Source organism: Hyla sarda, chromosome 8 (assembly GCF_029499605.1).
Source record: "Hyla sarda isolate aHylSar1 chromosome 8, aHylSar1.hap1, whole genome shotgun sequence".
NCBI classification, from domain to species: Eukaryota; Metazoa; Chordata; class Amphibia; order Anura; family Hylidae; genus Hyla; species Hyla sarda.
The window spans coordinates 205,757,987-205,818,934 of NC_079196.1; the positions used below are offsets into that span (position 1 = coordinate 205,757,987).

General features: G+C 43.8%; 2 protein-coding genes across 11 annotated transcripts; both read left to right on the forward strand.

The window, feature by feature from the left end:
* Positions 1–1,635: 1,635 nt before the first annotated feature.
* Positions 1,636–36,733, forward strand: TELO2 (telomere maintenance 2). Of its 4 annotated transcripts, none has more exons than XM_056534409.1 (21): positions 1,636–1,748; positions 3,926–4,273; positions 5,957–6,237; positions 6,714–6,782; positions 7,330–7,477; positions 10,478–10,580; positions 11,638–11,706; positions 13,334–13,475; positions 13,571–13,707; positions 17,913–18,001; positions 18,089–18,178; positions 19,287–19,375; positions 21,977–22,065; positions 22,323–22,439; positions 22,641–22,712; positions 24,705–24,893; positions 27,727–27,818; positions 32,532–32,631; positions 34,216–34,280; positions 34,930–35,045; positions 36,310–36,733. In XM_056534409.1, the coding sequence occupies exons 2-21, from the start codon at positions 3,945–3,947 to the stop codon at positions 36,423–36,425; spliced, it is 2,502 nt and encodes an 833-aa protein (XP_056390384.1). In that variant the 5' UTR covers positions 1,636–1,748; positions 3,926–3,944; the 3' UTR covers positions 36,426–36,733. The 4 variants fall into 4 exon arrangements, with proteins under 4 accessions (XP_056390384.1, XP_056390383.1, XP_056390382.1 ...); XM_056534408.1 differs by having other exon boundaries at positions 1,649–1,851; XM_056534407.1 differs by having other exon boundaries at positions 1,650–1,847; positions 36,310–36,732.
* A 10,064-nt stretch (positions 36,734–46,797) lies between these two features.
* Positions 46,798–59,988, forward strand: LOC130284140 (forkhead box protein J1.2-like). 7 transcript variants are annotated; one of them, XM_056534181.1, is made up of 3 exons: positions 46,798–47,015; positions 54,691–55,177; positions 59,241–59,988. In XM_056534181.1, the coding sequence occupies exons 2-3, from the start codon at positions 54,719–54,721 to the stop codon at positions 59,892–59,894; spliced, it is 1,113 nt and encodes a 370-aa protein (XP_056390156.1). In that variant the 5' UTR covers positions 46,798–47,015; positions 54,691–54,718; the 3' UTR covers positions 59,895–59,988. The 7 variants fall into 7 exon arrangements, with proteins under 7 accessions (XP_056390156.1, XP_056390154.1, XP_056390155.1 ...); XM_056534179.1 differs by lacking the exon at positions 46,798–47,015 and adding an exon at positions 47,213–47,331; XM_056534180.1 differs by lacking the exon at positions 46,798–47,015 and adding an exon at positions 49,120–49,222.
* The last annotated feature ends 960 nt before the right edge of the window (positions 59,989–60,948 follow it).

The window sequence follows — 60,948 nt, forward strand, 5'->3', positions numbered from 1 at the left end:
GGGTCAAGTTAACCGAATCAAAAGCCTTCAAAATGGCCATCATGGTGTTGTCACAAGCTTCTCTACCAGACACAAATTTGATCCGCATGAATAACATGCTGTAACCGGCCAACCAATCAAGTAGCCAGAAAAAAACTTGAGGTCCACATTCAACAGCAAGTTGGGGCAATAACTGGCTCACAGGAAAGCACCCTTCCCCTCCTTAGAAATAACCATGACATGAGTTTACGTGGCATCTAGTGGGGCTTAAATGGGCACTGTCATTAAAACTAATTTTTGTTATTGCACTCCTTATGGTAAATAAAAAAATCTTTCTAATGTACTTTGTTTAAAAAAAAAAGTGTTTAAAAAAGCTGCCACTAGGTGTCTCCCTACTTGTCCAGACCACATTAATGAATAAAACTGTGTCCCTGTAGTGGAATGTGACCCTCCGCACAGGGAAACACTTTTTTGCTTTATGGCCAGCTCCCTCTCACTCCCTAACTCCTAATCCTAACCTCTAATCCTAACCCCTATACCTTATCCTACCCCTTACCCCTAACCCCTGACCCAAATCCTAACCCTTACCCCTAATCCTAACTCTCAAACTTAATCCTATCCCCTAATCCTAACATTTACCCCCTAATCTTAATCCCTAACCCTAATCCTAACTCCTAATTCTAACCCTAACCCCTAATCCTAACCCTTACCCTAATCCCTAATCCTAACCTTAACCCCTAATCCTAACCCTTACCCCTAATCCTAACCCTTACCCCTAACCCTAACCCTTACCACTAACCCCTAATCCTAACCCTTACTACTAGCCCCTAATCCTAACCCTTACCCCTAATCCTAACCCTTACCCCTAACCCTTACCACTAACCCCTAATCCTAACCCTTACTACTAGCCCCTAATCCTAACCCTTACCCCTAATCCTAACCCTTACCCCTAATCCTAACCCTTACCCCTAACCCCTAATGCTAACCCTTACCCCTAACCCTAATACTAACCTTAAACTTAACCCCTAATCATAACCCTAACCTAATCCTAACCCTTACCCCTAATCCTAACCCTTACCCCTAACCCTAACCCCTAATGCTAACCCTTACCCCTAACCCTAATACTAACCCTTACCCCTAACCCTAATCCTAACCCTTACCCCTAATCCTAACCCTTACCCCTAATCCTAACCCTTACCCCTAACCCTAACCCCTAATGCTAACCCTTACCCCTAACCCTAATACTAACCCTTACCCCTAACCCTAATCCTAACCCTTAACCCTAATCCTAACCCTAACCCCTAATCCAAACCCTTACCCCTAACCCCTAATCCTAACCCTTACCCCTAACCTTAATCCTAACCCCTACCCCAACCCCTAATCCCAACCCTAATCCTAACCCTTACCCCTAATCCTAACCCTAATCCTAACCCTAAACCCTAATCCTAACCCCTAACAGCGGCCAGCACTGACAAGGGCTTAAAGCGCTTACCTCAGGCGTTTAGGTCACATTCAGCTACGGGTCACAGTTTTTTTTTTTTCTTTCACTTCTGCCATAGAGCGGGTCTTGAACTGAAGAACAGCAGCAAGCGTTTATTGTAGTAATACACAGCGAGCACTAGAGGGCGCCAGAGCGTCACTGCCACACAGAATGACAGCGCTGTCACATGATCGGGACCTGTAGCCGACGTCATGCGTCATTGCTTCTGGCGGCACGTTCAGTGGGTGTACAAAGATGGCGGCGCATAACTTCCGGTGAGAAGACCAAGGTGATGGCGCTCACGAGTTTTAGCCTTGCTGAATGATTGATAAGCGGCAGTCTCGAAAATTTAAAGAAAAACTGCGCCTGCGTGTTGTTTTGGGACAGGGTAGGTAATGCATGAAATCCCATCCTCTTATTTCTATGGCAACAGCTGACTGACATGTAACTTGTAATAATAATAGAAGGAAAGGTTCAGGGGTCACCACTTATTGTGCACTTCATTTAGTCACTGCTGGGATTTGTAGTTCTCTGCGTGTAGAGTTGGGTCACATATATGTTTCCCAACCAGCCTGCCTCCAGCTGGCACAAAACTACAACTCCCAGCATACCCGGACAGCCAACGGCTGTCCGGGCATGCTGGGAGTTGTAGTTTTGCGTCAGCTGGACGCAGGCTGGTTGGAAAACACTGAAGGATATGTTCAGTTTTGCAACCATATATTATCCTTCCTTTGCATCTAGAACAGCCTCCACCTGTCCAGGCATGCTGGGAGTAGTAGTTGTGCATGGAGTTTTGCTTATGCTTATTGAGCATCCTGTTCTGACCCCTATAACTTTAAAAAAAAAAAAAAACATTTTTTTACCTATGGCGCTGTGTTGGGGCTTGATTTGTGCGCTGTGATCTGTAGTTTTTATTATCTGTAACAATTTGTCATAAATCAGACTTTTTGATTGTATTAAAAAAAATACATACATTTCTGGGTCATGATGTGACCAAAAAAAAATGAATTATTTTATGTTATTCTACGTGTGGGATGATTAAGGGAGAACTCTGGTACGACACTGCTTATCCCCCGTTACTGTAGGATAGGGCATAAGTGTCTGATCGCAGAGGGATCCTACCGCTGGGACCCCCACGATCTTCTGCACAGCGACCTGATGTTCTGGAGATTTGTTTTCAGAGCACAGGCTATCCTCGTGCACGGAGTGGCGGTAATTGACACGACGCCTCTATGCATTGTCTATGAGAGAGCCAGAGATACACAAGCGCTGTACTCGTGTATCTTCGGCTCTACCATAGAGAGGCACGGAGGGGCGGGCCGGTCCCCCACCATCAGACACTTATCCTCGATGCTGTGAATAGGGAATAAGAAGTTTAAGTACTGGAGTTCCCCTTTTAATGTATACCAGATATGTTTTTTATGTATTTATTATTTTGAAAAATGAGAAAAGGGGGGTGATTAGAATATTATTATTTTTTTTAAACATCTATATTGCATTGATGTATTAAATCTGTACTCTATTGGTTGAGCCTGCCACTGAAGGCTAGGTAGGTCTGAGCCCACTCTTTACACCCGTAAAGGGGTACTCCGCTGCTCAGCGTTTGGAACAAACTGTTCCGAACGCTGGCGCCGGGAGCTCGTGACATCATAGCCCCGCCCCCTCATGACATCACGCCCCACCCCCTCAATAGAAACATAAAATGTGTCGGCAGGTAAGAATCATTTGGCCCATCTAGTCTGCCCAATCTGAATCTTTTCAATAGTCTCTGCAAGTCTATGGGAGGGGGCGTGACAGCCGTCATGCTCCCTCCCATAGACTTGCATTGAGGGGGCTGGGCGGGACGTCATGAGGGGGCGGGGCTATGATGTCACGAGCTCCAGGCGCCGGCTCTAGCGTTCAGAACAGTTTCATGAAACACTAAAGGAAAAGAACTAGAAAAGCCGGCACGGCCTTAACCTTAAAAGTCCAATAATGAACTGCACATGTGAGCGATGCAGGTATAACAGTATGAAGGATCCAGGTAGCGCTACACGCTATAGTAACAACTAAATGTACAAGACCAAAAGAAGAGAAAGTGGAGCACTCACCTTTCTCTTCTTTTGGTGTGGTACGTTCAGAACAGTTTGTTCCAAACGCTGAGCGGCAGAGTACCCCTTTAACAGCGTCATGATGAATCAGATCCATCATGGGCCAGAAAAAGGGTTCAAATCAAATATTTTGGCTATACAGCTACTATGCATCTCCATTTTTAACAGACTCCAAACACACTCTTTATACACTCTCCAATCTTTCTTCCTTCCATCTGACCCTGACTTCTTCCCTTCGGTAGGGGGCACCTCAGGATCAGACCCTATAGGCTTTGTTTGTATTGTGTCACGATAGATAAACCTGAAGGAGTTGATGGGTAAGAACAGAACACTATCGGATCATCAGAACTTTTTTACTTTTTTTTCCTTTCTGTAGGTATACAGCCTCCTAAGAAATGGATCAGGTCATTGTGCCCGTCCCTCATGAGATCCAAGAGATCATCGCTGAGTTATCTAAGATCTGTGATGGAGAGAGACTGGTGGAGGTCCTGTCCAAGGCCAGACGTTACCTAGGAGGTGGAGCGAACCCGGCCATGGATCAGGAGATCGCAGAGTTTAACAGAACACATTACACCCCTTTCCTCAGGTTTTTGGTGGCCCAAATGGGACCTCAGTGGTTTGACTTTCTGACATCTGACCGTATGGGCCTATGGGACAGTTTTTTCTTAGAGGGTCCAGCAGACCAGGCATTCCTAGTTCTGATGGACAGCTTGGTGAGAACAGGGTGAGTGAACACATAAGCCACTTATATGGGGGATTTCTTAATTTATGGGAAAATTCTCATTAAAGGCTATGGACACTATTAAAAATATTTTTTTTTTTAAATTATAGTATTTAAACAATTTATTTAAAAAAAATGTGACATTCTTTTAGCAGTAGGGACCCATCAGAAGAGTCTCTGAGGGGTTTCAGGACAGCCCCTCCTAGTTCTCTTCGTGAACGCTGATCTGACAGCTGATTCACTTTCTCCTTTACTGTGAACTAAATAGGACACCCCTATAGTGCACAGAGTGTGTGGGAGCTGTCATGTTTGCACGGCTGCAGCACAGACATACACTCTGTGCAGTGTACACGAGTCCTGTATATTGCGTAGCTAGTGGCCCCACTAAATATAATGTCTGGGAACAGATCCAAGTATTCCTGCACCCCAGCTGCACCACTAGCTGCCAGACAGTTACACTCAAGGCAGAGTCTGTGGGAGACAGTGTTAATAACTCTCAGTTTGGTCAGTGAATACAGCAGCTTTATTCGATGACCGTAATAACAGGATTGACAGTTCAGGCCCATTCACACTACAGAATATCTGCCCTGACATACTCCTGTATTGGGTGCCGGCAAAACAAGCTGGTGCTAGAGCTGCTTGGAAATGCAAACCTAGAATAACCCCCTTTAAACTAAAAGGCACATTATCCGTGTATACTGTACATCTCAGCAATTTAGCCATGCACCTTGTTTCCTCACTTATTTGTTTTTGGATGTAGGACAACTTGCTGCAGCAGGAGCCTCCCCCCTGTTTCTTCTCTGCAGTAAGAAGCAAAGATTTTAAGCCTTGGCTCATGACAAAATGAAGAGATCAGCAATAAATTAACTCCTTTGATCTCTGCAGGGCTTCTACAAAACTGTGACAGGAACATGAAGAACGCCATGATTGCTAGAGCCATTTTTAAGGACCTGTTTATTCTAGTAAATTCATGAAATCCATATAAAATAACTGTTCTTCAACTTTTCCTTATATTGTGTCATCCTGGAAATGTATGTGTAAATGGACAACAGGATGTCAACACTCCACTTGACAGTGGGACTAATCCTGGTAAGGGTAAAATTGTATTCTGTGGAAATGGTAATACCCAGTCATAAATGTATTCATTTCCCAGAGGAGTAACAGAGGAACAGCTCTCTTAAAGGGGTACTCCGGCCCCAAGACATCTTATCCCCTAGCCAAAGGATAGGGGATAAGATGTCTGACCGCAGGGGTCCCACTGCTGGCGACCCCCGCAATCTAGCATGCAGCACCCACCTGTAAGTACTGCCGGAAGCGCTGGAGGCTGGAGCCTCCAGACCACGGGGACAGAGTATTGTGACGTCACGACTCTGCCCCCGTGTGATGTCACGCCCCGCCCCCTCAATGCAAGTCTATGGGAGGGGGCGTGACGGCCGGCAGTACTTACAAGTGTGTGCTGCAACCTAGATTGCGGGGGTCCCCAGCAGCGGGACCCCCGCAATCAGACATCTTATCCTTTGGATAGGGGATAAGATGTCTTGGGGCCGGAGTACCCCTTTAAATGAATAGGGCAGAGCTGCCGTACTAGACACCTATTTATCAGTTTATTCAACAAAAGGCTGAATTCAATTTTATCCATGAATGTCACACGTTGCAGTACTGTAATCCGCTTTCCTCTTATTACAGACCCTGTGTCCGCCTCGATCGCTGTGTTCATGTACTGGAGAAGTTCTTGCAGAATGGAGCTCTGGCCGAGGTCATATGGGAAGTTTGTCAGCAGCAGCTGGAGGCCACGCCAACACCGATCTTACATGAAGCCATCCTGAGCAAGATCTGCAGCCTACCCGATCATGTAGCGAATTGTCTCCAAAAACACACTAAAGAAGTTTTTTTCCCTAAAAACTATTACCCCCGTGTGGGGAACGCCATACTGTGCGTACTGAAGATGGTTTCTGTATCTCTAAGAGGTAAGTGGAGACCAAGAGACCACAGAAAGAAGTGAATATTCATTTCTTGCAGTTTGTCTGTTTTTTTTGGTGAAAACACAAGGTCTTTGTCACTGAAATAGTTGCTGCTTCCATGTCAAAACTATGTGGTTAATGCCTCAAAGGAATTTTTAAACCTGAGGGAACAGCAATATAGCACATTAAAGGGGTACTCCACTGCTCAGCGGGGATCCTGGAGTTTGTGACATCATAGCCCCGCCCCATCATGCTTTCACGCCCCACCACCTCAATGCAAGTATATGGGAGGGGGCGTCACGCCCCCTCCCATAGACTTGCATTGAGGGGGCGGGGTGTCACAACATGAGGGGGCGGGCTATGATGTCATGAGCTCCCGGCTCCAGTGTTTGGAACAGTTTGTTCCAAATGCTGAGCAGCGGAGTGCCCCTTTAAGGAATTGCCCTGCTTATAGTTTACTAATTCTGTTCTCTTTTTCTCAGATGGGAAAGGTTGCTCCATTTCTTTTGTATCTCAGCTCCTGGGGAAAGTCTGTATGCAGGGGCGCCACAGTAAGTATCCTGGTTCTTGATAAAATAATTTTCTAACGATTGTAAATAACAAGAGAAGCTTCCATATTGTACAAAGTAGCCCTCTCCATATGCTCTGTTAGGCTTTATTGGTGTAATTGTTTGGGGTTGCACCTCATGAACTGGTGGACCCAACCATCCATATATATATATCCAACACGTAATACTACATTTTTCCTGTAGAGGCCACTGCAGTGGAAATGGGCAGCTAACAGCAAAATCCACTAGTTATTGAGGATCTCCTCTAGCATTGCAGGGCTGACTGTGATGAGACAATCCCTGTAAATAAAGTTTATCCAAGGTAGTTTGGGTAATAGGTTAACTTACCAAAAGAATTATGAAGTTAAAGAACTTCCCTTTTAAGTTCACACCTGCGTAGTCGACTCATGCACCAGTTAGACCATATTCACTTATAATGGTCCTTCAGGTTCCGTTGTGTCCACAGCGCTGAATACTGTGCTATTTTCACATCAAATGTGAGGGAATCTGGGTGTAAACAAAGCCTAAAGTGTGTTGTATCTGCTTACAGGGGAACTGTTTTCTGTACTGGTGCCGCGCCTGACCACTCTGGTCCAATCGGATTGCATCTGGCAGAGGATCTGTTGGCGACTGATCGAGTCTGTTCCTGACAGGTGGATGGAGCCGGTGGTGACTGGGCTAGTTCAGATGGCAGATGGGTAAGTGGCATATGTCTCTCTATAAGTGCATATCTGATGACCCCTGTTTCTGTGACACTGACAGTCCGCCTCTGTCCTGCCACACTGACAGCCCGTCTGTGTCCTGCCACACTGACAGCCGGCCCGTGTCCTGCCACACTGACAGCCGGCCCGTGTCCTGCCACACTGACAGCCGGCCCGTGTCCTGCCACACTGACAGCCCACCCCTGTCCTACCACACTGACAGCCGACCCGTGTCCTGCCACACTGACAGCCGGCCCGTGTCCTGCCACACTGACAGCCGGCCCGTGTCCTGCCACACTGACAGCCGGCCCGTGTCCTGCCACACTGACAGCCGGCCCGTGTCCTGCCACACTGACAGCCGGCCCGTGTCCTGCCACACTGACAGCCGGCCCGTGTCCTGCCACACTGACAGCCGGCCCGTGTCCTGCCACACTGACAGCCGGCCCGTGTCCTGCCACACTGACAGCCGGCCCGTGTCCTGCCACACTGACAGCCCGGTCCTTCCCCCAATCAGTTCTTTGTCACTAAAACCCCCTCAGAACAGCAGCTGTGCCCCTGAATACAGATACTCTGGTTCTACATTCGGATGGTTACTGCAGAAACCCATGATGTAGGTAATGACATCACAGGGCCTCCCTTTAGAAGTGTTTTCCTAGAGCCACGCAGAAAAGACTTGATCTGCGTCTTCTCTTGCTGTCTGACTATACAGATCAGTGGGGTCAGAGATCTAATGGGCTGTTACCATTAGCTCCCGGTTATCAGTAGTCTGTATATGAGGATAACAGGGAACAGAAAGTATATCCTGCTAACCTGTGAAAAGATAATAAAGAAAAAATTTATTAATTAAGGAAAATGTAAAAAGTTACAAAAAATAAAAATCTACCTTTTGTCAACTTATTGATCATGGGGACATATGGAGGGATAAAGGCATGATCAGGCTACACACAGGGTTTATTTTGCAGCTTGTAACCAAACTGTAATGGTTACTCTTTATATGAGAAGCCCTTTTAGATGGCCCGATTATGCAGCCAGGGCCAAACGACTACTTCATCCCATCTAATACTGTATAGCTATCCCTGAACTATAGGATTTGGAAAAACAAGCTGATTGGGTGGGTGCGGGATCGAGAGACAGAATTGTTCCTGGAGTGAATGGTGCGTAGCCTACACTCCATTTATTCGTTATAGGGATGAATGAACACTTCCAAGTTCAGCAATGTCTGAGAATAAACTGAGCGTTGGTCATTCTGGGGGGGCAATTCTTTCCCCATTCTCTATTGGGAGGGTCTGACCACTGGGATCCCCATAAATTTTGAGAGTTGTCCTCAGAATGAACACGTGTGGACAACAATACATTGGTTTTCTATAGTACCATAAGACTTTGCTATTCTCCGTCCCCCTTGCAAACAAATAAAGCTTAGGCTGCGCAACTTTAAAGGGGTATTCCAGATAAAAACTTTTTTATATATATCAACTGGCTCCAGAAAGTTAAACAGATTTGTCAATTACTTCTATTAAAAAATCTTAATCCTTCCAATAATTATCAGCTGCTGAAGTTGAGTTGTTCTTTTCTGTCTGGCAACAGTGCTCTCTGCTGACATCTCTGCTTGTCTTGGAAACTGCACAGAGTAGAAGAGGTTTGCTATGGGGATTTGCTTCTACTCTGCACTTAGACAGAAAAGAACAACTCAACTTCAGCAGCTCATAAATACTGAAAGTATTAAGATATTTTAATAGAAGTAATTTAACTGTCTGGAGCCAGTTGATCTATTTAAAATAAAAAAAATAAAAAACTTTTTTCCTGGATAACCCCTTTAACTCGGGGACAATTCTGTCTCGGGATAAGTGAGGGTCCCAGCAGTCAGACCACCACACACACTTGCATATGCATATCAGCTTGTTGTACTCTGTCCTGTGTATAAGAAATAACTTCATCACATAGGAGTGATCCCTTAAAGAGGCACTGTCATTGTTAAAAACTTTTCATATATTGCAGGACTCATTAGAATAGGACATTTCACAATATACACCTGTTAAAAAAAATTTACATTTTCACCTGAAATTCAAGCTCAAAATAGCCGCCACTAGGGGTCGCCTGTCTTTTAGCCAGACAGACTAGTCTAGATTTTACAGCATACTGGATATCGGCCGTAAAGCATACCGGTATCCAGTATAGGAGATTTCTATTGTGTATGCAAAACTACAGATAAAGGATGTGTGGACATGCTGGGAGCTGTAGTTTTAAAACAGCTGGAGGCAACACTGCTCTAACACATTTATTTACAAATATTGCAGCTTCAGTTGTTACTAAACTACAACTCCCAGCATGCTGAAATAGTCAAAGCTTTCTCGGACTCCTGAATGACAAAGAAGTTGACCAGACATTCAGGAGTCTGTGAAAGATGAATGAAACACATAGTGGAAGCTGTGCTGATTAGCATCCAGCTTTACTAGGAGAAGATAAAACAGATAGAACATGTATTCATAAAAATGCTGTACTTGTATCTAAAAAAAATCCTTGCACTAATTTTATAAAGATCTATTCTTATATTTATACATTTTATCCTGTTATGAATTCACCATAATGTCTTCTGATTACTGCAGGCAAGCTCCAAGTATCTTCCTCTGTGTAACATGACACAGCATAAAACCAAAAAGGAAAGGGTTACAGAGTAGAGAGTACTGATTGGCTGACTGCTCCTGTGAGGGAGACAGACTGACACGCCCCCTCCAGCCTGCACAATGATAAAGTAACTCACCAGCAGATAAATGCTTATATCTCTGGATATATAGGTCCGAGACACATAAAAAGTATATGTTACATGATCAGGATTGGGTCCTGAGTAACATATCACTTTTTTCTTTTTTTTGCACTATGACAGGTACGCTTTAAGTCTGTGATTTTGATTATACATTATCTAAGCAAGGCTCACATACATTCCATCAGTCTATTTAGCTAGAATATGTCAGATTTGTGTACATCCTTTGTCTTCCACAGGCCTGCGACTCTCTCCAAGTTACTGGGAGATCTGGTTCTGAAGAATAAAAAAGCTCAGTTCCTTCTCACTCAGAAGATGCTGTTTTTGCAGTATGGTACTAAGGTAATGGTCCGCGGGCGAAGGGTAAGGTTTGTTGTGGGGGGGGGGGGCTCTCTCCTGTCGGAGAAGGGCTTAGCGATAGACCGTGTTAGTATAACATGTTTTGCACTTTTTCTTGCACTTTGGGTGATTAGAGAGCACGTTCCTCGGCTCTTAAAAAATAAATAATTCACGCTAATCATATCCTACTCCAGTGTTTCTGTCACGATGCCGGCTGGCAGGAGGTGGATCCTCTGTGCCAGAGAGGGATTGGCGTGGACCGTGCTAGTGGACCGGTTCTAAGTCACTACTGGTTTTCACCAGAGCCGGGATGGTCTTGCTGCGGCGGTAGTGACCAGGTCGTATCCACTAGCAACGGCTCAACCTCTCTGACTGCTGAAGATAGGCGCGGTACAAGGGAGTAGACAGAAGCAAGGTCGGACGTAGCAGAAGGTCGGGGCAGGCAGCAAGGATCGTAGTCAGGGGCAACGGCAGGAGGTCTGGAACACAGGCTAGGAACACACAAGGGAACGCTTTCACTGGCACAATGGCAACAAGATCCGGCGAGGGAGTGCAGGGGAAGTGAGGTATACATAGGGAGTGCACAGGTGAACACACTGATTAGAACCACTGCGCCAATCAGCGGCGCAGTGGCCCTTTAAATCGCAGAGACCCGGCGCGCGCGCGCCCTAGGGAGCGGGGCCGCGCGCGCCGGGACAGGACCGACGGAGAGTGAGTCAGGTACGGGAGCCGGGGTGCGCATCGCGAGCGGGCGCCACCCGCATCGCGAATCGCATCCCGGCTGGAGGCGGTATCGCAGCGCACCCGGTCAGTGGATCTGACCGGGGCGCTGCGGGAGCGAGAGTGTAGCGAGCGCTCCGGGGAGGAGCGGGAACCCGGAGCGCTCGGCGTAACAGTTTCCCAACCAGGGTGCCTCCAGCTGTTGCAAAACTACAACTCCAAGCATGCCCAGACTTTGCAACAGCTGGAGGCACCTTGGTTGGGAAAAACTGTCCTACTCATTGGTAGTCAATTATCATTAATGAGATTTTAATAGAATTCTCTCTTATTTTCTTGTCAGAGAGAGACCTTGCAGAACATTCTAGGATATTTGTCTATGGAGAAAAGTTGCCGGCCATTATTGGTTAAGGTGGGTAAAGACCTGAGTGATTTCTATAAGAAAGTAGATAAAGAATAAGTCTGGAGCTACATAGGTGATAGACAACACATTGATATTACAGGGTCACCACAAAAAGGTTTTCATTACAGTATGAAAAGTAATGTGATTTTCCAGAATACTTTCAGTAGAAATCCTTCATGGTTTTAAAGATCTCTGCTTGCTGTCATACAGTGGGAAACTTACTTGTATTTTTTTTTTTTTTTTTATGAATTAAACTCATCCTTGTCATGTAATGTGCACACAGATATACAGCTGTTTGTCCATTACGTGACCAAGACTGATTTCTTTTTACTGGAAGTAAACCATGACTTGGTCTTGCTAAATGACAGCAAGCAGAGATCTTAAAAATTGTGAGGAAATATATAGGGGGAGATTCTCAAAGAATTATGCGCCAAAAAAAAAAATCTATTTCACACCAACATTTTGGTGCGAAAAGTATCAACCACATTTTCAAAGAGCTTTGTGCCGCGGTTTACACTGTTCACGTCAGTTTTGTAAAAGTGGGCGTGTCCATGTATATTGTCGGCTTAACATGATATTTTCAAAGGGGTGAGAGTCCAGTTTACATAAAAAATTTCACACCTGCTTTTTGATAGTGTAGACATCACAGAAATGGTTGTAGTTTTATTGTTTTGGGGTTTTATTTTCTTTGTCTTTTTGGGAAAAGATGTTGTTTTAGTAATTATTTAAAAAAGAAATAATAATTATTGAAAAATGTTATTAAAAAAATATATAAATTTTTTTTTCTTTGTGACTGCACCTGCACTCACATTTAAAGGGGTTATCCAGGAAAAAACTTTTTTTTAAATATATATATATATGTATATAAACTGGCTCCAGAAAGTTAAACAGATTTGTAAATTACTTCGATTAAAAAATCTTAATCCTTTCAGTACTTATGAGCTTCTGAAGTTGAGTTGTTCTTTTCTGTCTAAGTGCTCTCTGATTACACGTGTCTCGGGAACCGCCCAGTTTAGAAGCAAATCCCCATAGCAAACCTCTTCTACTCTGGACAGTTCCCGAGACAGGTGTCATCAGAGAGCATTTAGACAGAAAAGAACAACCTTAACTTCAGAAGCTCATAAGTACTGAAAGGATTAAGATTTTTTAATCAAAGTAATTTACAAATCTGTTTAACTTTCTGGAGCCAGTTGATATATATAAAAAAAAAAAAAAAAAAAATGGTTTTTCCTGGATAACCCCTCAGAAATGTTTTATTTATACAGTTATCGCTTGTCTGGGCACTAGTAACCAAGGAATATTTCGTAAGATGTTTCCACCAGAATTTTCTGGGATGTAAAATTTGGCGCAAAAAATGGTGATTTTGGCACCAAGCTCTGCAATTTTGGCACAAAAAAAAATCCAATATGGCTGCAACAAACCAAAAAAATTGGCGCAAAAAAAAAACAAAAGTGTCGTGAAACTGAATTTTCACATATTTTCAAAGCAGCACAAAAGACCTTTAAAAATGATGAAAGGGGAAAAACAAAGGTGTGAATAATATCACTGGAACAGAAATTACAGTCGTTTTTGAGAATCTCCTCCATAATCGCTGTCAAAACTGTACTTCTATGTAATGTAATGTTGTATTGTCCAGGCCCTGAAGGAGCTTCTAGAAGTCTGGTCATCTAGCAGTGTAGTCAAACACTCGCCATATCCCCAGCTCCTTTACCTGAGTCGCTCCATATTTATTTCCTTGAATCTCTTGAATAAAGAAGAAACTGAAGGCTGCAAGCAAGGTAAAGGCTTGTAAAATCTGGCTGAACTCCATGGGTCCGGATTGTTCTTCACGTTTAAGAGATGATTTGCCTCTTTGCTCCTCTTTCAACCACAGAGATACTCTTCGCCCTGACCTCTGGGACTCGCCTGTATCTGGACAGTTCTCTTCCTCCAGTCAGATGCTTGGGCATGGTAGTTGCCGAATGTCTGAGCCGCTATATGGAGCCCGGAGGTCCTAGTCTTTCTTTCCAAGTAAGATTCTTATTGTGGCTCATTTACTGAGATATACTATAGAAGTGGTCTTCAATCTGCAGACCTCCAGATGTTGCAAAACTACAAATCCCAGCATGCCCGGACAGCCAACGGCTGTCCGGGCATGCTGGGAGTTGTAGTTTTGCAACATCTGGAGGTCCACAGGTTGGAGACCACTGTACTATAGTATAGTAGAGACAGGCTTGGTTTTTAGAACTAGAAAATAGGACATTATGGTTCACAAAAAAAAAAAATTTTATTGAGTGTATGTTGGTGGCCTCCTCACCTTTTATGTAACAGAGGTGTGTATGGAAATCTTGGGATGCAGAAAAATTCCTATGTGGTTGGTTTATAAAACTGATGAAGGCTGCATTAAAGGGTCCGGAGCAGGATAGGTTTCCTATGGGGATTTGCTCCTGCTCTGGAAAGTTTTTGACATGGACAGAGGTGTCAGCAGAGAGCACTGTGGTCAGACAGAAATAAATGAACTTCCTGTGGAGCATACAGCAGCTGATAAGTACTGGAAGGATTGATATTTTTAAATAGAAGTCATTTACAAATCTGTTTAACTTTCTGGCAACAGTTGAATAGCAGATGTATGAGAAGGGCAGCATGGTGGCTCAGTGGTTAGCACTGCTGCCTTGCAGTGCTGGGGACTTGGGTTCAAATCCCACTAAGGACAACAATAAATATAGCGTTATTATAATTAACGTCATCAGAGAGAGCTGTGCTCGTGATGTCATCAGAGAGCATTCCAATAAGAAAAGAATTTCCTCTGTAGTATTCAGCAGCTAATAAGTACAGGAAGGATTAAGGTTTTTTAATAGAAGTAATTTACAAATATGTTTAACTTTCTGCCACCAGTTGATTTAAAAGAAAAAAAGTTTTTCACCGGAGTACCCCTTTAACTTCCCCTAGTCCAGTGTTTGCAAACCAGGGGGCCTCCAGCTGTTGTAAAACTACAACTCCCAGCATGCCTGGACAGCCTTTGTCTAATAAGGGAGCCAGAGTTTTGCGCTAGTAGTTTCCTGCGCTCTTAGTGACGATCTGGCATTCAGAGAAATGGAACAGCGAGGTCAGAAAGTTTTTTTTTTTCGGGAGGTAGAATTTCAGTATTACATTCTCCTCATTATCGTATCGCTGCGCCGAACATATGTCATTCATTAGAAATGTTATCCAGGAAAAAACTTTTTTAATATATATATATATATATATATATATATATATATATATATATATATATATATATATATATATATATTTTCAACTGGCTCCAGAAAGTTAAACAGATTTGTAAATTACTTCTATTAAAAAATCTTATTCCTGTCAGTACTTATGAGCTTCTAAAGTTGAGTTGTTCTTTTCTGTCTAAGTGCTCTCTGATGACACCTGTCTCGGGAACCGCCCAGTTTAGAAGCAAATCCCCATAGCAAACCTCTTCTACTCTGTGCAGTTCCCGAGACAAGCAGAGATGTCAGCAGAGAGCAATGTTGCCAGACAGAAAACAACAACTCCACTTCAGCAGCTGATAATTATTGAAAGGATTAAGATTTTTTTTTTTTTATAGAAGTAATTTACAAATCTGAAAAGAATATATAACCAATCCTTCTAGGATTTTACCCCCAAAGGGTACACAATGAATTCCAAATTAATATAGAGATGCTTCAATTAATAAAAATTTTTATTAAACATATATAAAACAATTGTATAAAATTACTCTAATCCTGGCACAGATATATTAAAGGTGAAAATCCACTGGGCCCTAGTGGTATTAATCGCCTAAATGTAATAATGAAAGACTTTATATTCTGGCAATCATAAAATATATAGTAAATAGTACTGGAAGTTCCAGTCTGGAAAAAGTATTATGTCCTTCTTTGATGCAGCTGATACAAAAAAGTCTTTGCAGTAAATGTATGAGCAGAAATAGCCTTTGTAATAGATGATAAAAATGATATAATAGATAGTGTATCCACTAAATGGTTACTTGTTTCAGTCTTTTTAGCTGATACAGGCTTTGAACTGATCTGTATTGAGCACTGCTGGTACAATGTATCTCAGCGGGTGAGAAAATCCTGCGTCCCCCTTGAGTACAGATAAACAGACTATACTGGAGGTAGTCTTCACAGCTTAGAAGACAAAGACAACAAGACCTAAAGCTGAACCCCATGCCAGAACAAAGTGGCATTGCTGTGATATTCACTTTCTCATCGGTGAGGGTCAGACCTCTAGTACCCTGCCGCTTCCAGTCGCCTGTAGGAGACCGGATTAGCCCTTTCATCCCCAGGCAGTCAACCGATTTAGAATGTGATGGCATATCATGGCAGTATTCATTTAAAGGAGTTCTCCAGGATAGAAAAGCTTATCCCCAATCCTAAGGATAGAGGATAATGTGTCAGATTGCTGGGGTCCGACCACAGGAACCCCCCTTGATCTCCTGTTTGGGGCCCCCAGCTCTCCTTCCCAGGTACAATGGCGATCAATCCCTCTTCCTTGCCATGATTACTTTTCTGTCCTCCCGGACAGCCATCCTATTGGCCAGTAGAGGCTGCCTAATGATTCTTCACTGGAAAGGCCCTCCCTTCATGGGCTATTATGTCAAGTGATCTTTATGGCTCCTCTTGGCCCATGAAGATTTTATGTTGAAACATCAAACTCTGTAGACTTCTGAAACACCTTGACGAAACAAAGTTTGAGCTCTCTGGTCCAATCATCCAGATTTTTGGTCTGGCAGACACACTAAGCCTATAATTCCTCTTTAGGGAAGATACAATGATAGATACAGTTTTCCTGTTTTCCTGTCCCCTCAAAATCCTTTCCTGGTTTAAATACCGGCTCCAGCTCCATATTTTAGCTAGTAGACTTCATCACTAAGACCTGAGTCTTGTTGTCTTTGTCTCCTAACCTGTGAAGACTACCTCCAGAATAGCATGTTTGTCTGTACTCAAGGGTGAAGCAGGGTTTCCGTGAGTCCTTAGGTTCCCATGCTCTTTTATGGGACTTCTCATTTTCGACACTTCTTGTCAGCTTCATTCCAGACATATGGACCAACCAGTAGCCCTCTAGAGAGGACATACCTTCAGTCCCAGCATCTGTGGATTTGCCTTGTTAGGAGTTTATTGCATTACATTTCTATTTCCCACGGATGACTTTCTCTCTAAAGTTTCGGACATTCAGCCTCTGTGATTCCTTTTGTGTCCTCTGACCAGGCCTTGTGATTGTTCTCTGCATTAGTCTTCTCCACCTACATGTCCAGAGATCCTACTGTCTGTATACTCCTCACAACCTAGACGTCCTTTCATTTTAGTGAGGAGTTGCCCACCTTCATTCTCCTTTCCCTGCTCAAAATCTTTTCTTTAAAGGGGTACTCCGTCCCTAGACATCTTATCCCCCTATCGAAAGGATAGGGGATAAGATGTCAGATCGCGGGGGTCCCGCTGCTGGGGACCCCCGGGATCTCGGCTGCAGCACCCACCTTTTGCGGCTTCTGGCAGCGCTGGAGGCTCTCATCCTAACGCCTCACGACCACGGTGACAGGAGATTGTGACGTCACGACTCCGCCCCCGTGTGACATCACGTCCCACCCCCTCAATGCAAGTCTATGGGAGGGGGCGTGACGGCTGTCACGCCCCCTCCCATAGACTTGCATTGAGGGGCGGGGCGGAGTTGTGACGTCACAATCTCACGTCACCGTGGTCGGGAGCCGAAGCCTCCAGCTCTGGCGTAAGCCGCAACAGGTGGGTCCTGCAGCCGAAATCCCAGGGGTCCCCAGCGGCGGGACCCCTGTGATCTGACATCTTATGTCTAGGGGCGGAGTACCCCTTTAAGCACATGCAGCCTCTGCGTGTCATGGCTCCATAGACCACATTGCTCTTCTGCCTACCATATGGTGTCTGGGTACGGCCATCTTCCTACTGACACCTTATTCTCTTGTACTGTGCTAAGTGTATTCTTTACCCAGGGTCTTCTGTGTCCCCCAATGAACTCAGCAAAAAAAAATGATTTAAAGTATTCCTCACCTACAGGATCCTCTCCTGCAGATCAAATATGCAAGATACAGTACGTGTGAATAGACCTTAAAGGAGAGTGACACAAAAATCCTATTTATAGTGGTCTGTGTCCCTCATATTATTCATATTGTACAAATGCAGATGCCAAAACCTACAAACAATTTACTGTACGAAGGTAAAATCTTCATCTTGTAGTATCAAGAAGATGAGGAGATCAAAGACCTCAAGGCTCTGCTGACCCCTCCATCCATTTGTGCGGTGAATCCAGAGGGTGCTAAGGAGAGGTAAGTGGATGACGTGGCGGCCATCTTGTTTGTTGACCATGCCTGATCCATTCCCTGGTCATATCTATTCATCACTGTGTTTCGCAGCTCTCAGTCCATAATTCAGCCTTCAAAGATTGATAACAAACAGAGTGGGGAGCCCAAGGCTGACACAGGATCAGACTCAGAAGTCGATAGGTGAGTTTTATTAAACATATACTATATAATATGAATAGTTACATGAAGGACAAGTTTTAGTGAGTTGAAGAGTGCAGGGAAAAACCGGGTCAGCAGCGTGATCCACCCAGAGCAATATAAGGCCACCCACTATTATATAGAGCTGGATGTGGCTATTATTTGGGAATTGAATTGTAGTATTAAGAGTAGGGATCGACCGATATCGTTTTTTTTTTCTTTTTAGGGCCGATACCGATAATCTGTGACATTTCAGGCCGATAGCCGATAACTTATACTAAAGTATCGGTATAAGTTATCGGCTTCCACCGCACCCGGCCCCACAGAAGCCGCTGCAGATCAATGATTTAAAGCAGGCGCTTTAAATCAATGAACTGCAGCGGCTTTTGCGGGGCCAGAGACCACCACCTGCTTCTCTCCCCCTGCCTGTCCTGGGGTCCTCCCCAGCCCAACAACCACCGCCGCTGCCCCATTGCCTCTCCCATCCCCGGTTTTATAATTACCTGTTCCCGGGGTCCGCGCTACTTCTGGCTCCGGCGACGTCCTGAGCTGTCACTGTGCGCACTGACAATGATGTCGCGTTGAGGACGTCACTCGTCATTGCGCTGCGCAGCGTGCAGGACGTCGCAGGAGCCAGAAGTAGCGCGGACCCTGGGACCCGGGAACAGGTAATTATAAAACTGGGGATGGGAGAGGCAATGGGGCAGCTGGCGGCGGTCCCTGGCCGGGGAGGCGGGCCGGGGCATTATCGGCATATCGGCAAGGTAATTGCCGATACCGATGATGTCTTAAATCGGGAATATCGGCCGATAATATCGGCCAAACCGATAATCGGTCGATCCCTAATTAAGAGGAAACAATATTGCATTATTATGAGGTTATTCCTTGATTACAAGTTTTCCCTTATCCACAGGATAGGGGATAACTATCTGATAGCGGGGTCTCGCTGTTTGGACCACCTATAAGCGGAGGGATGCATATGTATGTCGCCTCTTAATTTTTTTTCTCTACATAAGCTGCCGGAAAAAGACAAGTACAGTGTTTTTCCATGTACATGTGTATTATAATTTATTTATTTTTAGTCTATTTTCTCCTTAAACCCATTGAACAGTGACGATGACCTGACTCCATATGATATGAGTGCTGATACCGAGCTGAGGAAAGACAAAATTCCAGCATATATCCGGGATTGTTTGGAAGGTAAGAGGCACTAATCATCTTAAAATACATGTTTTTATACCTAAAGCTGTTTTCCCATTCCAGAACAGAAGTGGCATTGCTGTGATATTCCCTTTCTCATCTGTGAGGCTCAGACCTTACAGATGGAATATCCTAGCAGTCTTCTTGGATGGCAGTATTCATTTAAAGGAGTACTCCAGGATTGAAAAGCTTATCCCCTATCTTTAGGATAGGTAATAAGTGTCAGATTGCGGGGGGGGGGGGTCCGACCGCAGGAACCCCCCCTTGATCTCCTGTTTGGGGCCCCAGCTCTCCTTCTAAATAAAGTGTGACGACTACCGCAAGAAGCGATGGCGGACATGTCCCCTCCATGCATTTCTGTGGGAGAGCCGGAGGTTCCTGAGTGCATGGCTCCGGCGCTCCCATAGAGATACATTGAGGGGGCATGTCGGCCATAGCTTTGTGGTTGACACTCCCCAATCAGGAGGAGAGCCGGGGCCCTGTAAGGAGATCTGACACTTATCCCCTAAGACAGTGGTCTTCAACCTGCGGACCTCCAGATGTTGCAAAACTACAACTCCCAGCATGCCCGGACAGCCAACGGCTGTCCGGGCATGCTGAGAGTTGTAGTTTTGCAACATCTGGAGGTCCGCAGGTTGAAGACCACTGCCTTAGGATAGGGGATATGTTTTTCTATTCCAGAGATCTCCTTTAATCTGAAATGTTAAAGATTGAAATTACATTGCCGATACACTATATAAAGGTTGTGAAATGAATGCGAAATGTGTTGTTACTGTGCAGAGAACTGCAAACTGGTACATAGATAATCCCGCTGAGAAGTCCAGTCCTAACTCATAGGGCATTGTCTAGATAAAATCCACTTCTTGGCCTATAGAAGGTTAAAGGGGTTCCCATAGACTTTCATTGAGGGGGCCGGCGTGATGTCACGAGGGGGCGGCCTCGAAACACAGAAGCCCGCACACAGCGTTCGGAGTAATAAACTTCAGGACGCTGTGAGCGGAGCTCCGGAAGGCAGGGCAGTGGAGAACCCCTTTAAGGCCCTGTTCACATCTCCTATGAGCTTCACAGATTTCATCATATATACCACACAAAACAGTGCTGTGCTTAGTGCTATTGTGTCTGTAATTTGAAAGACTAAGTGCTGGAAACTCATTATGGTCATAGGGGTCCATCGGGTGCTATCGGTGTCTCGTTGTCTCCATTTTAGATGGCAAAACCAGTAGTACACATACATGGACATTATTTCCCTTCCTTCTCTGACTGATCACTGCACAGCATGTACTTTTCTCTGCTGTGCCATGAAAATATACACTACTATTTGCACATGGGACTTTATGTGGGTGGTCAGAGATGAGACTTGATTTACCTTTTAGGGACAGTGTGGATCCTCTAAAGTAGGTAGACAGGAGGTAGGTAGACTCAGCTTGCTTGTACACTGCCTAGACTTGCTTGCACTCTTTCTTTTCTGCCCTTAGCACGTGCAGTACCCTGCTCCTACTTCCTGTGTTCTGTCCTGGTGTTTTCCATAACACAGGCAGTGATCAGCAGGTTCCAAATAAGGGAGACCCCTAGTGGCCAAGACTTGGTTTTATGAGGGTAAGGTTGTGTTTGCACAAAATTCTGCATGAAAATTCTCCAGTAAATTCCACAGATATTAATTGCCCATGCACTTGGATTTAAAGGGGTACTCCAGCGCTAAGACATCTTATCCCCTATCCAAAGGATAGGGGATAAGAGGCCTGATCGCGGGGGTCCCGCCACTGGGGACCCCCGTGATCTTCCACGCCACACCCCGTTAGAATCAGCCCCCGGAGCATGCTCCCTCCGATCATGGGGGGTCCCCAGCGGCGGCATCTCCGCGATCAGGCATCTTATCCCCTATCCTTTGGATAGGGGATAAGATGTCTTAGCGCCGGAGTACCCCTTTAATTCCTACAGCAGAAATTCTGCTGTGTGAATGGGACAGTGTACTGGCTATACATTCATGCAGAATTTTCATGCAGAAGTGAAAGGAGTCACACGTTTGTATATCACATGGAGGCAAATTGTTTGAAACTACAGTGGCCATTTAAAGGGTACTCTGGTGGAAACATGTTCTTTATTTTTTATTTTTTTTATAAACTGGTACCAGAAAGTTAAACAGATTTGTAAATTACTTCTATAAAAAAAAAAAAATCTTTACCCTTCCTGTACTTTTTAGCAGCTGTATGCTACAGAGGAAATTCTGTTCTTTTTGTACTTCTTTTTTGTCTTTTTTTGTCTTGTCCACAGGGCTCTCTGCTGACACCTGATGTCCGTATCAGGAACTGTCCAGAGCAGGAGAAAATCCCCATAGCAAACCTATTCTGCTCTGGACAGTTCCTGACACGGACAGAGGTGTCAGCAGAGAGCACTGTGGCCAAGACAAAAAAAAAATTCAAAAAGAACTGAATTTCCTCCGTTGTATTCAGCTGCTAAAAAGTACAGGAAGGGTTAAGATTTTTTTAGAAATAATTTACAAATCTGTTTAACTTGCTGGCACCAGTTGACTTATAAAGACCTAAAAAAAAATGTTTTCCACCGGAGTACCCCTTTAAGACCTTTTATCTTCTGTTTCCCTAGCACTGTTGTCAAATGATGTGGAGAAACTGGAGGGGACTATGACTTCATTATCCAGCTTGATTCGTTCAAACCCTTCCGCCACCAAAGAGGTAAAACTGGAGACCATTCATCTCTCTGCTGGAAGATAAGAAAGATACAAAAAGCCCACCCAAAAATGTGGAACTGGACACCCGGTCTGGATCAGGGGGTGGTCCTTTGGAGAAGTCTCTCTGTGTGTGTGTGTGTGTGTGTGTGTGTGTGTGTGTGTATATATATATATATATATATATATATATATATATATATATATATATATATATATATATATATATATATATTAAATAATAAAGATTCCTTTCTCTAATAGGTTAGTGCTGAGCTAGTCAAGATCCTCTTACACCTCGAAGACTGCCCCGGTGTGGAGAACTTCACACAGCTGAGATACGCAGCCATGGTTTCTGTCACGGTTATAGATCCTATACCGGTAAGTGCTGCCACTCATATCTCTTAATACACATCTATGGGCATGTTTTTAGGGTGGTTCATAAGAGCCTGTACACAGCTAATGCCATATAATGTAGTGTTTCACAACCAGTGTGCCTCCAGCTGTTGCAAAACTACAACTCTTAGCATGGCCAGGCATGTGTATGGATAGCTTAACTATAACCTCCTCCTTCTCTTACAGGTGTCTCAGTATATTACCGGAGAATTCTACGCTTTAAACTACAGCCTGCGGCAGCGAATGGATATATTAGATGTATGTATGTGCTATATAAATGCATTGAGGCAATTCAAGGGGAAATACTCCAATAAGGTAGAAAAATGAACAGGGCAACTCCCCACATGCGTCTTCTTCAATCTTCTTTATTCAAGAACATAGAAAATACATACAGTGCAGGACAAAGGTGGACGGTAGAGACGGGGGGGATGTAGTTCGGGGCCCAATCTCTACCGTCCACCTTTGTCCTGCACTTGTATGTATTTTCTATGTTTTTTTAATAAAGACGATTGAAGAAGACGCATGTGGTGAGTTGCCCTGTTCATTTTCTACCTTGGAGTACAGTGGTCCCTCAACATACAATGGTAATCCGTTCCAAATGGACCATCGTTTGTTGAAACCATCGTATGTTGAGGGATCCGTGCAATGTAAAGGATAGGGCAGTGGTCTACAACCTGTGGACCTCCCAGATGTTGCAAAACTACAACACCCAGCATGCCCGGACAGCCAACGGCTGTCCGGGCATGCTGGGAGTTGTAGTTTTGCAACATCTGGAGGTCTGCAGGTTGAAGACCACTGGTATTGGAGGTTATACTCGCGTGTAAAAACAAAAGGAAAAATAGCCAGCACAACAACCTAATACACAGGTGCCCGTTGCTGTGGCAAATACAAAATGTACAAAAAAGAAAGTTGCAACAGCACTCTAGGTCAAAAAATGGAGGCTCTTAGCGCACTTTTTGATCAAAATTTGTACCCCCCCCCCCCCCCCATCCACCACGTGGAGGTGGCCTCATATCGGATGGGACCCTAACATGATAACTCACCTCTGCTGTGCATATAGCCTCTGACTGTGTGACATGTTGGAGGCCACCTCCGCGTGGTGGATGGGGGGGACACATTTTGATCAAAAAGAGCCTCCATTTTTTGACCTAGAGTGCTGTTGCAACTTTTTTTTTTGTACATTTTGTTTTTGCCACAGCAACGGGCACCTGTGTATTAGGTTGTTGTGCTGGCTATTTTTCCTTTTTGTTTTTACTTTGTAAGTTGGGGGGTGTGGCACCCTCTTTAGCCGTGCATCCCACCCCTCTCAGACTGGAGGTGGTTTAGTCAATGGCTGATCCAACATGTCACACAGTCAGAGGCTATATGCACAGCAGAGGTGAATTATCATGTTAGGGTCCCATCCGATATGAGGCCACCTCTGCATGGTGGATGGGGGGACACATTTTGATCAAAAAGTGCGCTAAGAGCCTCCATTTTTTGACCCAGAGTGCTGCTGCAACTTTTTTTTTTGTACGTTATACTCACGTGTCCCCGCCGCTATGGACCGTCACCGCTGCCCTGGATGTCTCCTTCCATCGCTGTCGCCGTGTCCCCGACGCTCCAGCAAGACCTCTGCTTTCCCGGCATCCTCGCTCTCCGTCGCCGCCATCACGTTGTTACTTACGCCGCTCCTATTGGATGACGGGACGGCGTGCGCAGCGACGTGATGACATTGATGGAGAGTGCCAACGATGCAGGGGATCCCGAAGAGGACGCTCCGGAGCCCCGAGGACAGGTGAGTGATTGTCAGCGGACCACACGGGGCACCGTAAACTGCTATCCGGTGGCAGCTGAAGCAGTCTGCGCTGCAGGATAGCCGTTTATGCGATGGCCCCGACATACAAAAGCATCGTATGTTGATGCTGCCTTCAACATGCGATGGCCTCTGAGAGGCCATCGTATGTTGAAATGATCGTATGTCGGGGCCATCGTAGGTCGGGGGGGTCACTGTATGCACATTGGACTGATCAGACTATACAGAGAGCACCACCTGGCGCAGGTCAGCTAGCAGAGGTACTGACATACTGGCTTATTGCATAGGCAGCAGTGCCGAGTGTTTTCTGTCTTCTACTATTGAGGAATCGTCAAAGGGAAATAGTTGAAGTGGTGGTGGACATGTCCTTTAGCTTATCACTGATAGATCTTCATTCATGGATTCTATAAAGTACAAATGTTTAGCAACGTAGAATGCTTCTCTCTCTCTATCAGATTTTAGTAGCCGCCGCTCAGGAGCTGTCAGAGTCTGTGAACCCAAAAAAAGGAGAGGCCCCTGAGAAGGTGACCCATGATTTACAGTCTACAAGAAGCACACATGGGAACCTGAATGGTGATGCATCTGCTGACTGGAGGAAAATTGTGGAGGAAAGGATTGCAAACAAAACCAGACGCTTTGCCAAGGTATTGGCTACAATAGAAACATTAGAAAGGGTTATCCAATATTATATAATATATAAATGTATCTGAATTCTAGACACCTTAGTACAGTGTTCTCCAACCTGTAGCTTTCCAGCAGTTGCAAAACCACAACTCCAGTCATGCCATGACAGCCAAGGACTATCAACTTCTGGGCTTCACATTTTGCTACCTTAACCCCTTCCTGCTATAGGACGTATGCATACGTCCAGTCATCTGACACGTTTGCGCAATTGGACGTATGCATAAGTCATATCGATCTCCTGCACTGCCGCGGGCAGCGCAGGAGATCAGGGACAGGACCCGGCTGTTAATCACAGCCGGAGTCCCGCCGCAGCTGCCGGAGCCACGATCGCGCCGGTCCCGGCAGCATTAACCCCCTAGGTGCCTTGATCAATCATCTATGGTGTTGACAGGGGGAGCGCTCTGCCCCTGTTCTCCAACGGCAGCGCCGCGATACGATTGCGGGTCGCCGTTCGTTGCTATGGCAGCAGGAGGTCAGATCACAACCTCCTGTATGCCTGCTACGGAAGCCTGTGAGATCCAGCCAGAGGCTGGATCGCACAGGCTGTAGTGTCTGCAGCTCATCAGGTTATAATGTGCTGCAGGACAAATGTATTGCAGCATAGTATAACCTGTAAAAAGTGTAAAAAATAAAATAAAATGTTCTTCAATAAAAGTATGAAGTGTAAAAAATAAATAGAAAAAAATGCCCCTTTCCCAATAAAAGCCCTGTATTATCACCAAAAAAGATCAAAAACACAAATCATATACATAATAGGGATTGCCACGTCCGTAATGACGTGTACTATAAAACTATAATGTAAATTATCCCGCACGGTGAACACCGTAAAAAATAAAATTAAAAAAAGCGCAAAATTCACCAATTTTGGTACAAATAGCGGAATAAAAAAGATCAAAAGGTAGCACGCAGCACAAAAATTATACCAATGAAAAGTACAGATCATCCCGCAAATAAGCCCTTACTCAATGGCGTCGGACAAAAAATAAAAAAGTTACAGCTGTTGGAAAATAAATGGCAGAAAAAGAATTTTGCTCAGAAAAGGAAAAAGAACATAGAAAGCGATATAAAATGGGTATCGCCATAATCGTACTGACCCACAGAGTAAATATAATATCAATTTTACCGCACAGTGTACACTATTTAATAAAAAAAAAAACATTTTAAAACGCCAGAAATTTGCCAGTTTTTCACAAAAAATGCGTCAACAAAAGTGCACCACCTATATAAAGTACAATATGTCACGAAACAATCTCAGAATCGCTCTGCTCAGAAAAAGTGTTCTAAAGTTATTACTATTTAACCCCTTAAGGACCAAGGACGTACTGGTACGTCCTTGGTCCTGCTCCCATGATATAACGCGGGGTTACACGGTAACCCCGCATCATATCATGGCGGGCCCGGCGTCATAGTGAAGCCGGGACCTGCCGCTAATAGCGCGCGGCGCCGCACACTATTAACCCTTTAGCCGCGCACTCAGAGCTGAGCGGCTAAAAGCGAAAGTGAAAGCTGCCGGTTAACTCAGTGACCTGTTCGGGATAGCCGCGGCGAAATCGCGGCATCCCGAACAGCTTACAGGACAGCGGGAGGGCCCTACCTGCCTCCTCGCTGTCCGATCGCCGAATGACTGCTCAGTGCCTGAGATCCAGGTATGAGCAGTCATGCGGCAGAATCATCGATCACTGGTTTCCTATGAGAAACCAGTGATCAATGATAAAGACCAGTGTGTGCAGTGTTATAGGTCCCTATGGGAGCTATAACACTGCAAAAAAAAAGTGAATAAAGATCATTCTTTTCCCATAAAAAAAAAAACACAGTGTAAATAAAAATAAACATATATGGTATCACCGTGTGCAGAAATGTCCGAATTATAAAAATATATCATTAATTAAACTGCTCGGTCAATGGCGTGCGCGCAAAAAAATTCCAAAGTCCAAAATAGTGCATTTTTGGTCACTTTTTATATCATTTAAAAATGAATAAAAAGCGATCAATAAGTCCTATCAATGCAAAAATTGTACTGTTAAAAAACTTCAGATCACGGCGCAAAAATTAGCCCTCATACCGCCCCATATACAGAAAAATAAAAAAGTTATAGGGGTCAGAAGATGACAATTTTAAACGTATTAATTTTCCTGCATGTAGTTATGATTTTTTCCAGAAGTCCGACAAAATCAAACCTATATAAGTAGGGTATCATTTTAATCGTATGGACCTACAGAATAAAGATAAGGTGTCCTTTTTACCGAAAAATGTACTACGTAGAAACGGAAGCCCCATAAGTTACAAAACAGCGTTTTTTTTTTCAATTTTGTCGCACAATGGTTTTTTTTTTTCCGTTTCACCGTAGATTTTTGGGCAAAATGACTGACGTCATTACAAAGTAGAATTGGTGGCGCAAAAAATAAGCCCTCATGTGGATTTTTAGGTGCAAAATTGAAAGAGTTATGATTTTTTAAAAATTTTGCAAAAACGGAAAAAAAACCCGGTCCTTAAGGGGTTAAAGAGATACATGTCAAATTTAAAAAAAAAGAGCCTGGTCATAGGGGTTAATAGTGTATCATTGAATAAGCAATGATCTCCCCAATTGTGACTGCAGCAAACACTATAAATGAATAGCAGGAAGCAGTACAGTGGTGGGCGTCCTCTCACCCCAGGCCCCATAGGAGTCACATGGTCTTTCTTTATAGAGGGTGCACCACCTATAAGCATTCTGTATTGTAGACATATGTGTATATTCTATTACATTTTAATATTTGTGTTTTTATTTGTGTTCTGTCTCTATTCTGTTTGTAGAGTCAGAAAGCTACCACCCCAGCCTCCACACCAAACAGATTCCATGCAGTTGTAGGACACTTCTTCTTCCCACTGATACAGAACTATGACAAGTAAGTAATATTCATACACTCCTCCGTACTGAAACTTGGAATTCAGTGGATGGATAGACATGTTAAGTACAATGATCCCTCAACTTACAATGGCCGCAACATACAATAGTTTCAACATACAATGGTCTTTTCTGGACCATTGTAAGTTGAAACCAGAATCAACATACAATACTACGGACAGTCCAGATCTGTGAAACATGTCAATGGATGAAAGATGTGACCAATCAGAATGGGCATTCACTTGTAAAACCCCTGTATTACTGAAGTGTATGCACTGACTGGTGTCTGGTAGCGCCCCCTACAGTACAGGGAGGTATTACATGTTCTGTACTATTCTTTACCTGTATTACTGAAGTGCATGCACTGACTGATGTCTGGTAGCGCCAGTGGCGTCTCCAGCATTCATATTTAGGGGGGGCACATGGGGGGCCAGTGACAAAAGTGGGGGGGCAATTTTAAATGTGTGTGCGTGTATGTATATATATATATATATGTATATACATATATACACACACACACACATATATATATATATATATATATATATATATATATATATATATACACACACAATTATTTTTTTTCCGTTTTTGCCATAGATTTTTGGGTAAATGACTGATGTCATTATAAAGTAGAATTGGTGGCGCAAAAAATAAGCATCATATGGACTTTTAGGTGCAAAATTGAAAGGGTTATGATTTTTAAAAGGTATGGAGGAAAAAACAAAAGTGCAAACACTGAAAAACGCTATGTCCTTAAGGCGTTAAAGCTTTTGGACACTACCATCAACTTTGATAGCGGCATCTAAAGTGTTAATGTCGGACATCAGCCTGATTGGTGATGTCTGGCATTAGCTGAGGGTTCTAGCTAATGATTTATACAACACAGTGGGAGCAGGCACTGTGCGTACACATACGCCTTGTGTCCTTAGGGCTCATTTACATGGACGGATCCTCAGCATATTTTACGCTGCGGATCCCCCGACAATGGACCCTACAGTGCTGCCTCCATCTGTGCCTGCCCATAACGGCAATCCTCCGCTACGAGCAGACACGCTTTGATGTGTATACTCGCACACATCGCGGCTGCTCTCGGCCTAGCTCAGAAAGCAGGAGGAGCGGCCATGATGTGTGCGAGTATACACATCAAAGCGTGTCTGCTCGTAGCAGAGGATTGCCGTTATGAGCAGGCACAGATGGAGGCAGCACTGTAGGGTCCATTGTCGGGGGATCTGCAGCGTAAAATACACTGTGGATCCACCCCTGAATGAGCCCTTAGGGTACGTTCACACGTACAGGATCTGCTGTATATTTTCTGCAGCTGATGTTGCTACCTATTGAAGCTAATGGGTTGCAAGATCAGCTGCACAAAATATGCAGCAAAAATATGCAGCAGATCCTGTACATGTAAATGTACCCTTAAGGGGTTAATGATAAACTAGCAGTGTGTTCACATGTTGTCCTTCCAGAGGGGTCACTTTCCCTCCTCCAGCGTCCACAGGTCACATTACCAGAACAATTTATGGAAAAATCGCAGCAAAAAATTGCGCTGTTTTACCGCGATTTACGAAAAATCGCGATAAAAGCGCGCAATTTTTGCCGCGGTTTTTCCCAAAAATTGTTGTGATAATGTGGCCTGTTGGTGACCTGTGGACACTGAAGGAGGGAAAGTGACCCCTCTGGACTGCTACCATACACATTACTCAGCCCCGGGATATACTGCTGATCAGGGGGGAGAGAGGGAGGACACAGGACATCACTCACCTCACATGAAGCGGCCGCTCTGCTGTGTGACCTGTCAGCTCTGGGCCCCTCCTCTCCTGTGCTGGGGGCGGAGCCATCAATGTATCGGGACATCCCTATTTATTTTAAATTGGGGGGGCCCAAGGGGGGGCACGGCCTGATCTAGGGGGGGGCCATGGCCCCCTCTGCCCCCCCCCTAGCGACGCCACTGGGTAGCGCCTCCTACAGTACAGGGAGGTATTACATGTTCTGTTCTATTCTTTACCTGTATTACTGAAGTGCATGCACTGACTGATGTCTGGTAGCGCCTCCTACAGTACAGGGAGGCATTACATGTTCTGTACTACTCTTTCGCTGTATTACTGAAGTGTATGCAGTGACTGGTGTCTGGTAGCGCCCCCTACAGTACAGGGTGGTATTACATATTCTGTACTACTCTTTACCAGTATTACTGAAGTGTATGCAGTGACTGGTGTCTGGTAGCGCCCCCTACAGTACAGTGAGGTATTACATGTTCTGTACTCTTTACCTGTACCAGGGTTACCTGCTCCTTTTGAAACCAGGTGAGGATGACTCCATGTTACTGGCGTACGGGGCGTGACGTCACACGGGGGCGGAGTCCTGACGTCACGGACTTCCGTTCCCGTGGTCGCGACCCAGACCCTCCAGCGCTTCCAGACAAGAAACCAGTTCCCTCAGGGTGCCATATGCAATATTGCGGGGCTCCCCAGCCGCGGAACCCCCATGATCAGACATCTTATCCCCTATCCTTTGGAAAAATGAATAAAAAGTGATCAAAAAGTCTGATCAAAACAAAAATGGTACTGATTAAAACTTCAGATCACGGCACAAAATATGAGCCCTCATATAGCCCCGTACGCAGAAAAAACAGAAGAATGTCTGGTCCTTAAGGGGTTAATAACTTTCTCCCATGTTGCTCACCTCACTGATGCTTGGTGCAGATGTAGCATAAACTTCCTGCAATAGATTTACTCCAAAATCTCTGTCTAATTCACCATAAATATGTGGCACAATCTGTGTGCATTACATTCCTTACTGCAAAGTGTAACTGTGGTGAAAATCTGTAGTATTTCTGCAGCGGAATATTCATTGTATAAATTGTATTGTAAATTGCAGCAAATCTACCCTGTGATCTGTCATGAATGTCTGATAGATGCAGGTCTCACTTCTAGGTGATGAAGAAAGACGAAATGATCCAGCACTTGGAATATTGCAGCTTTATTGTATCCTCTTTAAGGGTACGTTCAGATGTGCAGATTTTCGCAGTGTATTTCGGCCTCGGCCTAGCTCATTGAGCAGGGGAAGCGGCCGCGATGTGCGCGAGTACACCGCACATGCGCAGGGAAGTCGCACATCGCAGTGTGTCTGCTCAGAGCGGCGTATTGCCGCTCTGAGCAGGCACATATAAAGGCAGCATATAGGAGGTCCTTCAGCGGTGGATCTGCAGCGATATACGCTGCGAAAATCCGCACGTCTGAACGTACCCTTAAAGAGGATACAACAAAGCTGCAATATTCCATCCTCTTTAAGGGTACATTCAGACCTGCGGATTTTCGCAGCGTATATCGCTGCCGATCCGCCGCTGAAGGATGCCTTTATATGGTGCCTTTATATGTGCCTGCTCGGAGAGGCAATACGCCGCTAGGAGCAGACACACTGGGATGTGCGAGTCGCCGTGCGCATGCTCAGTATACTCGCACATCGCAGCAGCTCTCGGCCTAGCTCATTGAGCAGGGGAAGCGGCTGCGATGTGTGCAAGTATACCGCGCGTGCGCGGCGACTCGTACATCGCAGTGTGTCTGCTCGGAGCGGCACATTTAAAGGGGTACTCCGGCGCTTAGACATCTTATCCCCTATCCAAAGGATAGGGGATAAGATGCCTGATCGCAGGGGTCCCACCGCTGTGGACCCCCGTGATCTTGCACGCCGCACCCCGATTATAATCAGTCCCTGGAGCATATTCGCTCCGGGTCTGATTACTGTCGATCACGGGCCGGAGCGTTGTGACGTCACGGCTGTCAGCTGTCACGCCCCCTCCCATAGGCTTGCATTGAGGGGCAGAGCGTGACGTCACACGGGGGCGGAGGCGTGACGTCACACGCCGCCGGCCCTGTGGTCGCCGGTAATCAGACCCGGAGCTAACACGCTCCGGGGACTGATTATAAACGGGGTGTGGCGTGCAAGATCACGGGGGTCCCAAACGGCGGGACCCCCGCGATCAGGCATCTTATCCCCTATCCTTTGGATAGGAGATAAGATGTCTAAGCGCCGGAGTACCCCTTTAAGGGCACCATACAGAGGTCTTTTAGTGGCGGATCTGCAGCATAAAATATGCTGTAAATCCGCACATATGAACGTACCCTTAAACAGTATGGAACAACTTCAACACTTCACAAGGTCTGACAAATCTTGACGCGTTTCGAGCGCATGCGCTCGAAACGCGTCAAGATGTGTCAGACCTTGTAAAGTGTTTGAAGTTGTTCCATGCCGTTTTAAAGAGGATACAATAAAGCTGCAATATTCCAAGTTCTGGATCATTTCATCTTTCTTCATTGTTTGGACACGGAGAGCCTGAGGTGGGGATCCGAGCACGGGACGTAGCAGGTGAGCCGGACTTTCCCATATTTCTCACTTCTAGGTGCCCTTACCTACTCAAGAATGAGGACCCTCAGTCCTGTCTGGTCGGCCTATTGTGGTCGAGAAGCTAAAGATAGCCAGGCATAAATCCAGCCTCAGCCTGCCAGTTTGCGGAGTTATGTGCTGTTCTTTTCAGCTTCTCGACCCCCTCATGCCGCAAAATGGTTCAGATGGGGCTGGACGCCCTCATTTTCAAGACCGATGCGGGTCCCACCTCTTGGAGTATCTATCAGACATTTACCCTGTGGATATGCTGTGGATGTCGAGATGGGAGTACCTCTTTATAATGATTTTTCTTGGTCCTTCTATTAAGGCCCGTTGTGACATTTGACCTCCTTGGAGAAGATCGTCTGATCCTTGGGAGACTAGTTCATACGCTGGGCATCCTGATGCACCTGGCTTTAAATGCTATGGTAATGTATATACTGTATATATAGGTGTTAGGGGTAGACTGATGGCAGCTGGTAGATAGGTAGTGTGAGGCAGTGACAGGAATGGTGGTCGGGATCACTATAATTATCCAAGGTACCTGTCTTATGTTAAAGGAGATATCCAGTGGTGAAAAACGTATCCCCTATCCTAAGGATAGGGGATAAGTTTCAGATCGCGGGGGGGCCGACCACTGGGGTCCCCCGCAATCTCCTATATGGGGCCCCAACAGTCCACGGAAAGGGGGCGTGTTGACCACCGCACGAAGCGGCGGCTGACACGCCCCCTCAATACAACTCTATGGCCTTCGGCAATCTCCAACTCTGCCATAGCATTGTATTGAGGGGGCGTGTCGGCCGCCGCTTTGTGCGGTGGTCAACATGGGCTATCTCGGGGGGGGGGGGGAGGCCAGCGGTCGGACCCCCCGCGATCTCAAACTTATTCCCTATCCTTAGGATAGGGGATACGTTTTTCACCACTGGACTACCCCTTTAACACCAGGTTTTAGGAAGCATATATCTCATCCAGGGAAAACTGGTGAGTTAATAGTTAAAATCCATTGCTAGGGAATTTGCTAAGTCTGGCCTTGATTTTTATGGTCTCAAAGGCAGGTTTGGTAGTGGGGTCTTTGATTCCCCCCAGATTTTCAGGTTGACCCCCAAGTCAGCACAGACTGATTAATACTGGGCTTACTAAAGGTACAACCAAGTCTGCACTAAGAGGCTGTGAGGAACCTCTGATGAGAGTTGGAGCCCTGATGTGGGCAGCATCAGAAAGGGGACCTTTACCATTTCTATTCCATTACTATTTTTGGTGACTGTTTTATTGAGTGGCTGGTAGTAAGCCACCTGAACAGAGAGGAAAGTTTTTGCATAGTTAGCACTAGATTTTTGGATTAGTTTGTGCCTAAAGTTAAAGGCTGTATTTGTTTTGTTACTGTCAAGTCCTGTTTAACCCCTTAAATATGTACTCCAGAGGGGGGGGGGGGGATTATTATTATTATTTTTTTTTTTTTAAACAACTGGTGCCAGAAAGTTTTACAGATTTTTAAATTACTTAATTAAAAAAATCTTAATCCTTCCTGCTGTATGTTCCACAGGAAGTTGTGTAGTTCTTTCCAGTCTGACCACAGTGCTCTCTGCTGACACCTCTGTCCATGTCAGGAACTGTCCAGAGTAGGCGCAAATCCCTATAGCAAACCTCTCCTACTCTGGAGAGTACACAAACAGAGGTGTCAGCAGAGAGCACTGTGGTCAGACTGGGAAGAACTACACAACTTCCTCTGGAGCATACAGCACCTGATAAGTACTGGAAGGGTTAAGATTTATATATAGAAGTAATTTACAAATCTGTATAACTTTCTGACACCGGTTGATTAAAAAAAAATATTTTCCTCCGGAGTACCCCTTTTTAAAGCAATCTTTCAATTGTCAGTAAGGTCCCACCATTATTGAAGTTGGCGCAGCTCCTGCACTCGCTTTATAGACTGTAAATGTACGCCCTGATGCGTTAAGTCCTGCCAGGGTGTACATTCATTTTTTATAAATGAATCTGCTCTTCTCTCCTAGGCTGCTTCTCAGATGGGGAAGGCATTGCTGGAATTTGTGTGGGTCCTTCGCTTCCACACTGATCCGTGAGTATGTGATAAACAGAATGTAAAATCCTGACTTAGTGACGACTGTGATCGCACCATGGTGATGATGGGGTATGTGTCAGCCACTATGGAGGCCCTCGCAGTGGACATGTAGTTTTACGTAATTTAAGTGTAATTCCGGGGGCCACCAGAGACCACTAGTGTACGTGCCACTGTGGCTCATACAAGGAGGGCCCTGTTATATGACCTGCATGGGCCCTAATCGATCATATGGACAGGGTATATCCCTTTAAGACACTACGTATTTCTCTGTTTGTTTCACATCACTTATCCATATTTATGCCACCTATCAGCTAGTCTGACACAAACAGGCCAATCATTTCTGGTGGGTGTACACAAGCATCAACTTTGACTGGGTTCAATCTCGATTAACCATAAAGGTATTTAAACCCATAAGATATACAGCATCTTTTCCATGATTAAGAGTTACTTTTAGCTCAAAACACGTCAGAGTTTTACTTTGTGTTTTTAGTGATGTGTCGGTTTTTGCTTTTATATTTTAAGATGTTATAAGTCTCGTTTTTTTTATCTGGACATTCTCTGGAAGCTGGATATAACCTTTTCTTTGCCTATCCATATGTAACCTATACATGTGACTGAATTTATTATGGTTACACTCTGTCTATAGGTTCGTGAGACAGGGTCTCCTGTTCTGCGTGTCCACCATCCTGCTAAGTGTCCCCTGGGAGCGTCTCATGACTGACATGTCTGAAGAGGTGCTGGAAATGAAATGCTGGCTGGCAGGTGAGGTAGATAGAGACAAGGCTGCGTTTTTTAAGTCTGTAATGTTTTTGTCATAAGGGAAACGACGCCCCTGATGAAGCTCACAGTAGTAAAATGCACGTAGGGGTAGGTATGTTTGGTCTTGGCACCACACATTGTATAAGATTGTTTTCTTATCTTTATCTTAGGAACCGTCCTTATTGTTGTAGTAACCTGTTTACCATTGCAGCACTTTAGCCTTTATATTTATCTATCTTTTATTTATCTACTTTGAGTAAACGTTTGGTTCTTACTTATGTGTTGTTTACATTTGTATATCCTGAAACACTTGTGTTTGTGTGTCCTCTTCCAATGTACTTTCCTGTGTTTTGGTGTCTAGTTGATATACATGTATTTTAATATTATTGCTTACAAGAAATAATAATAATAAAAAATTAAATATATATGTATATATGTAGATAGATTTGGTTGTATGCATTTTGTATATGTGCACTCCTTTTATAAAAGGTCTTGTTTGGTGTTCATGTATATTTAGTGCACACTTGTACCTACCATGATGGGTAGAGTTTTCTTTTGGTGATCATATGGGAATCATGTAAACTGAACTTAGTAAGCTCTACCTCTGTTAATGGAGTTCAGGGATCTAATAATGATGAAAATAGGAATTTAAGTAGTGGTCTACACCAGTGTTTTCCAACCAGCATGCCTCCAGCCGTTGGCTGTCCGGCCATGCTGGGAGTTATAGTATTGCAACAGCTGGAGGCACTCTGGTTGGAAAAAACACTCTTCTACACAACTTTAAAGGGGTACTCCGGTGGAAAACTGTTTTTTTTTTTTTTTTTTTTTTTTTTAAGTCAACTGGTACCAGAAAGTTAAACAGATTTGTAAATTACTTCTATTAAAAAATCTTAATCCTTCCAGTACTTATTAGCTACTGAATACTACAGAGGAAATTCTTTTCTTTTTTCGAACACAGAGCTCTCTGCTGACATCACGAGCACAGTGCTCTCTGCTGACATCTCTGTCCATTTTAAGAACTGTCAAGAGAAGGAGAAAATCCCTATAGCAAAACATATTCTGCTCTGGACAGTTCCTAAAATGGACAGAGATGTCAGCAGAGAGCACTGTGGTCATGATGTCAGCAGAGAGTTCTGTGTTCCAAAAAGAAAAGAATTTCCTCTGTAGTATTCAGCAGCTAATAACTACTGGAAGGATTAAGATTTTTTTAATAGAAGTTTTACACCGAACTGCCATTAGACTGAGCATGATCCTCTCTCTTTTATAGATGCGGCGGAGACGGATGCAGATGACCATTGTCGCCGCCTGGCCCTCAATGCCCTCCTGCTAATGGAGAAATTACGAAGTAACCTCCAGCCCCCAACCAGTGAACCTCTGTGCTGACCTCTTGGAATTCGCAAATGGTCTATTGCTGTACTTGTAAACCCAACTATGGGGCCATCCTACAGTTTACTGAAAAGTATCCGCATATCTAAAATAAAACTTCAATAATCCGTCACAAGGTATTGGGACTTTGTGGGATGCCAGATTAGCTGTAATACCAGAGTTTCTCTCTATCTTGCCCCATATCAGCTACTGAGTAACCAGGTCCGCCCCTGCATGGGAGACCAATGAAAGAACAGGATCGGCATGTTACTGTAAAAACATTAATTTTTTTCTTCTCAATTCATTTGTTTAGGTGAAATAAATAAAATATATTTTGTACTTAAGCAATGCATCTGTTTATTATTATACACTTTTGCCTTTCTATGACCTAAGAATGAAAGGAGTACTCCAGCGAAAATTAAAGGGGTTCTCCACCATAAGGTGATTTAGTATGTACCTAGCAGACAGTAATGGACATGCTTAGGAAGGATCTGTGCTTGTCCTGGGGCTAAATGGTTATGTTGTGAGATCACCATAACTCTGTGGATAGCTGTTTGTGAACTGGTATTTCCTGTCGTTTCCTTTTTTTTGCCTACAAATCCCATAATTCCATTTTCCTCCCTCCCACACATCAGCCACCCCACCCATTAAAACATAAATGAGCTGCATCCATTCAAAAGACCTGGGGTTTTAAATCGTAGTGCCTACAGCTGCTGTATTAGTTGCAGATTGATCTCTCTCCCACCAAGTGATCGCTCCACCCATTGAAGCAGACAGGCTCCCTGTCATCCACTGACTAGTGATGCCAGGTCTCGGCCGCATTGCAACCTAAGAAAAATCTGAGACAACAGTCATTTTGTATGCTGCTAAAAATAAATATTGGGGTGAAAATCACAGAAGAATTGTGAGAAAACCGTCACACACAGGTACAGACACTATATTATGTACTACACTAACTTTACAGTCCCTGTAGCATAGTCAAATCAAAAAAAATTCCTGCAGTGCCCCTTTAACTTATCCCCTGTCAAGCGGTCAGACCCCCCGTAATCTCCAGGACAGGACCCCGGCACTCTCGGTGAGGAGCGCGTGTCGTCTACAAGTAGATGGCATGCATTCCATTTATTTCTATGGGAGCACCAATGATGTCTTTCTGTCTCTCCCATAGAAATTAATGGAGTGCTTGCCGGCTGCAGCGCGCGTTCCTCTCTGAGAAGGAGGGTCCCCTTCCGGTAATCGCGGAGAGCCCCATCTGTCTACACCCCGATGATGTGTACAGTCAATTTAATCCAGAAATTGGTACCGCTGCAGGTACACCTTCAGCAAGCTGGGAAACACTGATAAAAGGCTGAAGGCAAGTTAGGAGGCAGACAAATCGCAATTCAGGAAGAAGCCTTCCAGTACTTATCAGCTGCTGTATGCTCGGGAGGAAGTTGTGTAGTTCTTTCCGCTTCTTTGTCACTAAAGATGGAGGGATAAATCACTAAGGGCTCGTTCACATTGCGGCGTGCTCCGCTAAAGGGAGCTCAGTCGGTCAGTCTACTGCATTTCCTAGAACTTATTTTTGTTTGTCCACTCAATTCCTGTGAAAGTAAGGACACCCGATAGACCCAAAGTCAATGGGATCCTTTGTTCCTGGCATTGTCAGTTGTGCCCCGACCCGTTCAGGGTCTGTTCGGTGCATTAAAATAAAACCTGAACGAGTTTGAGCACAATGACCGTGTGTACTTAGCCTTATTTACTCAGGCAGTGTTACTCAACCAGGGTGCCTCCAGCTGTTGCAAAACTACAACTCCCAGCATGCCCGGACAGCCTTCGGCTGTCCGGGCATGCTGGGAGTTGTAGTTTTGCGACAGCTGGAGGCACCCTGGTTGGGAAACGCTTCACAAAACAATCTGCATTGTACTGGCTTAAACTTTTATAAAGGATTTAAAGGGGTTATCCAGGAAAAACATATATCTATCTATCTCTATCGATCTATCTCTATCTATCTCTATCTATCGATCTATCTCTATCTATCTCTCTAGATCTATCTATCTAGATCTATCATCTATCTATCTCTAATCTCTATATCTATATCTCAACTGGCTCCAGAAAGTTAAACAGATTTGTAAATTACTTCTATTAAAAAAAATTACTGGTAGGTCTGTGCGTCCTTTGCGTATTGTATATCTATGTTGATTAATCCTCGTTTTTGCATCCAAAGTAGTTTGTAATCTTTGTTATGTAGGGGAAACTACTTTGGATGCAAAAACGAGGATTAATCAACATAGATATACAATACGCAAAGGACGCACAGACTTACCAGTACCTAAACATTTCCTTGAAGCAGGACACTCCGAGAAGGAACTAAGGTTTATGCTGATAGACCACATCCCCAGACCCAAGAGGGGAGGTAATAGAATTGCTATTCTTAAAAAAAAGAGAGCTTTGGTGGATATATGAACTTAAATCGTTAAAGCCAAATGGGCTGAATGTGGATTTCAAAATCACCCATGATATATGCAATGCATGAACCCTGTTATATCGATTCTGTGTTATGCTGAAATTCTTCTTTGTGTCAACATGATTTTAATATTTCTTTATTCGTTTGTCGTAGGCTGGAGGACACGGGCAACACCGGTAACGAAAATAGCGACAGACATGTAATCAAGAATTTTTTCTCTGGAAGGGGATAGACGGCTGCAAGTACATGCTATTCTATATTTGTGCCACATTATAATAAGAAATATGTTCACTTCTCCTGGATCCTGTTCTGTGCCACTTGTTGCCTAGGGCAACCGCCAATGCTGGTGGGACCAGATGCTGACAGGGAAAGGTTAACGGGGCGGACAGCGAGACTCGCAGCAACCCCGTTTTGACCTATGGGCTAGAAGAACAGGTGGAGACTGCTGTGATCTGTTTCCCTACATAAAGATGGCTGCGGTGGAACCAATAGCTTCAAGGCGCACGTAACCTAGCAACAACCAGCGGATGTTTTAGCAGTGACGTCATCTCCGCCTCCAGAGTGAACGCTGACAGGATCGGCGTCCCGTCGCCATAACACATGGCCTTTGTTTACATGCTGTCTCCTGGATCGTTCCGGTGAGTGCCCGTGCCCCCGCCCAGACAATCAAGAATGCGCACCTGCACATGGACACATGCACATGTTTTATAACGTACAGTGTTTTTTATATAGTTTTTAACTATTGGACACTTTAGCGTCCCGATATGGGAGGCCTTATTGATACACTTATTGCACTTTGATCATTATTTACTATGTTTGATGTACTGAGTTGAATGCATTTTGTAATATGACGTCACTAATTGACTGGCCCTGCGCGGCCATATATACTCGCCAGTTTGCACATTGTATTGCTTGATAATGGCTAGGTGAGCTAGCCGAAAAGTCGCCATCTTCACGTTTGTGTGAATAAAGACCACTTTTTTTGCAACATATGGGAGTGCGGTTGCCGTTCGTTTTCTATGTGGAGGGATTCGTAACCAGGATCTGTAGCAACTGGACGCACCCTATCACTGCTGCATTGAACCTAGGAGTGCTGCTCTCTTGGAGTTATATATATATATAAAGTTTTCTCCTGGATAACCCCTTTAACATTTAGCAGCATGCCTTGCTGCTGCTGTAGTACAACACAATATCCAGTAGAGGGCACCCTTGGCTTTCGCATAACAAAACCATTGGGAAATTCACAGTACAGAATCGTACAGGTCTCCATTGTAATTTGAGTCTGAGGAATCTAATCCACAGGGGAGAACAGCATATATTCAAAGTTTTTTTTGTAAAAAGTGCTTTTAATTAATATATATATGCTAAGAATGGAATCTGCATCACAAGCTGCCTGTGCAAGCATGCAAGATTTCTAAAAAAAAAAAAAATAATAATAATTAAATGTCACAGAAAGATTATTAAACATAATATATATATTTTTTTTAAACTGTCACAGAATTAGTTACATAAAATATAATTTTGTGCCACCAAATAGCATTTTATGTTAGAAACATAAAACAAAACTTCATTTTATATCGCCATATAGTAGTTTTTCCGTAACCTGTGCCTCTCCTGCTGTTGCATAACTACAATTCCAAGAACGTCGTGACAGCTGCTGCCAGGGCAAGATGGGAGTTGTAGTTGTAATAGCAGGAGGAAGCCACAAGAAGGGGAATTCTTTCATATATTGCTTTATGTTACAAGGTTTCTGCTCTTGTCAATAGGGGGCAGTATTATCAAATGAAATACTGAGCGCACAGGAAATAGCTTTTATACAAAAAAATAAAATAATGACTGAAGCATGATGGGAGTGTCAGATAAAATTATAGGGGTTGCCCAGCATTAAAAAAAAAACCTTCTGATTTCTTAAATAAAATAAAAAAAACACACACACCACACCTGTCCTCAGGTTGTGTGTGGTATTGCAACTTGGTCCCTGTTTACTTTAAAGGGGTACTCCACTGGAAAACATTTTTTTTAAATCAACTGGTGCCAGAAAGTTAAACAGATTTGTAAATTACTTCTATTAAAAAATCTTAAAGGGGTATTCCGCCCCTAGACATCTTATCCCCTATCCAAAGGATAGGGGATAAGATGTCAGATCGCCGGGGTCCCGCTGCTGGGGACTCCTGGGATCCCCGCTGCGGCACCGCGCTATCATTACTGCGCAGAGTGAGTTCGCTCTGCACGTAATGATGGGCGGTACAGGGGCCGGAGCATCGTTACGTCACGGCTCCGCCCCTCGTGATGTCACGGCCCGCCCTTTCAATACAAGTCTATGGGAGGGGGCGTGGCGGTCGTCACGCCCCCTCCCATAGACTTGCATTAAGGGGACGGGCCGTGATGTCACGAGGGGCGGCGCCATGACGTCACGCTGCTCCGTCCCCTGTATCGCCTGTCATTACGCACAGAGCGAACTCGCTCTGTGCTGTAATGATAGCGCGGTGCCGCAGCGGGGATCCCAGGAGTCCCCAGCAGCGGGACCCCGGCGATCTGACATCTTATCCCCTATCCTTTGGATAGGGGATAAGATGTCTAGGGGCGGAATACCCCTTTAATCCTTCCAGCACTTATTAGCTGCTGAATCCTACAGAGGAAATTCTTTTCTTTTTGGAACACAGAGCTCTCTGCTGACATCACGAGCACAGTGCTCTCTGCTGACCTCTCTGTCCATTTTAGGAACTGTCCAGAGTAGGATAAAATCCCCATAGCAAACATATGCTGCTCTGGACAGTTCCTAAAATGGACATAGATGTCAGCAGAGAGCACTGTGCTCGTGATGTCAGCAGAGAGCACTGTGTTCAAAAAAGAAAAGAATTTCCTCCGTAGTATTCAGCAGCTAATAAATACTGGAAGGATTAAGGTTTTTAAAAAGAAGTAATTTACAAATCTGTTTAACTTTCTGGCACCAGTTGATTTAGAACAAAAATGTTTTCCAGTGGAGTACCCCTTTAAAGTAAACAGGGACCAAGTTGTAATACCACACATAACCAGGGGTGGTGCTGGAATCAAATAAATTAGCTCTGTTTTTCGCCGTGGATATAATATGTGGTACCCTACCCTCAGGCTGCGTTTCCATTTAGTTTTTTTTTTCCACATAGAGTTTTTTTTTTTTTTGTTTGTTTGTTTTTTGTGAAAAACACTATGGTCAGGCATCAATAGAGATTTAGAAAACGCCAAACACACTTGCCATTTCACCATTGGTGTTTTTGTTACTTATCTTTTTTACAGCGGTTTTGGGCTTATTGGCAGTTTTCCAAAATCGCAGCATGTTGAGTATGGGAGAAAAAAAAAAGCGCCATTTTTTTTTTTGCCGTGTGACTCCTATTGATTTCTATTAAAGAATGGAGGGGAGACAAAAAAAAAAAAACACCAATGTTAAATCCTCATTGTATTTTTATTTTCCTTCCATAGAAGTCTATGAAGACAGAAGACAGCCTTTGGCTGTCCGGGCATGCTGGGAGTTCTAGTTTTGCAACAGCTGGAGGCACCCTGTCTGGGAAACACAGTCCTAAAGCATTGCTATAGATTACAGACTGTATTGCAGTTGAAAGCATTGACCAATTGCATTCACAAATCTGCTAGTTCTATCTCTTTCTGGCGTTAGAGATCCCACCCAGCTTTCCCAGATTCCTGAACATCAGCCGTGCCGTACTGTTCAGGGCACAAAGAAAGCTTGGTGGTATTTTCTAGTCACCCTTTGTTATGTATCTGGTGCCGATGCTGAATACAGGGGTATCTGGATGTTCTCATGAAACTCACAACACAAAAACAAAAAGGGGGGAGGACCTGAGCACAATACAAAATGGCGGGAAACGCCTCAGGAACATAAAAACCAGGACACTACCACAGTGCAATAAATAACCAGACAGCTATAAACTGCCCTCCCCGCCATGGGTTATAAAATGTCAGGGTACAGAGTGGAGGGGGTCATTGAGTCACCACACGTACTACCGCTACTCATGTCCTCCCACCCCCACCATACACAGAAAGGTCATTGAAGACCAGAGTCACCAGTCATCATGTATACTGGGCTCTCTTCACACTGGTATCATGGCTTACTTTTATATCAGATCTGACAGGAAAGTGATAAAAACAGGGTGGGCTCATAGGTCCTAGGTTCAAATCCCACCATGGACAATATCTGCAGTGAGTTTGTATGTTCTCCCTATGTTTGTGTGGGTTTCTTCCAGGTCCTCCCACACAGTATGTTTTGAATGTTATCAGTATCAACGTGTCTTGCCAAAAGCGATGGGGTGCCAATGAGGACCGGGACCAGTGGGTCTCTAGCCGTGCCTCAACAACAACTAGGATCACCGATGAGGAAAGTGACCAGTGCCTTTATCTGTGTGCTTTACCAACCATTAGGGGGCACCGATGGGTACAGGAACCAATGCCATTCTAGCTGTGCCTCACCAACAACTAGGGGGTACTAATGGGGGCAGGGACCAATGCCATTCTAGCTGTGCCTCACCAACAACTAGGGGGTACTAATGGGGGCAGGGACCAATGCCATTCTAGCTGTGCCTCACTAACAACTAAGGGGCACCAGTGGGGGCAGGGACCAATGCCATTCTAGCTGTGCCTCACTAACAACTAAGGGGCACCAGTGGGGGCAGGGACCAATGCCTCTCTAAATGTGCCTCACCAACAACTAGGATCACCAATGAGGAAAGTGACCAGTTCCTTTCTCTGTGTGCTTTACCAACCATTAGGGGGCGTCAATGGGTACAGGAACCAATGCCTTTCTAGCTGTGCCTCACCAACAACTAGGGGGTACTACTGGGGGCAGGGACCAATGCCTCTCTAGATGTGCCTCACCAACAACTAGGAGCACCAATGAGGAAAGTGACCAGTGCCTTTCTCTGTGTGCTTTACCAACCATTAGGGGGCGTCAATGGGTACAGGAACCAATGCCTTTCTAACGTGCTTTTCCAACAACTAGGGGGCTCCAATATGGACAGGAACCAATGCTTCTCTAGATGTGCCTCAACAACAACTAGGGGGCACCAATGAGGACAGGGACCAATGAGTCTTTAGCCGTGCCTCAACAACAACTAGAGGGCTCCAATGAGGAAAGTGACCAATGCCTTTCTATGTGTTCGTCATCAACCATTAGGGGGCACCGATGGGTACATAAACCAATGCCTTTCTAGCTGTGCCTCACCAACAACTAGGGGGTACTAATGGGGGCAGGGACCAATGCCATTCTAGCTGTACCTCACTAACAACTAAGGGGCACCAATGGGGACAGGGACCAATGCCTCTCTAGATGTGCCTCACCAACAACTAGAAGGTATCAATGGGGACAGGGACCAATGCCTCTCTAGATGTGCCTCACCAACAATTAGAGGATACCAATGAGGACAGTGCCAATGCCTCTCTAGCTATGCCTCAATAACAACTAGGGGTTGCCAATGGGGACAGGGACCAATGCCTCTCTAGCTGTGCCTCACCAACAACTAGGGGCACCAATTGGGACAGGGACCAATGCCCCTCTAGCTGTGCCTCACCAACAACTGGAGGGTACCAATGGGGCCAGGGACAAATGCAGCCATTGGCTGTCCGGGCATGCTGGGAGTTGTAGTTTTGCAACAGGACCACCATTTGGAGACCACTATCCTAGGTTTGCCAATATTGTCAAACCTAGTTTTTCTTTTGTTTTTTGCTCACCCTTAAAGAATTAGAAAAACTGAGCTGATTTCCTTCAAAAGCAGCGCCACCACTGTCTTCAGGCTGTGTGTGGTATTGCAGCTCAATACCACTCAAATGAATGGAGCCAAGTTGCAATACCACACACAACCTGAGGACAGGTGTGGTTCTGTCTTTGAAAAAAGTTGGCTCTGTTTTTCTTTTCCAGGATTACTCCTTTAAAGCTCGTGGAATTTCTTCTTTTGGCCTTTATTCACCCTTTTCAGATGATTTTTAGGCTCAGGGTATGGCATTTTTCTATAGAAAAAAATTACAAAACAATTGTAATGTGGATTTCAATTAGTGTTAATTCTTGCATAATTTTTTCTCCAAATTCTTCAATTGAATTCCTAGAGTAAAAAAAAAAACACAGGGTATAAAGCGCCAAAGAAAAAACGCCTATAATAAAACTCACAATTTTGGCGGAGGGTTGGGAACGCCACACAATAGTTGCATGGAATTGGAGTTTATACTTGTTTGTTTATTTATTATTATTTTGCAAAAACACCAAAACAAATGCCCCATTTGTCACACTTCGTTTTTGCCCTTGAACAAAATATTCTGGAGTCAAATTTTAGCTGGGAGTCAATAGGAAAATAAGAATCGCCAGACCCACATAGCGTTTTTCATTCTCTCAAGCTGACACAGTTGCCTTTTTTTGTGAATCCTGCTTTCTTGTGTCTCCCATAGACTTCTATAGAAAGAAAAAAACAGCAAGAAATACTCAATGGGGGTTTGAGGCTACGTTCACACGGGCGGACTTATTTGCATGTTTCCCGCTGCGTATTTGAAAGGGGACGGGCTCTTCTCGGCTGTCCGCAACAGATTTTCCGCAGCGTAATTTCCGCTGTGGAAAATCTGCTGCGGACAGCCGAGAAGAGCCAGTGGGAAACTCGCAAATAAATCCGCCCGTGTGAACGTAGCCTAATGGGTTTTTTTTGTTCATTTTTTTCTATTCTTTGACTATGTTTCAACTTGTTTTTTTCTTGCTTTATTATGGCGTTTTTCTTCCATCATGTGACCCTATTAAAGAAGTCGAGGGGGAGGGGGGGGGAACCAGAAAAATTGCCAATGCTAAACCCAAATGGTGTCTTTTTTTTTATCGTGATATTGCCCTTATCCATTATGGCATCTAGGGGTGACTGTGCATATGCAGTGATTGCTTGCATCATGTATATATATATATATATATATATATATATATATATATATATATATATACAAAGATATATCAATGTATAAATATATCAGTATATATAGATATCAGTGTATATATATATCAGTATATATAGATAGATTTATCAGTGTGTGTGTGTGTGTGTGTGTATATATATATATATATATATATATATGTATATGTATATGTATATATATCAGGATAGATAGATAGAGAGATGCAAATCAAAAAAATGTTGCAGTATCTTGTAATACCTTTTTTTATTGGACAGAACAGAATTTTGTAGAGAAGCTTTCGGGATTCTTCCCTTTATCAAGTCCTCCCTCCTGAAGTATATATATATATATATATATATCTCAGTATATATATATATATATATATATGTATATATCAGTGTATGTATATATCAGTATATATATCAGTATGTGTGTATATATATACATATATATATATATATATATATGTCAGTGTATATATATATATGTATATATCAGTATATATATATCAGTATATATATATATATATATCTATCAGTATATATCAGTGTATGTATATATCAGTGTATATATATATATATATATGTATATATATCAGTGTATGTATATATCAGTGTATATATATATATATATATATATATGTATATATCAGTATATATATCAGTATATGTGTGTATATATATACATATATATATATGTCAGTATATATATATATATCAGTATATATCAGTGTATTATATATATGTATATATATATATATATATATCAGTATATATATATATATCTCAGTATATATATCAGTATATATATATATATATATCAGTATATATCAGTGTATTATATATATGTATATATATATATCAGTATATATATATATCTCAGTATATATATCAGTATATATATATATATATATATCAGTATATATCAGTGTATATATATATATATATATATATATATATATATATATATATATAAACTTTGGTCACACTCCATCTGCAGAGGACACACACGGCTGCTCTCCTGCCCCAGCCACAGAGGAGGGGTTTGTAGACAATACCTTGAAACGGTTGAGAATCTCTGCGATCTCATTGGACGATGCTGGCCCAGGGTACTTGGCAACCAGCGACCAATCGGATGTCAGAGTTCTGTTTAAAGGGCTGAGCTCCCTGGGGAGGTAAGGTGGCAGAGCTGGCAGATCACTGTTCGGTGGGATCATTTATCAGAGAACATCAGCCCCGACCTGCTAATCCCTCCCCGAGGTAAGATCGTCCTATACTTTTATATAGTCGCATCCTAATTTATATGGAGACCTTATAGTGCAATTCAACGTGGAATGTGAACTACAGATCTCAGCATGGCTTGCTAATAGGACAGTGGTCTACAAACTGCGGACCTCCAGCTGTTGCAAAACTACAACTCCTAGCATGCCCGGACAGCCGAAGGCTGTCCGGACATGCTGGGAGTTGTAGTTTTGCAACTGACAGTTTTGATGCCACTATGATAGGACCTACTAGTGATGGCAAGATACAGGGCACCCTGCGCAAATGATGCGACAAATTCAGCTCTGCTACATAGGTGCATAAGTATTATAGCTCTGTTATAGGGTAAGGTAAGTTATGCAATAAAAAAAAATATATATATATATATATATATATATATATACTGATGTGTCTCCCCAAATAAATATATATATATATAAATATATATATATATATATATATATATATATATATATAAATAGCGATATGTCTCCCCCAAATATATATATATATACTGATGTGTCTCCCCAAATAAATATATATATATATATATAAATATATATATATATATATATATATATATATATATATATATATAAATAGCGATATGTCTCCCCCAAATATATATATATGTATATATATATTTGGGGGAGACATATCAGAGGTGCAGGGGGCGGGGACACCTGTTTACTGCATCCTGATCGAATTGCCAGGTGATCCGATCTGTCACACAAATCCCAGGGGAGCACCATCTCCTGCACGTCAGCTGCTACAGGGAAGACCAGACAATGGCGCACCGCTTCAGGACACGGGCTCTAGAGGGGTATCAGGTCACATGACCATCCCCATTATTCTGCCTGGGCAGGGTACCAGGTGCATGATTTGATCATATTTGTCATATTGTCGCAGCTAGAGATGAGCGAACGTACAGTAAATTCGATTCGTCACGAACTTCTCAGCTCGGCAGTTGATGACTTTTCCTGCATAAATTAGTTCAGCTTTCCGGTGCTCCGGTGGACTGGAAAAGGTTGATACAGTCCTAGGAAAGAGTCTCCTAGGACTGGATCCACCTTTTCCAGCCCACGGGAGCACCTGAAGGATGAACTAATTTATGCAGGAAAAGTAATCAACTGCCGAGCCGAGAAGTTCGTGACGAATCGAATTTACTGTAAGTTCGCTCATCTCTAGTCGCAGCGTACAGATGTACGTGGGGTTTAGCGGGTAATTTGGCGCAAATAATCGTGATATGGAGAGGTTTTTCTCAGGGTTATATATAGGAATGTAGGTAAAACCTCCAGCCTTACCACAGATTCATCGCAATGCGCTGACAAGAGAAGTTCTAATAATAATGCGCAGGACGCACTCAGCTCTGCTACATCTGTATCGCAAATAGTCATGTTATCATATTACACTGTAGGTGCCCCCAGCTGTTGGTGAGGCACAGCAAGGGGGGGCAAATGTTGATGAGGCGTATTCAGAGAGGTAGTTGATGGTAAAGCGCCCCCTAGTGGTTGGGGAGGTACAGCTAGGGAAGCAGTTATTGGTAAGGCTGGGTTCACATCACGTTTTTGCCATACTGTTTTCTATCCGTTTTTCTAAAGAAAACCGTATGGCAAAAAAAACGGATGGAACAGTATGGGAAAAAGTAAACTGTATGCGTTTTTAAACCGTATACTGCATTCAGTTCCGTCAGTTTTTATAGAAAAAAAAACCCATACGTTTTTGAAAATTTTGTCCATTTTTAATGGGAGGGGTCTTGGGTGGTGACTTTAGGCTTCAAATGCGCATGTGCAAAGTAAAAACGTATACGTTTTTCCCGTGTGGAACCGTATACATGTGCGTTTCCCATTGACGTCCATGTTTTAAAAAAAACGTATGCAGTTGCAGTACGGTTTTTAAACCAGAGACAAAATCGTGCTGCAACCGCATACGTCTTTTGTTGATAAAGTGCCCACATGTTGTTAATAAGGTACAGGTAGGGATGCAGTTGGCGCCCCCTAGCTGTTGGTAAGGCACCCCCTTTTCAATGTTGGTGTTTTTCTCTTTCATGATTGAGCGGAGTGTTGGTGTAGCATGCTGTGCGATGTATTGTACTGTCATGCTTGGTGTCATTTATTGTGTGACGTAATAAATGAACAAACAATAAAGCTCTTTCAATAACCTCCTAGATGTTGGGAAGCAGTTGGTGGTAAGATGCCCCCTAGTAGGTAAGATGCATAGCTAGGGAGGCAGTTGGTGAGGCGCCCTCTAGTGGTTGGTGAGGCAGAGCTAGGAAGGCAGTTGTTAGTGAGACACCCTCTATTGGTTAGTGAGGCAAAGCTAAGGAGGCAGTTGGTGAGGCGCCCTCTAGTGGTTGGTGAGGTACAGAAAGGAAGGCAGTTGGTGGTAAAGTATCTCCTAGCTTTTGGGGACTTATAGTTAGGCTGGGTTCACACCACACTGGGTTCAAACCCCTATCAGGTTTTTAACTTTTCATTCCATTAAGAATAAAGTTTCACTTGTTTGATTGAAATTCCAAGAAAAAAAACTGTGCAAAGTCAAAAACCGTATGGTGCAAACCGGATGGAACCGTACGCACATACAGTTCTGTACGGTTCCCATTGACTCCCGTAAAGTATAAGTTTCAATACGTTTTTTTTCACCCGGACCAAAAACCGTGGTAGGCTACGGTTTTGGGTACAGGGAAAAAAACTGACAAAACCGTACAGGATGCAAAACGGACACAACCTTATGCCTCTTTTGGCATACGGTTTTCAATGGAGAGTCAATGCATATGGTTTTCAATACGGTTCTGTGCGGTTTTCAAACTGAAAACATATACGGGAACTGAATTGCAAAAACGTGGTGTGAACCCGGCCTTAGGGAGGTCGTTGGTGGTAAGACGTCCCCTAGTTAAGGTGCCCCCTAGTGATTGGTGAGCTTTATGTAGTATACTGTATGGGGTAGATTTAGCAAATCCTGTCCAGAGGAAAAGTTGCCCAGTTGCCCATAGCAACCAATCATTTCATTTTTAGCAAGTGAAAGCAGCGATCTGATTGGTTGCTATGGGCAACTGGGCAATTTTTCCTTTGCACAAGTTTTGATAAATCTCCCCCTGTGTGTTATAAGTACTGTAAGGGGTATGTATAGCATATATGTTATATGTTGGTTGGTATAGTACAAGTGGTATATGTACTGTATATAGTATATGTGTTATGTCTAGTACATGTGGTATATGAATGTAGTAAATAATGTGGTACGTATAGTTTACATGGTAAAGGAAGAAGATGAAAGATGGCGCTCCAAAAACTGTTTCTCAAACAGGTGGTAGGTTTATTCACCCATACAATACAAGTGATGCGACGTTTCGACCGAGGTCGAAACGTCGCATCACTTGTATTGTATGGGTGAATAAACCTACCACCTGTTTGAAAAACAGTTTTTGGAGCGCCATCTTTCATCTTTTTCATTTATTGGAATTTTGACCGTGTTCAGACCTTTGAAGACAGAGCACCCACTGACTTGGAAAAGTCACACACTGTGCCACATCCATCCCTCCTTTTCTTTGCATTAGTTCACATGGTATATGTATGCAGAGTATGTGCTATATGTAGTATATGTTAAATGTAGTGTATATTTGGTAAAAGGATGCTGTATATTTAGTATAAGTGCTATTTATAGTACATGTATGTAGTATATGTTTTATATTGAAGTATATGTGCTGGGTATATATAGTGTATTATATGTAGTATATGTTAAATGTAGTGTATATTTGGTAAAAGTATGCTGTATATTTAGTATAACTGCTATTTATAGTACTTGTATGTAGTATATGTTTTATATTGAAGTATATGTGCTAGGTATATATAGTGTATTATATGTAGTATATGTTATGCATTTAGTGAATATCATAGGTAGTTTATAAACCAAGATAAAGATTAGACAAAATTGCAGATTTTATTATATTAACGTAATACGTATAATTTAATCTTGAGAATTAAGAAGAATTAAAGGGGTTATCCAGGAAAAAACATATATGTCGACTGGCTCCAGTAAGTTAAACTGATTTGTAAATTACTTACTCCTATTAAAAAATCTCAATCCTTCCAGTACTTATCAGCTGCTGAAGTTGAGTTGTTCTTTTCTGTCTAAGGGTACGTTCACACTACGGAATGCCCGCGGAATTCGGCGGTGTGAACTTAACATTAGTGTGAATGGGTCTCCGTGAGACCCGTTCACACTGCGGAAATTCGGCGGCGGGCAATTCCGCCGCTGAAACTGTACGGGCAAAGAAAGAACATGTTTATTCTTTGCGCGGAGTCCGCGAGCACTTTATAGCCGTCAATGGTGATGGCTCAGTGCCCCACGGCCCTAGCGCCGAAGTATTTTCGGCGGCGGCCCCCAGACGGAATCTCCGCTCGCTGAATTAGCTGAATTCCGCAGTGTGAACGCACCCTCACTGCTCTGTGATGACACGTGTCTCGGGAACTGTCCAGAGCAGGAGCAAATCCCCATAGCAAACCACTCCTGCTCTGGACAGTTCCTGAGACAGACAGAGGTGTCAGCAGACGGCACTGTTGTCAGACAGAAGAGAAAAACTCAACTTCAACAGCTGATAACTATTGGAAGGATTAAGATTAATCGAAGTAATTTACAAATCTGTTTAACTTTCTGGAGCCAGTTGATCTAAAAAAATAAATAAATAAAAAAAGTTTTTTCCTGGAATACCCCCTTAAATCTTGTACAGTCCCTTTGCTCAATATTTTAGGCCCGGATGAGGCCTGTATGGAAGCTTTACCAACCATTGACTGTGGGTTAGGCCGGGTTCACACCACGTTTTTCAAGTACGTTTCCCGTATACATTTTCATTATTGAAAACGTATGGAACCGTATTGAAAACTGTATACATAGACAAATAATTGAAAACCGGATGCTATTTTCCCGTACTCAAAACCGTGGCTGACCATGGTTTTGTCTCCAGTTTAAAAACCGTACAACAACCGCATATGTTTTTGTTTAAACATGGACGTCAATGGGAAACGCACATGTATACGGTTCCATACAGGAAACCGTATACGGTTTTTACTTTGGACATGCGCATTTGCATCCTAAAGTCCCCACCCAACACCCCTCCCATTAAAAATGGACAGAATTTTCAAAAACGTATGTTTTTTTTATAAAAACGGACGGAACTGTATGCACTTTTAAAAACAGTATACGGTTTTAAAACACATACGGTTTACTTTTTCCCATAAGGTTCCATCTGTTTTTTCGCCATACGGTTTTCTTTAGAAAAACTGATTGACAACAGTATGGCAAAAAACTTGATGTGAACCCGGCCTTTCCATAGGTTATGCCTTCATTATGATTTAGTATAAGCTGAATGCTCATTACAGGCCATGAAAGGGTTGCTGCGGTGTGACTATGTGGCGGCACTCCCTCGGTGACCCAGACACACGCACGTTTTGCTGGAACAAGCGCTATTTGTTCTGAGCACGAGTGAACAAACAGTCTCTGGGGTGAGGTCTTGGGGGAGGTGGCGCTGCTGTGACTGTGCCCGCTGCGGGAAATTATCCAGCTATATTTACTGTCATTAGGGAAGGAGGCAGCTAAATGGAGAGCGGACGGCAAACAAGAGGTGGCGGAGGCTTCGGAGAGGCCTGCAAACCAACCTGGGTGTACGTGGCATCGAATAGATGTCATCCTATAGATTGGTGACCCTGTAGAGATATGATGAGTCGATATTCTCATATTAGTAATTCCCATCCAGTCATAAATGATGTAGTCAACGACCTGAGGTAACATAGTGGAATCATTTTTTTTTTAATTGGGAATATCACTCCCAAATTTTTCATATTCTTCTTATTCAGGTTGGAAGGGAAGCCACAACCATTAAAGGGGTACCCAGGTGGAAAACAATATATTTTTTTTAATCAACTGGTGCCAGAAAGTTAAACAGATTTGTAATTTACTTCTATTAAAAAATCTTAATCCTTCCAGCACTTATTAGATGCTGAATACTACAGAGGAAATTCTTTTCTTTTTGGAACACAGTACTCTCTGCTGACATCACGAGCACAGTGCTCTCTGCTGACATCTCTGTCCATTTTAAGAACTGTCCAGAGTAGGAGAAAATCCCCATAGCAAACATAGGCTGATCTGGACAGTTCCTAAAATGGACAGAGATGTCAGCAGAGAGCACTGTGCTCGTGATGTCAGCAGAGAGCTCTGTGTTCCAAAAAGAAAATCATTTCCTCTGTAGTATTCAGCAGCTAATAAATTCTTGAAGGATTAAGTTTTTTTAATAGATGTATTTTACAAATCTGTTTAACTTTCTGGCACCAGTTGATTTAAAAAAAAAAGAAAAAGAAAAGTCAGACCCCCCCCCCCCAAACCCCACCGTATAGCTAGTTATCTCCTATCCTATAGATAGGTGATAACTTATAATATCGGGATAACTCCATTAAAGGGGTCGAAAAATTATATGATCATAGGGTTTCCCGCTACTGGGACCCACAACAATTAACCATAATCTGCAGGGGAACCTGGCTGCAAGGGTTTAACTCCACTGCAGCGCCACCACAGATATGTAAATTACTTCTATTAAAAAATCTTAATCCTTCCAATAATTATCAGCTGCTGAAGTTGAGTTGTTCTTTTCTGTCTGGCAACAGTGCTCTCTGCTGACATCTCTGCTTGTCTCGGGAACTGCACAGAGTAGAAGAGGTTTGCTATGGGGATTTGCTTCTACTCTGGACAGTTCCTGAGACAGGTGTCATCAGAGAGCACTTAGAAAAGAACAACTCAACTCCAGCAGCTCATTAGTACTGAAAGGATTAAGATTTATTTTAATAGAAATAATTTACAAACCTGTTTAACTTTCTGGAGCCAGTCAATATATAATAAAAAGTTTTTTCCTGGATAATCCCTTTAATGCATTACATCCCATTGAGTAAACTTCAAAAATGAGTGATGGAGCGGAATGTTAGTGCAGCATGTGGTATAGTGTAGGGAACTTGTGCTGTATATTGTACTGTTATGCTATGTATAATTGTAATTTCTTGCATGAATTGTAGTGATGACTAAGTGGTTAACCAAGCTTTTTCAATAAACTTTCGCCATTAACATTTCTATTGGTTGTCACCTGATTAAACTCCAACATAATCTGTAGTTGTAGCTATTATTATTTTTTTTTCATCTATGGTATAAAATGAGCTATAATGTCTGTAACTAAAGAAATATTCTCAAACATTACATGGTCAGCTGTCATATTATGCAATGATCCGTAAAAAAGAATAAAGGAACATCCAGAAGTATCCAAGCATATAAGCTGCAGTCCTGGGGTTTAGCTGCCTGAGCATCTATGCAAGGAATTGTCATTAATCATACTTACTAGTTATAGCAGTAATTATGATGGGAGTTGCTGTATGTCGGTGTTCACCAACCTGGGGCTCTCCAGTATTTGGCAAACCACAAGCCCCACCATACCTGGCATGATGGGAGTTGTAGTTCGGAATTAGCTGGAGACCTTCAGGTTGGAGAAGATTGCTGTGTCTCTAAGGAGGTATTCCACAGTGATAGCAACACAAGCAGAGCAATAAGGAACAACAAGGATCAAGATGGACTTGGATTGTCATGTGCCGTATGCCGCCAGCTATGTCTTATAAGCCGAATAACTGTGACGACTTTCTTACAGATCTGCCATTGGCCTTTTCCAGAGGACCATGCCTGTCCTTTCTTCCAGTCTCCAGGCTTCGCACATGGAGAAGGACAATATTCGAGAAGATGACAGCTTAACCAACCTACAATGGCTTCAAGACTTTTCCATTTGTAGCTCAGACTTATCCTCTTTTGCTATATCTTGCCCTCCCGCAACAAACAAGACCCAAGGTCCATGCAGCCCTCCGGCTGGAGATACGGCCTCCTGCCAGGCTCCTCGTACAGGGAAACAGAGATCCACCATGGGATCCAATGCCTGGCCTTCTTTGCCTTCGTCTGTACCAAATCCTATCCAGGAAGTGGATTATAGAACAAATCCTAATGTTAAACCGCCATATTCCTATGCCACCCTCATATGTATGGCAATGGAGGCCAGCCAGCAGAGGAAACTCACCCTGTCTGCCATATACAACTGGATCACACAGAACTTCTGTTACTATAGGCATGCTGACCCAAGCTGGCAGGTAAGATCTGTTCAGTCCTAAAAACCGGGACATGAGCCAAAGGGGAAGAACACCGGTTTTGAAAGCACCTTTAGGATGAGGTCTCATTTAGGAGCAAAATAAAGCTCATGGACCCCCAATAGAAAATGTATAAAAGGGCCCAAACTACCATGTACCTACCACCAAGACCTTCCTCTGAACCCTCCTTGGCTTCAGTGAAACTATTACATTAACCGTCAATAGAGATGGAAATTGACCAAATTGTGGTCATCAAAGGTGGTGTAAGACAAGGACTGCTGGGATACAGGACTGGATAATGCTGGAGGTGCCCAGTTTGGAACATTCATGATATAAGTTTAAGCTTTAAGTATCAAAGCCTATTGAACTATATGAGAAAGCCTATTGTAGTTGGGTGATGTGGATACATGACATTGGGCATGTGGCAAAGGGTCAAATGTTAGTCAGGAAGGTGTCCCATATCTGCTGCCTCCAAACATCAGTCATATAGTCCATAACTAGCGGTTTTCCCCTGCCCTCATAGCAGATAGCTTTAGCGTCTCAACATGGAGCCATGTGGTATGGTTTATATTTGTGTTTCTCAAACCTAAAATTCCACCAACAGGTCCCTTAAGGACTTTCTAGACATGTCCTGTTTCAAGAACCTCAGGAGCAATCTAGAGAAGCACTATTCTATACTATATGTGTATATGAGAAGATGAATGTGTAAGGGTCACGGCCTGTGTGGATTATAACGTGAGCTGTGTCAGGGAGCGGAGTCTAAGTTGACGCTGGTTTTCACCAGAGCCCACTGTAAAGCGGGATGGTCTTGCTGCGGCAGGCGGCACCCAGGTTGCTACCCCTGGCATGACCCATCCACACAGGTTGCTGGGATGAAGAGTGTTAAAGGGGTACTCCGGTGAAAACCTTTTTCAACTGGTGGCAGAAAGTTAAACATATTTGTAAATTACTTCTATTAAAAAATCTTAATCCTTCCTGTATTTATTAGCTGCTGAATACTACAGAGGAAATTCTTTTCTTTTTGGAATGCTCTCTGATGACATCACGAGCACAGTTCTCTCTGCTGACGTTATTAAAATAATAATAATAATACTTTATTCATTGTTGTCCTTAGTGGGATTTGGACCCAAGTCCCCAGCACTGTAAGGCAGCAGTGCTAACCACTGAGCCACCATGCTGCCATTAGCATACATCTGCTATGCATGGTTGCTAAAATGGACAGAGATGTCAGCAGAGAGCACTGTGCTCGTGACGTCATCAGTGTTCCAAAAAGAAAGGAATTTCCTCTGAAGCATTCAGCAGCTAATAAGTACTGGAAGGATTAAGATTTTTTAATAGAAGTAATTTACAAATATGTTTAACTTTCTGCCACCAGTTGATTTAAAAGAGAAAAGATTTTCACTGGAGTACCCATTTAAGGAAGGATTCAGACAAGACGTGGTCAGGATAGCTGATGGTCAAGGCAGGCGACACAGTAACAGAACAAGGGAATAGGTACACGGATAAACAGGAACAATGGAACACAGAAGCTTTCAGTCAGGGCACTAGGGCAACAAAGATCTGGCCGGGAGTTATGGGGGGAACAGATACTTATAAGAGAAGGTGCAGGTGAATTCACTAATTAAGGGCGTACTGGCCCTTTAAATGTAAGAGCTCCGGCACGTGCGTGCCGGAACTGAGAACACGGAAGACCAGGGTGGTGAGTGACGGGCTGGAACTCGTATGCGGGCGCATCCCGCCATGCGAATCCCAGCCCCGTCGGCAGTGGGGACAAGACAGAGGAGCGCTCACGGCCAGCTTGTCTGGCCGGAGCGCCGACGTTACGGAATGTAAGGTGTCTCCCATATGAGATTGAGATGGTGATGATAAATATAAGGTGAAATGGCCATAACTAAGACCTATATTGATGACCTAAAGGCAATAGCTATAGATAACCACTTCACCGGCCCTTTCCAGGTTTTGGTCTATACAGCAGCTGTCTGTCTACTCTTCATGACAGGACATGAAAGGACCTCAGTGTAGAGGACATAAGAGGAGTTTTGTACAGGGAGGACATCAGTGACCTGCACATGTGGAGGTGGGAATCCTCCTGTGACTATGACACACTGCATTATTCATGACCAGCCTCATCTTTGGTGAGGTCTATGCCAGGTGTCTGTCTGTAGTCCTGTGAAGGCTTCCTGCCTGCTCCGAGACAGCTGCATAATGGGACACTTTGTCCTGGCTGTAAGGGACACCTGAGCAGGTAAGGGGTGGGGGGTGGGGGAGGGCAGGGATGATGGGGTCATTCATCTACTTTTCAGCAGTCATCATACTCCATTAACCAGACCTGAGGTAGGCAACGTGCAGCAGCAGCTATGGGGGAGCCACGCGTTTAGCTACTGGAGCATGTGTAGTCGGGAACAAGGGGTCAGGTAGGGAAGAAAAGACAAGAGCTCCACTGAGCTTGTGGTGCGACGGTCCCATTTCGCGGGTTACCCGCTTGGTCACGCCCCTAAGGGGCACGCCCAAGCGGGTAACTCGCGAAACGGGACCATCGCACCACGAGCTCGGTGGTCCCGTTTCGTGGGCTACCCACTTGGCCATGCCCCTTGGGGTAACCCGCGAAACGGGGCCATCGCACCACAAGCTTGGCGGTCCTGTTTTGCAGGCTACTCGCTTGGTCATGCCCCTAAGGGGCATGACCAAGCAGGCAACCCACAAAACGTGACCGTTGCACCACAAGCTCGGCGTCCCGTTTTGCTGGCTACCTGCGAAACGGGACCGTCACACCACGAGCTCGGTGGTCCCGTTTTGCGGGTTACGCGCTTGGTCACGCCACCTAAGGGGCGTGACCAAGCAGGTAACCCGCAAAACAGGACCGTCGCACCACAAGCTCGGCAGTCCCGTCTCGCGCGCTACCCGCTTGGTCACACCCCTAAGGGGCGTGACCAAGCAGGTAACCCACTAAACGGGACCGTCGCACCACAAGCTCTGCGGAGCTCTTGTCTTTTCTTCCCTACCTGACCCCTTGTTCCTGACATCTAAGAAGGAATAAAGGTTTTCAGCAGGCAATGGCCCCATTCACACTACAGGTATCATCCTGCTTTTTTACTGCCATTATTTTACAATAACGGATGGAAAAAAAAACGGATGCAATGGTAATAACGGATGATAACTGACGACCATCATCTGTTATTTTTAATGTTTTTTTTTTTTTATAAAAAAGCTGATGTTGTTCATCACTTATTACCAGTAACATTAGTTTGTGTTTTTTTATCAGGTTTTTAACCCTTTTTTGTAAAGCTGTACTGAGCATGCTCAGTACAAAAAACGGATGCTAAAAAACCTGACAGTAACTGATGAAAACTGATTTTTATTTATTTATTTTTTTTTTTTTTTGAGCATCCGGTTCCCATAGACTTCAATGTTAAATTTTAACATCCGGTTTTTCACCATTTTTTTTTTTGCCAGACCAAAAATGTGTGCATGCACCGTCTTTTGTGCCGGCAAAAATAACTGACATGTCTGATGCAAAAAGATGTTCAAAAAATGCCATAGACATGAATGGGATTTTTTGACGGTCGTTTTCAGGACTTTTTGCCGGGAGTAATAATGGAGGTTTTTTTACCGCATGATACCTGTAGTGTGAAAGGGGCCAATCCTGGGTGAGTGCGTTACCTTCCTTTCTCTGCTTATTTATGTTGTACTACAGCTCCGTGTAAGCGCTCCCCGACACTGCCGCAACATCTGTCTATCTTTGCAACACAGCGCCCCTCGGTGTCAAGGAGACTATGGGGGAGATTTAGAAAAACCTGTCCAGAGGAAAAGTTGATGAGTTGCCCATAGCAACCAATCAGATCACTACTTTCATTTTTGAAAAGGCCTCTGAAAAAATGTGATCTGATTGGTTGCTATGGGCAACTCAGCAACGTTTCCTCTGGACAGGTTTTGATAAATCTCCCCCTATATCTATACAGTACTGTGCCGGCGCTTTACCTCTCACCATTCAGATATATTTGTAGTACTGCGGCACCAGATTCTTGGATGTAATAACTTATTGTTATTCATTCTTTTTCCATTTTAGAATTCCATCCGTCACAACCTCTCTCTGAATAAATGCTTCATGAAGGTCCCCAGAGGCAAAGATGAACCTGGGAAGGGTGGATTTTGGCAGATGGATCCGCGCTATGCTGATATGTTTGTGAACGGAGTACTGAGAAGGAGAAGGATGCCGGCCTCTCATCTTGACCCTCCAAGATGCAACAACGTAGCAGTCCACCATCCTTACCAGTCGTCCGTGCGACCAAATAACCGCCAAACCCCGCGCTCTTCTTGCAGTTACAAGCAGCTTAGGAGGCAAGAGAAGCCCAGTCCTGTTTTGCCAGCCCTGAGGGCACAGGAACGACATGGGGACAACCTATTTTCTTCTGAAAATGATCATCTGAATGGAAGCAACTTTGATGACCTGGATCTGCAGACAGCCTTAATATCGATGTGGTGGGAAGAAGATCTGGGACCTTCCGGGGTCAACGCTTCGGTCGTGAACACTTCCCATTTGGAAGTAGCCCAACAGGAACCTGCCATAATGGATAGCCAATGGTTCCTGCCTCCTGACCACCACCCAACTTGGCAAGAGTTGAAAGAGGAACCTGTAGCAGATCAGTGGTATATAGACAGTGGTTATGTCGAGGATGTTTTGTATGAGTGCCCACCATGGGAACGGGCGGAGGCATTATGACCTGTTTAGGGGAACTTAAGCCTTTAAGGAACCAATGGTTGGATTTCAGATTGTAAGGACTGATGAGACAATAAAAACTGGGACTGACATTCTTCTCAGGCTTCTTGTCTCCTTTCATGGTTGGAGAGTTGCATTTGAGGTGGTCTCAGGGTCTAAACAGTACTCACATTGGTGAAGACTTGAGGCCGGATGGATCACCTGTCACAAAAACTAAGGGACTTTAGCCATAAGAGGGCACGCAGGCCTCAGCCAGTTCTGCATTTTATATCCCAGACCTGGACTTGGGCCTTCCCTTTAGCCTACACTCCGGAGAACCCAGATCACAGCCATTTTATTACAACAAGCAGAAATATATTTTTACAAACCCTTTAAATTAATAGGTTATATATGAACAATTGGGTGGTACAGAGGTCTATGATGAGATGACATATCGCTGCACCTAATAGACTTTATATGGACACTACATGGATTTAATATGTGATGTGAAGGATATTCAGATCTAGATATGAGGCCTATGAAGCAGGCCTGTCTGGTATATGCTAAATAAATGAAGCGGAATAAAACTGTGTCCTTTTTTCTTCTTCTTAAAAAGTGGTAATATTATTTGCTATTTTATGAAAAGTTCATATAAAGTGAAAAAAAAAATAATAATATAGTATTCCCATCCTATAGGGATGGTATATGGCTAGGATATGCTATTGCATCATGATGTGAACTCTGGGACCCCAACCCATCCTGAAAATGAAGGGGCCCTGTTTTAGTGCTGCACTCTCTTATAAGTTTGCTATGCCTTTGGCCAACCTGCTGTGCAAGGAACAGGAACCAACCCCATTTAATTAAAGGGGTACTCCTCTGGAAAACATTTTTTTAATCAACTGGTGCCAGAAAGTAAACAGATTTGTAAATTATTTCTATTAAAAAAATCTTAATCCTTCCAGTACTTATCAGCTGCTGTATGCTCCACAGGAAGTTCTTTTTTTTTTTAATTTCCTTTTTGTCTGACCACAGTGCTCTCTGCTGACACCTCTGTCTGTGTCAGGAACTGTCCAGAGCA

Coding starts and splice junctions, on each gene's coding strand:
- TELO2 (XM_056534409.1), top strand. CDS start 3,945: ATGGATCAGGTCATTGTGCCCGTCCCTCATGAGATCCAAGAGATCATC. Junction 6,238..6,713: donor GGTTTCTGTATCTCTAAGAG/GTAAGTGGAGAC, acceptor TCTTTTTCTCAG/ATGGGAAAGGTTGCTCCATT. Junction 18,179..19,286: donor TCAGACTCAGAAGTCGATAG/GTGAGTTTTATT, acceptor CCCATTGAACAG/TGACGATGACCTGACTCCAT.
- LOC130284140 (XM_056534179.1), top strand. CDS start 47,273: ATGGCAAGATACAGGGCACCCTGCGCAAATGATGCGACAAATTCAGCT. Junction 47,332..54,690: donor AATTCAGCTCTGCTACATAG/GTGCATAAGTAT, acceptor ACTTTCTTACAG/ATCTGCCATTGGCCTTTTCC. Junction 55,178..59,240: donor ATGCTGACCCAAGCTGGCAG/GTAAGATCTGTT, acceptor TTTCCATTTTAG/AATTCCATCCGTCACAACCT.